This window comes from Nannobrachium achirus (genome assembly GCF_963921795.1).
Source record: "Nannobrachium achirus genome assembly, chromosome: 7".
NCBI classification, from domain to species: Eukaryota; Metazoa; Chordata; class Actinopteri; order Myctophiformes; family Myctophidae; genus Nannobrachium; species Nannobrachium achirus.
Window position 1 is genome coordinate 56338158 of NC_137816.1, and position 65000 is coordinate 56403157.

The 65000-nt window shown below is 42.5% G+C and overlaps 2 protein-coding genes across 2 annotated transcripts; both read right to left on the minus strand.

Moving 5' to 3' along the window:
• Nucleotides 1-595: 595 nt before the first annotated feature.
• Nucleotides 596-8580, minus strand: LOC308288861 (extracellular calcium-sensing receptor-like; the record flags this gene model as incomplete). The annotated part of the gene is made up of 5 exons (XM_080730336.1): nt 596-1438; nt 1974-2201; nt 6061-6221; nt 6874-7090; nt 8386-8580. 5 exons carry the CDS (start codon nt 8578-8580, stop codon nt 596-598), a joined length of 1644 nt encoding a protein of 547 aa, XP_080586462.1.
• A 7442-nt stretch (nt 8581-16022) lies between these two features.
• Nucleotides 16023-52317, minus strand: pepd (peptidase D). Its single transcript, XM_080729272.1, has 15 exons — nt 52286-52317; nt 48396-48582; nt 45845-45972; nt 40282-40345; nt 30937-30984; nt 30674-30735; nt 29756-29800; nt 27935-28010; nt 27161-27207; nt 26022-26090; nt 24582-24659; nt 23393-23541; nt 21095-21279; nt 17535-17726; nt 16023-16739 (listed from the first exon to the last, which is right to left on the minus strand). The coding sequence occupies exons 1-15, from the start codon at nt 52303-52305 to the stop codon at nt 16596-16598; spliced, it is 1494 nt and encodes a 497-aa protein (XP_080585398.1). The 5' UTR covers nt 52306-52317; the 3' UTR covers nt 16023-16595.
• Between the last annotated feature and the right edge of the window lie 12683 nt (nt 52318-65000).

Here is a 65000-nt window from a genome sequence, read left to right on the forward strand (position 1 = left end):
GAAGTCTGGACACCATTTTTGGTCAGAAGAAATCTGAGGTGGATTATTATTATATGTTTTGTGTCACTACCCACTATGGTAAGAAGAGTTGTGAGCAACAAGGGAACTTAAGAGTTGAGCCAGCAGTTGAACACATGCTTTAGAACAATCTAGATTCTACATGGATGGCCGGCACAATGGTAATGAAACCTTTGTGCAGAGAATATTGTTTTCAGGTTTTGACCATGAAAATATCCCACAAAGCAGCTTTAACCCATTGAAACCAGATGTTGAGAATAATAGCTAAAGAGTACATTTTACCATTTTAAAATCTTTCTGCAGTAGCTCTTTGACCCATGCACAAAGAATGAAGAGGAGCAAATTCTTCTTGTTTATACACTTCTAAAATCATAGGGCTCTTTAAGGAAGTACAACTAACTTTTCACCAATTGTATTCATGTTATTCATGATAGATAATAGATGTTTGCCTGTGTGACTGGATTTAGTTTAATCAGATAGAAAACTGAATCACTTCCTAACAAGGTTAGCAGCAATCAAATATAACATTACAACATGTTAAATACAAAGAACGTGAATTATCACAGAATTTCTGCTTCTACATCTTGGTGGCACCTCGAGCCATGATGGACTTCTTAGTGTTTCTCTCAGGTCTCAAAAGCATTATGTAACACTTTGGTCCAAACAGCGCCACCAAAAGGCCAAAACTAGATGCTAAAATAGCAAACACCTCCACTACATCTGCATATTTGCCTGGAGAGCTGATGTATGCTGGGATGAAGGCTATCCACACGGCACAGAAGATCAACATGCTGAAGGTGATTAACTTGGCTTCATTGAAGTTGTCTGGAAGATTCCTTGCCATGAATGCTAGGATGAAACTGAGGAGAGACAGTAAACCAATATAACCCAGTAAGACTGCAAAACCTACTGTTGATCCTACGTCACACTCATAGACGATCTTATCACTGTAGTATTGAGTGTTTTTATGAGGAGTTGGAGAGGCAGACACAAGCCAGGTTAAGCAGATAATGGCCTGGATAGCAGTAAGAGTCAGAACGGTTCCTCTCTGCTGCACAGCACCGAAAAACCTCATAATGTCTGCTCCTCCAGGCTTGGAGGTCTTGAACACGGCCAACACCACCATAGTCTTTACCAGAATACAACTGACACTAAGCACAAAACTGATCCCAAACACTGCATGTCTCAGCTGGCAGGTCCACATTCTGGGACGACCAATGAACAGAAGAGAACACAAGAAACACAGTTTGAGAGACAGCAAGAGTTGGTAGCTGAGTTCTGAGTTGTTGGCGCGCACCATGGGCGTGTCTCGATGATAGATGAAGATTCCCAGGACAATAATACAGGTAAGAGTGCCTAGCAATGAGATGGTTGTCAAGGAGATACCCAGGGGCTCAGGGTAAGAGAGGAACTCCACGATCTTAGGGACACAGTGGTCACGCTGGGGACTGGACCACAAGTCCTCTGGACAACTGGTGCACTCTGTAGAGTCTAACAAAGAGGAAAGGTTTAAAGAGAGAGAGCGATGTCAAGTATTGCCAGCACTGGTCGCTGGCTCAGGAGCCTGAGCCAAATTATTAAAGGATGCCCTGGTTAGATCTGGGCCAAGTGGTGTGATTCCAGACACATTTCAACAGAAATATCCCTAAGAGCCCCGACTGTTGGCATATCGATCTGAAAGCTTAAGTTTCTAGTCTTCTTGTAGTTTGGGTGTGGAACGAGTAATGTAAACCTACCAGTCTCATTGCTGACCTCTCCCTCAGAACAAGCAATGCAGTCAAAGCAGCAGACAGGTTCTCCTTTCCTTTTGGCCACACGGGTTCCAGGAGAACAGCTCTCACTGCACACTGACCGAGGAGGCTGCAGTGGAAAGCAACAGTCATCAATTTAACTCTAAACTAAATTACATTCACGTCATGAGCTCAATATTACATATTTTAGAAAGATGAAATTACTTTTGCGGGTTCAAAGTTCCAGGAGATTGTGTCTTCATCAAGGATGAGTTCTTCATCTCCGGGGGCTGACTCCTTGACCTCACCAACAGTGTGAATATTTGTGCTTCCATTAGGAAGCCACGCCCAGTTCAGTATATCCAAGATTGGTAAAGCATCACCATTCTCATCAAATGATACAGGATCACCAGTAGATGTGGTGAAATTGACCTTTTCCAGGTAATAGAGAAGCTAGAAATGGTGAAGAGCACAATCATGAAGTGCAAGAGACTTTAAAAACCTATTTAAGTGTGACAGTGTGACAGGTGGCATTGCCTTTAACAGTCGGTTACGCTATGCCATATGCTCTCTCTCCCTTAACAAAACAAGAATACAAGAACTGCTGGGGCAAGCATTCCATAAAGACAATGGGGGGTGAGTTTGAATCGGTGTTATTGCTCCGCTTACCACAATGAGGCGCCTATGTAATGTCAGCCACATCACATAACCTTTGATTGCCTTTGAAAAAATATATATTTATTACACATACAGTAAGTATCACCCACATGTTACTGATTATAGAGAATGTTATTTTATTGCAATCCGTTCTTTAATTCCTGTGTAACCGGAAGGTTCCCAGTTAGATCCTGAGCTCCCCCAGAGTTTGTGTCGAAGTGTCCTTGAGCAAGATGCTGAATCCATAATTGCTCCAGCAAATATGTCTTACTAAATAAAGTGGCTTTCCTTTGATTCATTGACTACAGCTCGGCGTTCAATACCATAATTCCCCTCAAACTAGACATCAAGCTAAAGAGTCTGGGTCTAAACTCAAGCATTTGCAGCTTCCTGACAGAAAGACATCAGGTGATGAGGATGGGAACAATGGGCCTCATTCGCCAAAGGTTCTTACAAAGAAATGCGGGAGGGTTGAGTTGATGTTAACATCCTGGATGCCCACGGCGTGTGCATAAGTCAGACTCTTTATTTAATGTTGACACGTCTGATAAGGTTTTATATTAAACTGTATGGGACTGGCGCGACTGAAGAGAAGTCCGGTTTCCCTATAGAGGCCAGTGTTATGAAATTTATCTTGTAATCTACTCCAGATCATGTTCATGTTTAAAACGAGCCCTCTACCGGCCGTAATTTTTCTGTTCTGATTGAAAGAAAATACGATCATTCGAAAATGTCAGAAATACTCAGATTACATTTACTCAGATTACTTTTACCCCAAGCGTCCAAAATATGAAAAAAAACAATAAAATACCGTGGCACTTGGTGATTAAATCATTGTTTAATCGAAGGCACTACGCCTACATAGAATTTTTTTTCTTTTTTTTTACAGACATGACAGAACCTGTGGCTGTCTAGCGTAGTGGTTAGAGCATATGCCTTTAATGCAGAAGGTTGGTGGATCAAATCCTGCCTGGTGTTGATATAAGCATAAAACCATGAAATTTGGTAGACTTGTACAGTTTGGGTCCCTGAACATTGTCTGACATGGAGCCTTCCCCAAAATGCCCCTCCTTGATGCCTATTTTAATATCCGCCATTACTGAATAATGTATTTTGCATCATAACTCCTGAACCAAGCATTATAATACAAACTATGTGATGTCTACACCTATGTTGTGATGGCCAATAAATACAATGATGTTATGTACAGCATCATAAACTGTCCAGGTGAATAGTATCACAGTATTTTATGTCTGTTGTAGAGGTCTTCGGACCTGCCCGAGATCCGAAATTACCCGCGATCCGACCCGCCGGGGGACGGGGCCGTCTGCCCCGGTTCCCGGGTATCTGATAGTGAAGTCGCCAGTTCCTGTTACCCGAGAGGAGCCGAGTCAGGCCGAGATTGAATGAAAGAGAACGCAACAACTGCACCAAATAGATAACGCCACACGATGGCACTAAAGATGCAGCATGTAATCTGATGCATTGGTTGTGAAGTTTAGAACTCACTTAGTCACAACAACACTGTATCAGTTGGATTGTTATTATTATCAAAGATTGTTGATATTAACGTAACGTTTTGGTTAATGGTTTACAATGGAGTTGTCATTGCGTGTTGTCATGCTCTGCACTAATGGACACTCAAAGCGGAAAGATATAATGAACAACACATGCGACAGAAAACGATAGCATTAGCATTGGCTAGCCAAAGAAGAAGGAATAAAAACATGTATTTATTTGTATTTACAAACTGTCCGCATTGACTGGTCTGGGAAAAGATCATTTTTTGACGAGATGCACAGCGCCTCAGCGCTGATGCAGCTGCAACCATGACGACGTTAGGTAAGAAAGACGTCTCATACAACTCTTAATATAATAACGTTGGCATTCTTTCATTTCGGGGCCACAGGTTCGGGTCTCGGATCTCTCGTTCTGCTCGGGTATCGGATCAAATTTTTCTAATAACAGGCGGGGCCGTTCGGATCGGATCCATCATGTCTCGGGGCTGCTCGGGTAACGGTTCTCAAATTCCAAATGATAGACGGGGCCATATGGGTCCGGGTCCATTTCCCCCGGGTCCTTTTGGGTTCGGGTAGTTCAAATTGGACCCGTGAAGACCTCTAGTCTGTTGCATATATAGTCTTTTGCATACAAGTTGTGTAGAGGCCAATTTGTACTTTTACCTATAACTCCACCGATTAGTGTAACACTTTGTATGCATACTTCCCAGAGGCCAAGGAAAAACCTGTGCATCTGCCTTTTATAGCACCACCAAAAGGCTGACTTATAGTATGTAAAACACATTCTTCAATATTACTCCTTCAGGTTTTATCCAAAAATCACACAAATCAGTACACAGTATCTCTACAGTGATGTAATCATGACGAATTTGTCCGATAAGTCATATTCTATCTAATTGGCTAACATTGGATTCCAAAGTTTGCAGGATTGCTCCTTTTTGAACAAAATGCCTCAAATCATGAATGCAGCCTGCTATGTGTGCGAAATTTTATACACACATTCCCACTAGGCCAAGGAACAGATGCCACCCTTCTCACATTGGCCTGTTATAGCGCCACCAGCAGGTCACCTTGCCGTGAAAGGCCCAAGAAAGCGTGGCACCCTTTTCACTTTGGCCTATTATAGAGCCACCAGGAGGCCAAAAAAATCTACCTTATCTGCCAGAGACCTGCTGTCAGTGCTCGTTGCTCACTGCTTCCAGTTTTCTTTTTCCACTTTTCTTGCTTTTCCTGCTTTTTTCCCTTCCTACTTTTTCTGGCTTGGCCACTTTATCGCTGCTTGCAGCTATATTTATTATTATTATTTTATTCTACATGAATTCCCTACATTGAATCCAACTAGAAACATTTACAGGTCAACTGAATTAATATCCCACCTGCCATGGCTGTATTGTCTGCAGACTGGCACAGCTGTGCCCAGTGAAAGGCCCTCTTCCGGGCACACACTGCAACATGTCATGCAGGGCATGAGCAAGAGCGTACACAGCCTTGTATACATTATAAACTCCCCTGAGTTCAGACAACTCGAACAGTGGAGTTTCTGCTGTTGCCAGGTCCTCTTGTCCAGTACACACCTTTCCACCTGCATCCACCCAACCTGACGGAAGAGGTGCAAATTTACACTGAAATGTATGCTCCCAAAACTGCCTCACCTGAAGAAACAACAATGAAGACATAAGCATACATAACATTGATTGATTGGTTGATTAATTGATTGATTGATTGATGGAATACTTTAGTAACAGTTTGCAAATAAGTACAGTGGTACAATTATGCAATGGTGCTGAAAGGATAACAAAAGGATCCCTATAAGGGCTTGTTTCCATTGGTGTCCTATGTGGGGAGCATGTCGCTGTTACTACATGTCATCTTTCCGACACCTGACTCTAACCCTCACCCTAACCCTAACCTCCATGGAGTGAGTTGCTAACCCTCCGGTCGAAATGATGGTCGTTCGAAAGAGCGCGATTTTGCCTCCTGTGTGTTCCATTCATACAATATTATACAATACTCTGAAAGTATCATCAACACGAGTAGCAATAAAGAAACGTACTAGAAGCTTATGGAGAGGAGGTTTGCAGATGTAATTTGGATTAAAAGAAAAGCTTAAATGCAAAATTAGACAACATACTTACGATGTTATCTTCATGGTTGTTGTCAGGGTTGTTGTCGGGACGTATTTTCAACAAGAAGTCTTTGAGACCTGGTATCTCTCCACGACGGATGGCAAAACCCAGCATGCCTCTGAGGTAGGGCACGTAGTGAGGAGCCTGGAGATGAGAGTCTGCTGTCCAGCCTGAAGTGGCAGATAGAATCCATTGAAGACCTCTCACATTCTGCCTTACCACCTGTTGATAGTATTGAGATATTGTATATCTTTTTTGTTAATGTATTTTAATGTCTTAGAAGATGTGAAGCGTCAGCTAATGGGGATCCGTTTAAATGAACAAACAAAAAAAATACACAGCTGAATTGCAACTTATGTTCACTCATGTTCGTATAGATGTGCCATTTCAAAACTTCACACGTCCTGCCATTGGCACAAAAGTAGATTTCCAGTGGATTGGCAGAACATTGAGCCTGTAGATCAGCTATTTTTGCTATTTTATCTGACGTTGAAGTTTAAATCTACCTATGAAGGTCCATTCTGCTTTTCATTGGGAATGTGGTATCTTGCTGTAAAAAAGTGATATTTTGCCATTTGCGGGTTTCTGCAAAAAATATCCTAAATTTTCCATAAAATCTGAAAGGTAAAACAGGGGAAGAACCCTGTGGATTTTTGCAGGATTCTTCAGGAAAAGTGCAGTAAAGCTTGAAATAGCACAACTGTACTTCCCATATATTCTCATTTTAGATTCCTCATTTTGAATCCCTGAATTGTATCGTAACACAAACCTCCCCGAAGACATTATGACAATAGGTCCCATATCCAAATACAATGACCACACGAGCTGTGGACGTCTTCATCACAGTGACAATCCTCTGGAGTTTAACCAGGTCATTGTTAAAGGGCAGAGCCTCTGCATAAGCCACACAACCCAGACCAGACTGGTCCAGGTCAGACTGGAGTAACAGGGCAGCATCACGTCCAGCTTCATCATCACTAAACAACAGTCCTACCCAGGTCCACCCAAACCTCCTCATCATCTGGAGCAGAGCTCGCACCTGATTGGATAAAGAATGGAGGGAAAAGGACTTAGGTTAGATTAGTCACATATATTGTAGGGGTAAATCCGTGAATCTCCTACGTAGATTCTACAACGGAAATCGTGTCTTTTAATGCTTTAGTAGCAGGGTTACTACTGGGATTAGTTCCCCACCTTTTCCAGAGTGGTCAGAAAGGTGGTCCACATTCATTTTCACAGCATGTTTATCTTTTTATGATCAATAAATCATTTATGTTCTGGTTTGGATCAATGGAACTAACGTAGTATACTTCAAGATCCTATTGATCTGCATCACAATCAAAAATACCATTTAAACACACACACACACACACACACACACACACACACACACACACGCATGCACGCACGTACCACGTACACACACACACACACACACACACACACACACACACACATGCATGTGTGCAAACACGCACACAAATACACACCTCGAAGGTCCTACTTGGCATTGTTCTAAAGAAGGATGGGAATTGAGTCAAGTCACTGAGACAGGAACAGGCAGCAAAGTAACTTATCTGAAGAAAAACAAAAAAAACAACAACACATCTGTTCTGTAATAATGCAATATATATATATATATATATATATATATATATATATATATATATATATATATATATATATATATAGTAGTGCTCACTACGTCCGCCTCTGGCCTCCTGAAAGGTGAGTTTTCAGTTTGGGCCACAGGCCCCAGTTTTTTTTACTCCTAATGTATTGGCTACACATTACTAAGAACAAATACCAGTAAGACTCCCTAATCGGGAGATAAGCGACCGTCACGTCGCATACACAAACTTTAGAAGGCAGTCGTAGCCAATCAGGAGGGAATATGGGAAATGGGACAGATCCATGTTGATGACATGACTTTAGAGATACTGTGTACCACTTTGCGTGATTTTAGGCCAAAATCTGTAGGAACAGTGTCCAAAATGTTGTTTTGCTAAAATCGGACTGATTGTGGCGCTAGAAGAGGGCCATGTGAGAAATGAGGGGTGGAGGTTGTGAGTGTGTGCAAGGTGTGTGTGCAAAGTTTGGCATGAAGAGGGGCAACAGTGCCGGAGATAAGAGTAGGGCAAAAGTGTGATGTGACGGACAGCCGGACAGCCGGCGTACCTTTCCATAGTAACTTGCGACCTGACGGTCGCGAAAAAGCATACAAAAGAGGCCATGGTAAAAGTGGGATTCAAGTAGGAAACTTACCATTGGCATTGTGTACAAACCTAATATTCTAGAGATGGCAACAGAACTCTTTGAGGTAGAAGGACCCACCATGCCCAGCACTGGAGGAGGGGAGCCGACACAGCTCTCATCCAGTGTAAAGTGCTGCTCTCTCCCATTGATCAATGACATCGCACCAGAGAGTGCAACTCCAAGCGTGAAACAAGTGTCATAAATGCTGTATCCTAGAGTCACATTGGGCAGCAGGCTGGGGTTTCTGTTGATCTCATCGATAGCAAACGCCATGGTCTGGGACATTCTGAACCCAGAAGTGTGAAGACTAACACACAGAATGACACCGTAACTTATGAATATCGGTGCTGAAGAAACTTTTGTTTAATACATGAATCAATGCCTTCATTTGTCTTACCACAGTCAGTGTCACACAAACGTAGCAAGTAGCCGATCTACAAGCTCACGCAACGTGTTGTGAGCTTGTAGATTGGCAGTTTTTTTGTGCAATTTTTAAAGAAAGTATTTACATCAAATGTACGTGTATGACTATTGAACTCATTAAAAGTACTGTATTAATAGCAACAGCTTGTGACTAAATAATAACCACAATGGATCCATCAAAAACATACAAGCTTTCCACCCGACAGCAATTATAGGTATAGAAATATACAACATCGACTAAATCATTATCAAAACAAGGTCATTGCTCTCTTGCTTCCTATTTCTGATACTCACACATAGCAAGTGGGATCCTGTTCCTTAGAGGTGAAAGACTGCTCGGGCAACACAGAGGAAATGTGGATAAAAAACAAACCACCCAGAAGCACGTCTCCAGCCTTGTACATTCTGTTGAGATTAAACTGTGCCTGTAACTCACAGGAGGAAGATGAGGAAGACAGAGGAGAGAAGGAAGAGAACAACATCATAAATGAGAACAGGTGTACGACTAGAGAAGCCCTCATGACTGTCCTCCTCTGTCTGACACCCTCCCCCGCTCTCTAAAATCCATTGTCCAGTTGTTACGTTTTATACACAGTGCCGTGCCGTCCCCTGCGCCACTTCATGGCATTACGTAATCTTTCAGAACACCCATCTGGGCAGAAGCAGAGGCAGCTAGGCCTTGTTAACATACATTAACAATACTTTCATATGAAAATAATATTGTGGGAACAACTGACATCACAGACAGGACCCAGATTGGGCCCATCTCATCCACGGGTGCATCTCTCCATTCCGACATGTCTCCTTTCCGACAGACACTAACCCTATCTCTTACCCTAACCCTAACCTTAACCTCTATGGAAGTGTTGCCACTCCGACAATAAGAAGTCACTGTCGGAGTGGCGACATGTCGGAATGGAGAGCGCCCCCTCCATCTGTCCGGCTGGCACTCTTTTATGCCCATATACGGTGTTCCGTGTCCAGGCCAGTCTGTGATGTCATCTCCAAATGTGGGCACTGTAGTGATGTCAGTCAGTGATGTCAGTTGAGCTTTGTTGATGTCAGTTGGGCATTGTTACCATGGAGGCGACACTGTTTAGTATCAGTGATGTCAGCATGCAGACAGACGGTCAGACGGACAGACATTCGGTAAATTAATAGTTAGATGTCTGAGTCAGAGTAATCTCTCAAGACAGATTCAGAGCGCCGTGTGAAGTTAGGAACGTAATGTAAACAAAGACACGTGGGCAGGAAGTGGAGGGCTGGGGCGGACCAAACAGGGCCAACATCCTGTCATCCACATTGTAGTGGGCATCGCCCACCAGATGCATAACAACAACAGAGGGCGCTGTTTCTCCTTTTATTTTGCAGATTGGTTCCCAGATTGGAGTCAGAGTGATGTGGCCGTGGTCCTGCCTATGTATGGACGTATTGGCTTTGTTTATGGTATATGTCTGAACCAGCTCAGTGGCCTTGTGGTTAGAGTGTCTGCCCCATAGACCGTGAAAAATATGGACGGTGGGAACCGTCACGTGACCCATTGGTTTCTATCATAGCGAAAATGCATTTTTTGCCTTGTCGCCATCATTGTATTAATGGCACCCAAGGAATGCTATTGGCTGCCAACGGTCAAGTGCAACCGCAGGGATACTTTGCCGAAAATAAAGCACACGAAGAAGAATCATCACAAGCCTATGATCATAAGACCCTCCTACAGCATACCCTGCTTTAACATCAATTATAAAATAAATGAAACTTTAAAATAGCGACAGGAACCACTAAGTATTCATGACAATGTGTATTAAGGTAAGAAAATCAAATGTAAAAATTGAATTGAATGGAATCCTGAATGGAGAACATATTGCTGTTGGTACCAGAACAGCGCAACTAGCGGCCAATCATAGGAACTTTTAGTTCTGTGTTTGCTTCATGTTACATGGACAACTGGCCCCCTGGTCTGCCTGAGCCTGGGAGGTTGTGCTGAGGTTCAAGTGGTTAAATGCTATCTACCTGAAAATCTAATCTATATAACTGAGACAATTATTAGTATTATTAAATGACTACAGTGTATGTGGAAATGTGTGTTTGTGTGTTCAACAGATATTTACTATGAATCAACATTTCATATAAAGTTACATCATTCTATTACGACATCATCTGGAAACGTACACTTTGACAATCTCGTCGCATAAACAATCAGAAGAGCAGATTTAGCGAGGCATTAACCCATGTGATATTTAATTGGTGTTATTGTACGGTTTCAACCTTGAGGCTATCAAATGGCCTCCGAGGCCTGGATTAATTAAATAACAGCACTGTTGGTGTGTTTGTGGAGCTGCCTGGCAGATGACATAACCCAGTCATTTGGGACACGACTGGTGAGGAGTGTTCATTTTGACAGCACATTTTCATTTAGTTTATCTAGTTTAGTCATAATCCTTTGAGTAAAAAGTTGTTGTGTTGATGAGCAAAACATTCTCATTGTGAACGTAGGTCGCTATTCAGTATGAAAACTTGCAGATCATGTCCGTCCGTCCGTCCGTCCGTCCGTCCCTCCGTCACGTCACGCTGATCTGATGTCTTGATAACATCAGATCCCTGATGTCATCAATACACGTCCTTGTCCCTTTTATGCCCATATATGGAGGTCTCTGATGTCATCAATATTAATCCCATATCTGGGAATGACCATATATGGACATATTGTGTAAGTCTCATGTGGTCTATGACATCAGACATCTATGATGTCAGACGTCAGTCATCTCCATATTTGGGAAAATATGGCCACATTTTGTCCAACTTATCTTGCTTTGTCCAGTCAAGAACCAAAGGGAAAAACGTGTAAAAAGAATTCCGGGGCTTAAGTAAACTAAAGCGTGGCCTACATCTGGCCTAGATGGGCTACATCTCTTGGCACAAATGGCTCAAAGTTTGTAAAAAAACAACCAGGTCTGTGAATTTTTGGTTTGTTGTCAAAGTTGATCCCATGCCAAAGCTCTTGCCCAGCAGTCTGCCGTCACCTAGGCGGATGCAGAGTGAGGTCCCTTATCGCCCTTTAGGGGCGAGGTCGCTTCTCGCCCTTAGGGTGTCCTACTAGTATACTTCTAATCTATTTCTACACAGCCTCCTCATACTTTAAAATAGAATCACTGTATCACAGCCCAAAACAAACTAATTAGGGTCCTGCTTAACCTTCCTTCTCGGACTCGCCTCACCGCTGTTCACCATTCAAGCGTGGGGTGGCTCAAAGTAGATGAGAAAGTACAGCATCTTGCAATGGGCCTGGTGTACAAGATACACTACACCACTAAGATACCCATGTACCTGACAAAATACTTCCAAAAAATACTTCCAGGATGTCCACAATTACAACACTAGAGGCAGCGCCACAAAGCATGTTCAACTCAGATTCGGCTCAAATTTGTTTTCCTGCTATACCACTGAACCACACACACACACACACACACACACACACACACACACACACACACACACACACACACACACACACACACACACACACACACACACACACACACACACACACACACACACACACACAATGATCCTTACTATACATTACTAAGGCAAGCCAAGGCAGCACCTACGATCAGAGTGCACTTTAAAAGGAGATAGAGAATAAAATAGATACAAAGATATAGGCTAGTCAATCTGAGGTTTGACCCAAAAGAAATTGCAATATTAATGGTTCAAGGTTTTTTATGATCCTTAGGGTCATCCAAAAAACATGTTAAAAATGTTCCATTTTATTCTTAGTGGATCAAGGTGAATTCATGTAGCCTGGTTAATAAACCAGACCGCACAACACCACCCCCTGGCGGTAGTGGTGGTGTAGTGTGGTCTGGAACCCATCGATTGAGATTCTATTTCCACCAGCCACCAGAAAGGGTTAGCCAATCAGGGCTGTAGGCTTGGGGCACGTGGTGGGTGGTGGCCTGGTTCAGAACCATTCAGCCAATCAGGCGAGTCTGTGTGTATACAAAAACATACCCCCCTCCACTCTATTACAGACATCAAACAGGTCGTAGTCTTTGATGATTTCATTGATAAGACCCAGTGAAAAACTGACACTGTAAATTGTATTTGAACTTCTTGCCTCTGAGTCCTGTTCTGATGCTCTGCGCCATGGGTATTTAGATTGTGACATTATCGTTGACATCATGAGTGCGATTTGAACTCACAACCTCTGGTGCTCGAGTCCTGTACTGATGCACTGCGCCACAGAAACTATATGAGTCACATTATTATTGACAACATGAGTGGGATTTGAGAGGCTTTCGCCGCTTGACTCGAATCCGTCTCCGGGGCCTCGGACCGCAGAGTCCGGGGACCCCTGGTCGGGGACCACCTCCAGGGACCCCTGGCGATATGACCGTGGACCTGGGGATATGGCTTTGGAGAACCAGGCGGGCCACCGCTCCGCTCCTGTCCGACTTTGGGGCTTCAGCCCGGGGCCGCGGAGTGGCCGGGGACCCCCGGGGACCCCCTGGCGCCGTCGCCAAAGAGCTCAAAAATGGCGTGCCACTTTTTTTTGCCCACAGGGAATTCCCGGGGACCACCGACTCCTGGACCTCCAGAACGGAGGCAAAAGTGGTTGTGCCCCCTAGTGGAGGACCACCGCCACTGCAGTGCACATAAAATGGCATAACTCGGGCTGGGAGCGGCCGGGAGAGCCGGGGCCGGTACCCACTCGTCCGCCTCGACGCCTGCCGCGCGTAGAGTGCCACCTAGTGGCGGACCCCCGCCACTGCAGCCCGCTAAAAAGGCCGTAACTCAGCCCCCAGGTACCACCTCCAGGGACCCCTGGCGATATGACCGTGGACCTGGGGATATGGCTTTGGAGAACCAGGCGGGCCGCGGCTCCGCTCCCGTCTGACTTTGGGGCCTCGGCCTGGGGCCGCGGAGGGACCCCCTGGCGCCGCCGACAAAGAGCTAAAAAATTGCGTGACACTTTTTTTTGCCCATATAAACTCTACTGTATATGGATCAATGGTTATTCTAATTAGTTTAATCCAATAGTTGGAGATCATATATATAATTTACTGTTGTTTTATTAATCAATATTTATTAAATAATGGATTAAAATTCAAAGGTCTAGATTGGGTCTAAAAATAGACCGACTCTAGATGTCTAAATGTGGTCTAAAATTAGCTGTCTAAACAATGTCTAAATATAAACTCTACTGTATATGGATCAATGGTTATTCTAATTAGTTAGATCATGTATGTAACGTATAGTTGTTTTATTAATCAACATTTATTGAATAATGGATTAAAATCCAAATGTCTAGATTCGGTCTAAAAATAGACAGATTCTAGCCAGGCTAATTTCGGTCTAAATTTAAGACTAGCCGGCTAATAGACGACTATTGCTCAGTGGGGAGAGATCACTAACAAGCTATTGACACTTGTATGGACTGTGTAAAGGACTGTGGGTATTCCTCAGAGCAATGGAGGATTCTCAAGGAGAGGTATAAGATCTCTGTTTGTCTGTGGACAAAACGAAAATAAACCCATCTTGAAAAGCATGTTAAAGTTAATCTCTGAAAGTTAACTATATTAGACTAAGACTTTAATTCTGTTGATAATTGTGTGATAATGTATGTTTTAAAGAGGTAAATATAGACATATCAGAATTATACTGAATCTCTTAAGCCAGTGTTTCTCAAATGGGGGTACTGCAGGGGGTATGCGAGAAAAAAACTAGAAAATGGGAATATGTATTTAGCGTTATGGTCAATGATAACACATTGACAGAGTTTGTGTGAACCTTCTCATCTGTAAATTGTTAAACCAAATTACATCAATACCTTGACTAGTACAACTGTTATTGAATAGAAAGCAATGTTTATTTGACATATTATGCTGCTTTATTTTGAACATATTGGCATGGGAACTGGACTTTTCATGTACATTTTTTAAGCAAAATGCTGTAGTCAGGGTAGGGGGTACTCGCCTTCAGAAATCAGTAGAACTGCTCCTGTTCATTTATTTGGGTATAGTCTCTCTCCTGAAGGGCCCAGGTATTATTCTATTGGCTGTGAGTGTGGCTGAACCACTATGGGACTGCATCAGTCTAGATGGAGACTTATACCCACTATATGACTATAGTGGGTATAAGTCTCCATCTAGAGGTTAGAAACAGCCATTACAACAAAACTATACTATGCAGTGGTCTTCAACGTTTTCAGGCCAAGGACCCCTTTGTCGAGAGAGAGAGATGAAGCAGGGACACCCACCACCCATAGATACCATGAAGTGTAGTTTCATTGTTTGACAGCGTGATCATCAGTGTATTTTGGGTTCATCTAAATTTGTGTTTCCAGATATTTAACCACTTGAACCGTTAATACTTAATAAACTTGACCTTTCACTCTGTACTTAGTCTGCTCTGTTAACCCTCTACACCAAACCTCTTTGCCAAAAAATAGCTGATCTATAAGCGAGGCGTTGTAAGCTTATAGATCTGCTATTTTGGCTAAAGTTCACAGAATATGGACGCTAGGGTTCAAGTGGTTAAATATAGAAAAGGAGAAAAAAAGCTTCTATCACCCGAAGATTTGGAGGACCCCCTGTAGTAACTCCGAGGGCCCCCTAGTGGTCCCGGACCCCCTGTTGAAGACCCCTGCTATACTGTGTCAGTGTGGCTAAAATGCTATGGGACTGCCTTTGGGTCATGCAGTGGGTATAGTTCTGTCTCTAGAGCAGTGACCCACCAAAATAATCACATAATGAACTGGACACAACAGGCTATAATCATGACAAAACAAAGTGGTCAGTGGTGCTGCTGCATTGCTGTTCTCTGCTGTTTGTGTGACAACATGAACATACCTGCTATATACGTTCACATTCAGGTCGGTCACAAATTAAATAGTTTTATTCCTGTTTGAAAGAGATTTTCATTTTGTGTTGGAAATGGGCTATTGCCATTTAGAATGAATACCTCACAGCCACTGCGGTGGAGCCGGTCGGACGCCAACGTGACGGCGTTAATGAAGCCGTCACGACGCAGAGTAACACGACGCCCCCAGTGGAGCCCTGTCCTTACTGTCGAGCGAGAAAACAGTGTTGCACAATTAAGCGAATTATCTGCGTACTCCCCCAAAATCACTTGGGGACCCCCCTGGGGGTCCAGACCCACAGGTTGAGAATCACTTATCTAGAGGACAGAAACAGCATTATGGTTTAGAATCTAAACCATAATGCTGAATCTAAACTTTAGATATTATCCTTTTTCTATAGATAAACAAATAATAAACATCATACACGCAATTGAAAATGGGAGTTTATTAAGTCACTGATGATTTGGAGCATTGCTAATTAATACAAAAAACCTGATTTAAATAAAAAGCTAGCAGCAAGATTTTATCTTTTTAGACAGCACATCGCTGGTACAAAAGTGCTCTTTATAGAGCAAAGTAAAGCGCAACATTCCATGTTCTGCTTCTGTTGTAGAATGTGATTCTCACAGTACATTGTGATTGTGGTAGAGAGCAAAATTACTTAAATTTGCTTTACGTTACATTAGGAATTAGTCATTCCTGTGTATCACAGTATATTGGCAATCCCCTATCTCCATATTCAGTTGAGTTCTGATGCTCATTTGTAGCTAAATAAGTCAAAACCCATGGTTTATGGCTGTGTTTTTGTTGTGCCTGATTTTTGGGAGGTTAGAGGTGATCGGTTTGGGGAGCAGACAGCATGTAATATGAATGAAAAACTAAACAAAAGAATAAGCTGTATAATGAAATTAACTTGATCGTAAGAAAGATAAGAATCCCTTTTCTGCGCACAACGTGAAATGTGTTGTTGGCGACATCTGAGAACGGCAGAGAGCGGTGTCGTCTATAAGCGCTCGCTGCAGACCACGGGACTGAAGTCTTTACCCGGCTCTGCCATGAACGCCTCGATCTCCTCCACCGTGCGAGGCACGCAGGTCAGCAGCTCCACGCCGCTCGCAGTGACCGCAATGTCGTCCTCGATGCGCACCTGCACACACATACACCCACATTTTATGAATGCCACTTTTATGGCAGATCTACAAGCCTGCAAACATTGGGTCCTCACTAGGGATGGGACATTGGGACGGTATGAACATTTCATATCACGATTATTGTGACAAAAGAAATGATTTACGATATTATCGCGATAATCAAAATCCATTATCCTGGGGCCGAACATTTGCCAAAAAATAGCAGCTCTACAAGCTCACAATGCGTCGTGAGCTTGTAGATTGGCAAAGACATTTGATAGACTGTATCAAGGGTTAGGGTTAAAGTGGTACCGGATATGCAGCTCGGATATGCAGCTCGGCAAATAAAAGGTGAATTGATCCCAGTGCATGACGGAGGACAATATCACGATAAATGAAATCTCCACGATACCATTTTGAGTGTTTTTTATCACGATAAATGATAACACGATAAATGATAATATCGCTTATCGTCCCATCGCTAACACACACACACACACAATGATATGTATTTGTCCGCGGACCCCCGTCACAAAGTATATTGTTCCGGGACCCCCCCAGAGGCAAAGATTTCAGTTAAAAATGTTTCGCTTTAAAATAATATATATTCAAAGATTTTCTAGTTTTTTCAAAACAAGCTCGCAGTGCTGCACTCGGTGCCGCGCTGCGAGCTTGTAGATCTGCTATTTATGAATAGCCAAAGTATAAAAAAAGAACGGTTAAAAGCTTAAACTGGATCCTACAACTCAAAACACAATAACACAAACAAACAGCCTGCCGTTCTGTGAGGATGAGGAGGATATAAGACTGACCCCTCCGAAGCCGCGGAAGCGAGCCAGCACTTGGTTGTTGATGAAGCAGCTCTGGGTGGGGTTGGCCAGGGCCTGGTCCAGCAGGTGGTTGATGAAGTAGATCCCGGGCTCCACGGTCAGCACCATGCGCTCGCGGACCAGCCGACCCATCCTTAGGCTCTTCAGGCCGGGCTCGTCGATCCGCTCCACGCCCTGAGTGAACAGTAATACACTTTCAGTATATCTGTTTCAATGATCAAGTTTGGGATGTGATAAAGGTGTTATTTGGATGAGTGTTTGAGTGTTGAAACTCACTCCCAATCTTCCACCATAACCTTCAGACTCCACCGTAGCAACTTGCCCTGGCCTCGACGACCGTGCAATTACAGTATATGCACAGGCTAAAATGTAATTTAGATGTTGTGTAGACAGATGCCAAGTCATTGTTGACCTGGCATCCTATAGTAGTGTGTAGTTCACTAAGATAAAATAGTATACTGTTAGTAGTTCAAATCTAGGCCTGGGGCGGTATGGACATTTTGTTACCGCGATTACCGTCTTCCCATTTACCGCCGGTACTGCGGTAATTACCGCACCCCCGTATCTATTAATTAAGGTTCGGCGATAAGCCAAAATATTGCAATCATCTTCCCAAAAGTCGCCTCTCCACAGTGGAGAGGAGACACAGCCTGACTGCCCGAGTTATACTTCTCTGTACAGCACAGCGGGTCTGGCTTTCAAAGGAGCAGATCTACAAGCTCACAACACATCGCATCCGCGACGCGTTCTGAGCTTTTAGATCTGCACTGTCGGGTTACCATAGTAACGTAGGCTAGCTGCTTGGGCTTTTCAGACACAAACGGCTGTGTGAACAAACCAGAAGAGGAAGGGTAGTCAGATCGTGTACAGTGATTCTGTAAACTCACGTCACGTCACGTCTCAACTCTCAAATCGCAGTGATTGAGTGCTGCTATATACAGGTTTTAGTTACAAGACTTGACAGAAAAGGTTATAAAATCGCCGACGCGCCGTACGCGGCACGGGAAGCGCTCACTATCCCGACTATCCGCTGTTCCGACATGGTCGGCAGGTTAGTTACTTAGCGTCGGCAGGTTAGTTACTTAGCGTAAGGCAGGTTAGTTACTTAGCGTAAGGCAGGTTAGTTACTTAGCGTCGGCAGGTTAGTTACTGAGGTAAGGTTTACTGAGGTTAGGTTTAGGGGGAACTCTGATGCGGACCCACGGGGCACAACGTGCGACGCGTGGACGCGGTGGAGAAAGTAAAATAGTTTCATTTTCGGTTTTACTCCACGCGGCCCGCGCTCCGCCAGTAATCCGTATGAATAAAAAAAGATATGCCACAACACAAGGTATGTATTAACATCCTTGTGTCGAGTGGATTACAGAGAAAGTGTATGCTGCTGCTCCGTCATAAGTTGTGCTCCGTACCCTGCTCTGTGCACTGTGTGCAGGGCGTGATTCCTAAACCCACCAGGATTGAGTTAAGACCCGCCTCACTCCTGGAAGACCTCGCGTTTCCACGAGGCGGGTCTTAACTCAAGCCTGGTGGGTTTAGGAATCACGCGTGTGCAGGTCTGTGTCTGAGTGACGTATGTGGCTTCCAACGTGTGGTACACGGCCCAGAGCAGAGCGGCATGGAGCGCATGCGGTCCTCGCTTCTCCCCCGTTTTAAAACTCGCTTGTTTTCCAATAAAAAATAGACCTTTTTTTTTGTCTTTTTACCGCGGTAAGCACAATGACACCGCGGTAGACCTCGGTATACCGCGGTACGGCGGTACGGCGGTTACCGCCTCCAACCCTATTCAAATCATGCATGTCATGTGTCCATCATGCACGGTGGTGCACGGATCATGCCCGATCCGCGTGCACACCGTGGTCCGTTCACGATTACAAAAGACCCCATCTTAATCCATGCTACCATTGCTGAGCTAGGAGCAGTGGCTCCTAGCTTAGCAGACTGCGATTTGCAAATGCTCCCGTCATACAGTCTGGGGCAACGGAAGTCTTATGATGAGTTTCCGCTATGAGAAGCTATAATAAAGCGGATGTGAAGCCTCCTCCCCACTTCTGTTTCACTTTTACAGTCACGTACATTTATCCTAATATAGGGTGCGTTCGGAAATGCGCACCGGGTGTGTGTTCAGTGGGGCGGTGACGTTGTAGAGCGCACTCAGTGTGGCTTATTTACGAACAACCAGTTAAGGGGTAGCGGTGTGCTTTTTCATTCTGAACTCTGAAGGAAAATCTTTCTGGAAAGCAGCAGTTGCTAAGGTAACGTTGCCATTGAAAGGTAATTTAATTCATAACATTGGCCTACCTGCTGTTAGTTTACACATTGATGCCTGTGTAACAATAAAGCCCAAAGGACCAATCAAGCCGCAAATGGTGCACTTTGTTATAATTTCCTATGCCATTGTGAGATGAGAAGCGCTCGAGACACCGCCATGAAAAGCAACCAATCAAAACACTGTATTGACGCACCACACTGTCAAACCCCAACTTCTGAGAAGGGGTGTGCGCACTGAGCACACCGGGGGGTGGGGGCGCAGCGCACTGGATTTCCGAACGACAACGCACCAAGTGCACCGAATAAACAAAAGACAAGATGGCACACCAGTGCGCTGAGTGCACATTTACGAACGCACCCATAAATAAAAACCATCTAAGCATACATAGTGTAGCAGCTTGCTGCTTATCAGAAATGATATTTTAAAATGTAGTTTTGTGAACGGAAATGTCAGCTTCCGATACATGCCGTTTGGGAGCTGTAGTTCCAGACTCTACAGTATATAGCATTCGGAGATTGTGGAATAGTACAAAGGAGGTAAACGGAGCAGGAAGTGGTCACAAAGAAATGGGTTGTCCCGGCCAAAAAAAATCGAGATCCGGTTCCGGTTACCGGCCCAGAACGGAAGCACCATCTCTAGGGTACTTAGGAGCGACGATCCAATTTTGGATTGTTTTTATAAATTAAATCGAATTAAATTCTCTGGTTTCTCGGGTGGGGGCAGTCTGGACCAACGGCTTTTTCCCCTGGATTCTCGGGTTGGGGCAGTAAATGAGTTAAGTTAATGATCTGGGGACCCCCAAAATAATTTGGGGACCTCTCAGAGGGTCCTGTCCCACAGGTTGAGAACCACTGGTTTAAACTTTACAATTTAGGCATTTAGCAGACACTTTTAATGTGAAACATTGTTTTCTCACTCAACAGTAAACAAACCAACATAAAGTTTAAGTGTATAGCGGGTATCTGCACATTTCTAAAGTGACAATGCAAGGACTTTTTAATAGGTCTAAAATGATTAATTAAACGTTGGCCAAATATTAGAGGCAGAAATTGTGAAAATAGCTGATCGGCTATTTTTTTAAATAGAACCGTGTTATACAAAATGTAGTGCCTCAACTCTTAGTGCTCGTAGGATGGGGGGGGGGGGGGGGTCCCCAGATAAAATATGATTATTTTGGGGGGTCGCGGCCTGAAAAGATAGAGAACCACAGGTTCAGGCAGCCTCACTGTCTTGCCACCCGCACACAGTACGGTGTGGATAGGTGGGCACTGACCTCCGGGTAGCCCCCCACGTCGTGGACGTCGATGCCCAGCAGGTGTCCCAGGCCGTGGGGCATGAACACCGAGCCCATGTGGACCGCCAGCATGTCCTCCACGCTGCCCGTCAGGATGCCCACCTTCACCAGCTCCTCCAGGTGCACCCGGTCAGCCAGCCGGTGCATCTCTGTCCACCTCGCACCTATAGGGATGGATGGGACCATAGGAAAAGTCAATCCCCGTCCACCTCACACCTATAGGGATGGATGGGACCATAGGAAAAGTCAATCCCCGTCCACCTCACACCTATAGGGATGGATGGGACCATAGGAAAAGTTAATCTCTGTCCACCTCACACCTATAGGGATGGATGGGACCATAGGAAAAGTCAATCCCCGTCCACCTCACACCTATAGGGATGGATGGGACCATAGGAAAAGTCAACCCATTTAGGGCCTAGAATTATTGAATGTTTTAAACAGTGAAAAATAGCAGATATACAAGCTCACAGTGCGGCACCGAGTGCCGCGCTGCGAGCTTGTAGATCTGCTATTTTTGAAAAAAGTCATGAAAATGTGTGCAAATCTTTGAATATTATGTATTTTCAAAGCGAACGTTTGTAACTCAAATTTTGCTTCTGGGGGGGTCCCTGGAACTAGATATTTTGAGATGCGGGTCCGTGGCCAAATACATATCATTTTGGGGGTCCTTCACATGAAAAGGTTTGAGAACCACTGACATACTGGTCTCTCAAGAACAGACTAACTGAGCTCCAGTTGAAGTGAAAAGGACCTTTTCTTTGACGATGGCCGGCCAGATTGCTGACATAGAAACACAGGTTTTTCAAAGAACCTTAGAAGGATTCAAAAGACACGTATAGAATCGGGTCATAATTCTAATTTTCAAGATTTTTCAAAAATAGCAGATCTACAAGCTCGCAGTGAGCTTGTATATCTGCTATTTTTCAATAGTTAAAGCATAAAATAATGATACACAATAATGTGTACCCGTTCTAAATGGGTTAATCCCCGTCCACCTCACACCTTAGGACACGACAGAACTACTGTCACGATTATGACATTTTACATGACAATTAATTGTCACTCAAATAATTGTGATTAACGATTGATTTGTTTTTGTCGTTGACAATAACATTTCTGTTTGGCTTGTAGGCTTTGAAGTTGCACATGGCAGATATGACACATAACCTAAATATATGTATATTTATATATATGTATATTTAGTAAATATACAAAGAAATGACTGACATATTTGACAACTTTATACTTACATTGAACATAACCGATCTACAAGCTCTCAGTCACAACATGTCGCATCTTCGGGATGCGCTGTGAGCTTGTAGATTTGCTATTTCCACTATTTTTGAAAATGCTTGAAAAAAGAAAGTGACGCATTTTGAGCTCTTCGATCTGGTACTTTTAAATTTTCTTTTTTTACTTTTGGTTTGCTGACGAGGTGCTAATGTGTGCTGCGTTTTCATAGGGAGCCTGCTGTTACCAAGCACGTTCATGTTGCCAATAATAGCTTAGCGTTTGTTTCTAGCACTTAAGAGACTAAACCATGTTAAGTGCTACTTACAGTTTCATAGCAACTGCACAGACTTTTGGTGCATCTTGAACAAAATGCCTCAAATCATTTATGCAGCTTGTGATTTCAGAGAAATTCGGCATGCACATTGCTGCTAGGTCAAGGAACCAATGCTACCCTTTTCACATTGGCCTGTTATAGCACCACCAGCAGGTCGACTTTTGCTAAACTCATTTTTGCCACAAAATGCCTCAGATCATGCATGTAGCGTCCGTTCTCCGTGAAAGGACAAAGAAGACATGGCACTCATTTCACATTGGCCTATTATAGGCCACAATAACCAACCTGACCTGGCAGAGACCTGGGCTCGGAAGGGCACTGCTTCTAGTTTATTTATCATTTTCTGCCAGAATTTTCACTAGGTTTTTCACTAACCTTCGAAATATAATAGAATAATATATGTCGATCTAATCCAGCAATCGATGGTATCAAATGATGCGCATGGATGCCATGGAACTGGGGGGGAAAAAAATCCAGTTTTGATAATGTAAAGTGTTAAGTTAGATCGTTTTGAATGAAAGCTGCTCCAGACCAGTGTTTATAACAGAGAGAAATTAGATTGTTTTTTTTTTCCTTTACCACACACACACACACACACACACACACACATTTACAAAAAAAAAAACAGTTCAAACATGGAGAGAAGAGGTTTCTGTCCGACAACAGATACTGTATACAGTCACTTGGCTAGTGAGGTGATGCTGTACCTGGTTTGATGGCAGCCATGACAGCGAGGGAAGACTTGAGCACCGCCTCGTAGATGGCCCTCTGGTCGGCTGTGAACCTCCCATTGGCTGGGAAGGAGCAGGTGATGTCAGAGGAGTAGCAGTAGTACTCTCCGCCCATGTCAAACAGACTGCAGGGACAAAGGGTTAGGGCTAGTGAGCATTGTGATGCGCTGGGCACTAAAGGGTTAGGGCTAGTGAGCTTTGTGATGCGCTGGGCACTAACACACAGGGTTAGAGCTAGTGAGCATTGTGATGCGCTGGGCACTAACACACAGGGTTAGGGCTAGTGAGCATTGTGATGCGCTGGGCACTAACACACACAAAGGGTTAGGGCTAGTGAGCATTGTGATGCACTGGGCACTAACACACACAAAGGGTTAGGGCTAATGAGCATTGTGATGCGCTGGGCACTAACACACACACACAGGGTTAGGGCTAGTGAGCTTTGTGATGCGCTGGGCACTAACACACACAAAGGGTTAGGGTTAGTGAGCATTGTGATGCACTGGGCACTAACACACACAAAGGGTTAGGGCTAGTGAGCATTGTGATGCACTGGGCACTAACACACACAAAGGGTTAGGGCTAGTGAGCTTTGTGATGCGCTGGGCACTAACACACACAAAGGGTTAGGGCTAGTGAGCATTGTGATGCGCTGGGCACTAACACACACAAAGGGTTAGGGCTAGTGAGCATTGTGATGCGCTGGGAACTAACACACACAAAGGGTTAGGGCTAGTGAGCATTGTGATGCGCTGGGCACTGAGGGACAAAGGGTTAGGGCTAGTGAGCATTGTGATGCGCTGGGCACTAACACACCTACAGTAGGGTTGTTAACAACCATGATAATAAGTGCTTTCCATGAAACAGAATAAATAAATAGTAATAAAATAAAGTAGAACAAAGGTATAATATCAACCTTACTTCCACTGAGCTGGGGATGCACAAATAAGTACCGTACCGACTTATGCCCTATACAGCCTACTTTATTGCAAAATATGACTTGCATAAATCTTCACAATTTTTCAAAAATAGCAGATCTACAGCATATCTGCAATTTTTTTAATAGTTAAAGCATAGAATAATGGTTAAAATAATAATGTGTTTCAGGTCTAAATGGGTAAAAACAAATATGCTATTAGTAAATGCAGTTAATTCCAATAAATACCACATGTCTCCATCCTCGATGGTCTTGTCGTTGGGAGCCCCAGCGTGGCCGTAGTGCAGGACGGAGGAGTTGTTTCCCCTGTCGGAACCACCAGACAATCATCAGCTCATTAGGAAAGACTGCAGAATTATTATGTATAATTAAAGTCTGCTTTTCAAAGAAAAAGAAAATTCTGAGGTACGAGATATATATGGATCCACAGCTCGATGTAATGGTATGAAAAAGCTGATTGCAAACATGATTTTATGTCAGAACAACAAGTTGAATTCATTAATATTGTTTATTTATTTATTTATATAATGTTAAAAATGTTAAACAAAAAGCTTTGGGATCTTTCCCGTCTCTCTGATCTCGACTAGAAAACCCCTTGGTGAAATGCCTCGGTGACACAAGGATGTTCAATCAAGCAAGTACTTAATTTAAACTTTACAATAAGTTTCCATTCACTGATCACTAATCCCCAGGACGCATTTAATTATGTTAATTATGTCATTTTAAAAATGTCTTTATCAGTGACAACAGGGTGACCCCACAGCGACTAACATAGGAGAGTAAAGCCTAATTTATCGGCTTGAATCCTGACATTTTACTTTTCAGGATTCAAAATAGCTAGAAACGTGTCGCTTTGCACCGCATTTCTAGCTTGCAGATCTGCAAATTCGTATGCTTTGCTGTGACGTAGGGCATTCATTAGGGATGGGACGATGATCGTTGTTGTTTATTGTGATAAAAAAAAAAAAAAGAAAACGCATCGTGGAGATTTAAATTTAACGTGAAATTGTCCTCCATCATGCACTGGGATCAATTGACAGCAGGTGTATGTTGTATACACACATCTGTATATATATTTTGAGATGGGGGGGTCCGCGGCCAAATACACATCATTTTGGGGGTCCTTGACATGAAAACGTTTGAGAACCGCAGCGTCTGATGTAGTCACGCACATACATTTTTTCCCTATTGAGCTTGGCACATTTCTTGGGGCAAGCTGCCCAGATCACACACACTCAAAAAGCGCCTACAATGTAGTGCATTTGAAACTATATTGCAGTGCACATCATATTTTTGTTTATTTTCTTTTTATTTCTTTGCCGAGTGAGGTCAGCAGACAAAGTGACGCGAGTGAGATGAAAAAAAAAAAAAAGAAACCTGGGTGAAATGTGCCAATCTCAACAGGACACATCTGTAAAACCTGTTAGGGATTTTGAAGACGGCCTCGGGTCTTTAAGGGGTTAACGCTTCACGTTTCATTGTCCGTGTTCATTATCGGCGCCAGGATCCATAGCATTTTCTCTCTCCCTCTCCCTCCCTCCCTTTATCCATCCATCCATCTAGCCATCCATTTTTATCATCCATCCAATCATCTATCCAAACCATCTAGTCATCCATCCAATTATCCATCCGTCCATCCATGCTTTCTTCCCCTCCGCAACGCCTTACGTTCCACAGATGCAGGTGTAGGAGGTGTGACGCATCCCCCCTTTGGTGTAGCAGTAGTGCTGGAACAGGCTGAAAATAGAATAGAGGAGAAAAACATAACACACACACCATCTTCAAAGACATATCCAAGCAACATGGAAGAAAACCAAATGAATGATACCCGCTCCGAGATCACACAAAACACTAATTAGCGGAGAGCCTCAACCCTGCCCTACTCGTGACCTCACGCTTTCCAGAAAACCTATTTGGCGTTCCCCGCTTTTTGCTAATCATCACAGTCGTGCAGATCAAAACGCCCCCTCTGTTGCCACGTTATATCTCTGACGTGACAGAACAACGCAAACATTCAGAACGGCGCACGGGGGGATTGATATGCAGTATATGCTCTTTGATTTGTCCTGCACACCGAAAAGGCAACTGAACATGAATGACAAGACTCTGTAATGAACAAACTGAAAACCAAATGGAAAATGTTTATCAATCTGAATTTGATTGACAGTCTACAGTACATTAATAGACTACTATATAATAAAAAAAAAGGTCTAGATAGTGATTGTAGAAACTGATAGGAAGTAAGTGCAAGTGGTCTTCTTTTGAATGTGGTGTAGTGATGCAAGACTATAGATAGGGTTCAGTGCCTGCTGCTCCTCGTGTTTATAGCAGTATTACACACAAAACTCACCACTTTGGATGGGTCAAGAAAAATGTGGAGAAACAGCAAGCACACAGTTTTTATTAATAATTTTTTTTAAGTGTATAACGTACTAGCTTTCTTGGCCTAGACGAGTGTTACATTTTTCTGCATTTACCACATTTTGGAGGCTAACTATGTCTTTTTAGACACAATAAGATGGCGATTTCTTTATTACTATTTACAGTAACAAACTAGCCCCCCAAAGTCACATCTGCCCATGAAAGATCACGGTGCAAATACTACACACATTAATGGCAGCCCCCCCCCACACACACACACAAACATCCAGCTGTAAGTTCAGACAGTGCAAACAGAAAACTACTATCTACAACATGGACTCTACTGCTTGTTTCCAAAGGATTTGCACCACCTGACAAAGTAACTAATAATGGTTTGTGTTTGCACATTTTGCACTGCATCCAAATGAACCTACTGGTCTACTCACCTCTCCATCTCGTACTCTTTCATCCCAGGCTTCACATGCTTCATCAGCTACAGAGAAACAAAAAGGTGCTTCGTCATTATTGCTGGACAACTGGACTAGGGATGGGACCACATATGAAAATGTAATGTCACGATTAGTGTGACCAAAGAAATTCTAATTTACGATATTATCCAAAATATCCCCAACATCCATTATCGTGGGGCGGAACATTTGCCAAAAAATAGCAGATCTACAAGCTCGCAACGCGTCGTGAGCTTGAAGATTGACAATTTTTTTGGCAAAGAGATTTGGTAGAGTGAAAAAAAAAAGACTGCATCAACTATGTCATTTTCAGATCCGTTTGACCAATTATAGAGGGTTTAAAATGGTACCATATATGCAGCACGGCAAAATAAAAGGTGAATTGATCCCAGTGCATGAAAGAAGATCATTTCACAATAAATTAAAATCGCCACGATATGATTCTTTTTATTTTTATTTTATTATCACGATAAACGATAATAACGATTATCGTCCCATCCCTAATCTGGACATAATGATGAGATACAGTGGCCAGCATGTTGCTATCCCACAATCTTTAAAGGCTTCCGTCATACAGTCGGGACTGGGAGCACGGCAAATATTAAGAGCATATGAAGCCTCCTTCCCCACTTCCGTTTCGTCTTTACAGTGGCGCAAGTGTATCCTAACTTAAATAAAAATCACCTAAGCATAATACAGCTTGCTGCTTAACCGAAATGGAAATAAAAAAAAAGTACAAGGTAAAGATGGTACCGTTTTGTGGGCGTCACTGGAGATCCTGTTGGTGTAACGCAAGACCTCCAGCTCCATGTCTGTCTTCAGCAGACGACTGCAGGACCAGACACAAGACAAGGAGTCAGAAGGCCGTCTCAGGTCAGCACGTCAACAGCATAAGAGCATAAGAGAGTGTCCGTCCGTCCTATACAGTGTATCTTGTTTTCTTTAAACTTTCATATATTTCTTGAAACTTTCATATATTCTAGATAAAAAGAAATTCAATTTTTTGAATTTATGGCATACAGCTCATGAATATCCAGAGTCCATATTTCAAAATATTACAATATTACACAAGACCACTCAAAATAAGGATTTATAATAGAGAAATGTCAACGTTCTGAAGCCAAAAGCTGCTTGCCAAAGTCAGTTATGGTTTGGGGTGCTTTTTACACACTATTCTATATTTTTTTAGATGGATCTGTATATCTGCTATTTTTGAATAGCTAAAGTATAAAAGAATGGTTAAAGTGGTTAAGATCTAAAGTGACACAGGTGCTTTGAAGGTCTAAACTAAAGGTCCAAATAAAAGGATGGCTCATGGACAATCAAACATGTGAACATTTTTAAATAGGCTAAAATGTAGGTTTTTCTCGTCTTGTTGAGTGACTTGTATCTTAGGTCAAAACGGGGACTTTTTGTTGTACCGTTTTGTTTTTCTTCTCTTCTGTTGTTTATTCCCTTTAAGAAATGTTTATAAGTGCTCTTTTATATGTTTAATAATAGTATACGAGTATACGCATTACGGGACAATTATCAGTCTCATGAGTTAATTACAGTAACAAACACCAGTGACTAGTGGGGTTTTGACATGCAGTAAAAATACCACCGATAAAAATAACGAAAAAAACTAAACAAAAAACACTTCAGTAACCAGTGGCAACGCTAATGGCTGTAAAGATGAAAAGAATGCCCCAAAGGACAGCCGTACACAAGCAAAGACGACAGAGGTGAAGAGTGGGAAAGGGAAAGAGAGAGAGAGGGGGAAAAAAAGAGGAGGGCACCAAACAAAGTCTGCCTTCCCCAAGAGGTGTGCCTGAGCAGCATTCATCCTCATTCCAGGGAAATGTCAATGTGTCTGGAGGGTGTAGAGTCCTAATGCCAGGGATAGGCCGGAAAGCACGGACGCCATTACAGGCACAGGAGGCTCTGACTCACACAAACAGCACACGGAAAAGTCTTCACTGGCTCCAGATAGATACACAATTTAACGTAGATAACCAGGCGGCAAGGCCACTGCAACCGTTCAATGACTGAAAAAACTTTCATGTCAAAATACAATTAGCATCTTTTGATGAAGCTAATTCATAGTATTATATTATATTGCTTAGTATTGACTACTTTGTTTTGCTAGCGTGAAGCTATGAACAGAGAACCAAGGCTTATAGTCTGCTATCTGCTGAGATAAGACTGGTATACGAGGAGTGTCCTGGCTAGAGGGTCACAGCAAGAGGAAGAGAGAGCCTTCGTCTTACGACTGTGAGAAACTAGTTGATTATGAGCGGACTGGCAGGGAAAGCTGGTCAGTCTATCTGTGTGCTTTGCTGGTGTAGGATGAAGGTTTGCTGAACTTATGAGAGTTTCTATTCCGCTAGACTTTTAAACTATAGACCATAAATGAAGTAAGGATTTCCACATCACTGTATAACCTATAGCCTAGCGCAGCTCTGCCACTTTTAACACAAGGCCATGCCATGTGATATTGTCTGGCTATGCAACGCTACTTTATAACAGGCTTCAGATACTTTCATACTAGTCTAATATTGCTATATAATAATCTTACTTTAGAAAAAGACTTACCATTCCACGATTACTGGGTGCAAAAGAGTGTTGTTTACTGTGAACCTGGTAAATCACAGATACAGCAATATGTAACTACAGTAAATTGACAGCCTTTGTAAAAAGTAATTATCATCCACCATCTACTGCACACGGAATAACAATACTTATTGTAATAAGTGTATCGTAGCTACGGCACAAGACAATTCAATTGTACCTTCGTACAGCTGTAAACAGAGGGGAAAGATACATGAATGACATGAAATGTGTTCAGAACTTTAACATCCCTGGATGTAGGGATTATCGTTAAAAGAACAGCATCTGAACCGAAGGCCTATAACAAGCTGCACTGCACAAATCAAAGACTGCTGCATACAGTATATAAACGTAACACACACACACACACACACACACACACACACACACACACACACACACACACACACACACACACACACACACACACACACACACACACACACACACACACACACACACACACACACACACACACACACACACACACAGGCAGTTAAAAAAATAACTATTAAACACCAGTGGAGGAGATAGCAACTTGGCCATGAATTAATAATTTATATCTAACTGCAATCTGTCCTATCAGATTAGCTCAGAAAACAATATTAATCTGCCATGATCTGTATACCAGAGGCCACCACTCCACAAAATGCTCCCTGACAACCTTGTTGAAACAATGTACGATTATCATTAGTATTATTATTATTATACCTCAGTCGATAATAATAACCCATGCCAAATAAACGAATACCAATCCGTTCGCCCAGGGCGTCTATCAGGCGTAATGTTAAAACGTTAACATTAAAACCTAAGTTTTTAAATAAATGTAGTGGAGTAAAAGTACAATATTTGGATCCAAGATTTAGTGGAGTTGATTTGGGCGAACGGCCAAAAAAAACATACCCGCTGATTCCTTCAAAGGACGCTTCCCGGCAGATACTTCCACTGTCAGTGTTCTGCCCCCGCTGGACAAAAGGAAGATAAAACAGCAAATTTAGATTCAGTCCTAGTCCTAGTCTTTTGAATAAAATGTAATTTAGCTTTAGTCTAATCTGAAAAGGTTTAGTATTAGTTCAACTAAATATCATTAGATTTTAGTCGACTAAGCTCACAGCTTTCGAGCTTGTAACATTTAAAAAGTCTCAAGAGGCGTATAAAGTACGTACCAGAGTGAGGAGGACTGAAGGCGTCAGGTTGGACAGGACGTCAACGATCTGTAGGAATATAGCAGTGAGAGGGCACGAGAGGGTTAATAACACAAAGCACACCTGGCACCGCATCTTTCGATTGTCTGGAAGATTGAACATGTATTATAGTAGCTACTTTGTTCACTTCAAATACCATTTGAGGCTCCATTCTTATTCATTTTCCTAAATATTTATAAAAAAAAAAAAGAAATTCACCCAGTGTCAATTGTCTAATGTAATCCTGGGCGCTACACTCCCTCTGCCAACCTGGGGAGAGCAACGGACTGACCTCACGCTTCGTTCTATGAATGAGGAGTCCAAGCCGCTTCTTTTCAACTGACAGGGGGGAGTTTCCCCGTGTGGACGTAGCGCACGGAAAGAAACACGTTATTCTAACCAGTTCCTTTCCCCTCCATCAGGAGCCCCGGTTGGCCAGGGGGAGGCAGAGACCAGGATTACTGCATGTTCTTTTGGTGACCCTACCCCTAGGACACACCGGGGAGAACATGCAAACTCCACACAGAAAGGCCCTTTTGCCAACCCCATCTAGGGCATGGGCACTGATGACGCGGAGGAGATAACACGCCCCCAGCGCCCACAGAGGGAATCAAACCCAGGACCTTCTAGCTGTGAGGCGACAACGCTAACAACTGCGCCACCGTGTCCCCCGGCTCTGCTCCATTCTGGTCAGAGTCAAGGTGCTGATATTGTGCATGTTGGCTCACTGTCAACACTCCTAGTAACACTAATCCAGAAGTGGGTGGACAATGTGTGGTCCAGGTAGCCTCATGGCCCCTTACAGGTGTGTAACTCAGAGTTATGAGGTCATTGAAATAAAAAGAAGAGTTTGAGAACCACTGTGAAGGAAGTAAGGAAGGGGCCCAATTTCTTTTCAGTGTCTGAGAGCCCATTACAAATTACAAGGTCACGGCACCCACTCGACTGGGTCGTCATTAGGGATGGGACGATAAAAGATATTATCATTTATCGTGATAAAAACACTCACGATAATCTTATCTTGGACATTTAATTTATCGTGAAATCGTCCTCAGTCATGCACTGGGATCAATTCACTTTTTATTTGCCGAGCTGCATAGCATATCCGGTACCACTTCTATAATTGCTAAAATGGATCTGTAAATAATGTACTTTTTTTTTCACTCTCTACCAAATGTTTTTTGGCAAATGTTCTGCCTGGGATAATGGATGTTGGGGATATTGTGATTATCGTGATAATGTCTCAAAAAATAAATAAAAATAAATAAATATTAAAAAATCATATCGTCCCATCACTAGTCGTCATACCATCCTCCAGCCCTGCTTAGACATGCTCGCCCGCGGCTTCAAATAAAAGAATGAAAGCTTTCACCTTTAGAACAGCCTACGGAGGCACTGCGCCCCCTCCAACTTCACAGCTCAATAAGTTAACGTCAGAGTTCAGACAGTCACTGCGCGAGGGAAAGGTCAGCGGGCGGACACATGAGGATGAGCACTCACACACAGTGGTGGAAAGTAAGTAAGCACATTTACTTAGTAATGTACTTAACAGGATGCCACGGGCAAAAATGGCTCCAAGGTCCAGGTGCCAAGATTTTGTATGTTTTTATTTACTGTTTCATGAAAAAATATTTTTTTGGGGGGGAGCCCACTGATTGATCACAGAAACAGACACCGTCGTTGTGATTCAGTGGCAAAAAGATTTTTGTCAATCGGACAAATGGTTCCAGAGATAGAGCTGAATCAATCTGCTCTGCATCCTCATCCACTAGAATGAACACACAATTTCTCAGCCACACGAGGGAGCCAACACACAAACAGAGAAAAACATCTCTCTGATCTCAGGTCATTTTGACATCTTTTCAATAAAAGAAAAAGAAAAAAAGGAAAAAAAATTAACTTTTTTGTTCCCTTTGATCTAAAGACGTCATTGGCACACTGGGCCCTTTGAAAAAAGGCATTCCATGAGTTAAGTACAATACATTTTGAGGTATTTTTACTTTACTAGAATACTTCCAATTTGCAAACGTACTAGTTACTTTGTATAGTTTGATTATTATTACGAAACCACTTCAGACCCATGTATATGTATGCTTTGGCAATTTGAAAATAGGCGATCTATAAGCTCACAACGTGTCACTTTGTGATGCGTTGTGAGCTAGTAGATCTGTTATTTTCAAAGGATTTTTAAAACGGAAACATTTACCAACTATGGAATGACACATTTTGTGAACCTTTCTAGTGGTTTTTAGTCATGGCTGCCAGTTCCCACCTAATGTTGTGTGGGAGTTCTGACTGTTCCACACCGTCCTGAATGACTGCTAGCTTGCATAGTGTCTTCAGTGTTGGACGTAAATCCAAGATGTACAGTTCATCAGACAGTTGGTTGTCTATTTCGCATCGTCTTTTAAAGAAGATGATACGATCTCCCACCATGCAACAGAAATTCGTATTGTTTTGATAAGTGCCGTTTCCCTTGAGTTCAACCTTCTTCCAGGTGAAGGTCTCTGTATTGAATTTCCACAGATTGCAGTCGCAGTGGTGGCCACTGAATATGTACAGCTCTCCATTGTAGGCAAAGGCTGAATGAACGTAGCGTTTTCCCGGAAGAGGCTGTGCAGAAGGTGTGTTCAGCCAGCAGTTGGTCTCTGTGTCAAACACTTGGATGGTGTTGGTTAAGTAGCCCATGGCCGTGAGCCCCATGCCCCTACAGCCCCCAAATACAAACATCTTTGTCCCGATGATGGTGGCAGAGTGACTTGATGAAGCAGCGCCTATGGTGTTAATTAAAGACCAGACCATTGTGGTGGTGTCCAACTTGTGGATGTCATTAGTGCGTCCAGATAGCTGGGTGATTCCTCCATAGATATACATTACCTTTCCCAAAACACAGGCTGAGTGGTAGTACCTCGCCACTGGAACAGTTCCAGAAACCTCAGGCTTGAACCATCTGTGGGAGTCAACATCAAATCCATAGAGCAGGTTGCAGTAAGAACGTCCTCCCCAGATGTAAATGCAATCTTCTTTAAGTACAGCTGTGTGGCCAAAGCCAAGGTTGGGGAGAACATCAGGGGGACCTTCTCCTCTTCCAGTCGCTGGGGGCAACTTCATCCAGAGTAAAGACACTGTGTTGAAGATGAGAACTTCACTGTCCACGCCAAAGCAGTAAACCTTATGTTCTACCGCGACAGCAGCATGGGCCATCTTTGGTTGTCCCCTCAGATGCGCTGTCCAGCTTAACATTTCACAAGCTAGTACCACCGTCAAACAGTGTCATGGACTACAGTAATCCTCCGGGAAACAAATATAAGATATTTCTGTCACAGTGAAAGTAGCTGAATGATGTTTTCATATTAAAGGAAAGTTACACTGTGATAGTATGATGTCATTGAATGTTATGCAAACATTATCTACAAGAACAACAGCATGTCCATCCATATACCAATAACTTGATTTTTTCATATTAATTGTGGGCTTGCTGAAAGGCAAGTTATATACCAAATCTTTATAGGTCAAGTTTATTCTCCTAAAAAAATGACCGACAGTACAAAGGCAGGGCCCTTAGCCAATCAGGAGCAGCGTTCTTGGTGACATCACCACCAACAAGTGCGATCTGACATAAATAACAACAACACATGGAATCGAGACCAGTTTTTTATATGAGTATGTTAAACCAAAACCTTATAGACCAAGGTTATTCTCCTAAAAAAATGACCGACACAAAGGCAGGGCCCATGAGCCAATGAGGAGCAGCCAAAGGGTAGATCTTTGTGCCTCTCTCTCACTGCTATGTATGTGTGTGTGTGTGAGAGAGGACTTTGTGTGGCGGATATAACAAGGATATACGTGGTGTGTTTTATAATAGTTTTTGGACATTTTCTCGAGCAGAAAACGGAACCTAAAACATCTCTCGGAGGAACATCACGACAGAGCCGTGGAGTGGAGTGCGTTAGAGAGAAGGGCGTTGGGATTAATACACAATCACACACATAAAAACACTTGTTGTGGAGGAGGAAGAAAGGACAGGAGTTACACTGTGTGTGTTGGTGTCGAAGACAACACGACCATGGAAGTTCCTGGTATGCAGATGTCTCCACTTACCCCAGAGGAATCCGAGCTGGACAACTTAAGGGCTGAGCTCCACACCATCGAGGGACTGCTCAAAGATGTCCTCATGAGGAAGACGCTGGTACAATCCAGGCTGGATCAACTGGATCCAAATGGACCTGGCTGTTCAAGCTCCACTCCGGACCGTACCTGGACATCGGTCGTTAGGAATGGGAGGAAGCGCTCTCTCCCCTGGTTCTCTCCCGATAACTCCATTAACCCTATCCCACTGGCCAACTTCTTTTCCCCACTGGCCCGCTCTCGTTCTCGTGATCCACAAGCCACCCCGGAGCCAAAGACTATCAGTAAGCTAGCCTTGGCTAATGGGGTGCTAACTCCACAGGCTTGTTTACATGGGCCAGCAGCTAGCACTAGCATTAGCAGCAAGCTAGCTGCAGCTAACAAGCTAGCTGCAGCTAATGGGACGCTAGCCTCTGCTACGGTAGCGTGTGTAGCAACCAGGTTGCTAGGAGACCCTCGTCCGCGATCTGACCACCAGCCACAGGTCCACTCCAACTCTAATAGGAAGCGCTCCTGTCCTCCATCGTCCCCAGTAATCCAACGCAAACGCTCTCGCCGACAGACCCCCTCGCCTCCTCTCTCCCAACGGCTGAAGCGTGTCCCCACTACACTGTCCATCGTAACGCTGGACACAGCTGTTGCCAATTGTGACGTCACGATCTCTAGTGACGTCACCAGCTGCAAGGAAACTCCAGACGAGCCACTAGTGTCTGTGTCCGCTGACAGTATCGTGAATGGGGGTTCCCCAATCGACATGCTGGACTCGGCTGCTACGAACTGTGACGTTACTATATATAGTAATATTAGCACTGATTCAATGGACGCTACCAGCAAAGATAACCTAGTCGAATCCCCAGAAATAGCAACTGACCCCGCTGCCAACAATGCCTCAGTGGCAAATAGTTCTATGATTAATCCTCTGTTTTCCAAGCTCATTAAGTTTAATGGATGCTCTAAGGATAAATCTCCAGAGATTATCATTTTTGGAGATTCTCTAATTAGAGCCGTTCTGGTCCCTGGTGCCATTACCTACTGTCTCCCGGGTGGAAAAGTCCATACTATGATTGAATTGGTTCCTGTCATCCTAGATCATCATCCCTCTGTACATACACTGCTTTTTCATGTTGGCACAAATGACGTGTTAAACAGACAATCCGTTAAGCTTAGGTATAATCTTGCATCACTCGCCACCACTGTTCAGAGCCTGGGCAAAAAGTGTGTATTTTCTGGTCCCATCCCAGCGCCTTCCAAAAGTCCAGAACACTTTAGTAGGCTTTTGAGTTTGCACGACTGGCAAAAAACCTTTTGTCTGTCCAATAAATTAGGTTTTATTAGCAACTTCGACAGTTTCTGGACATGTAATCACTTGTACAAAAAAGATGGCCTGCACCTTAACTTAAAAGGCACCACTTTATTAATCACTCGCATCATTGAATTCTTTGATTTTAGTTTTAAGTGACATGCACCCAAGCATGATCCCACCATACTAGATCCACACAGTAATATTCCTGAACATATCCCTTTGGGTCATGCATTTTCCATACCCCCCACCAGCCCACTGACCATCCCTGTTCTCATCAGGACCAGACACTCTGTCACCAACTGCTTCACCCCCCGTACAGCCATTCCATCTAACCTCACTTGCATTCCCCGCCTTCCTATAGCCCCTCCCTTGAAACCAGTTCCATTTAAAATGGCCCTATTAAATGCCAGGTCTGCTTGTAACAAGCCTTTTATTTTAAGGGACTTTGTTAAAACACATGATCTTGATTTCTTGTTCATAACAGAGACTTGGCTAAAAGACAATGACAATGTTACTGTTAACAAGCTCTGCCCCGCTGGCTGCAACATTATAAATGCCCCTAGGTCATCCCGTGGAGGTGGCTTAGCCACTATTTTCTCAAAGCAGTTTGTGTGCCGTTCGGTGCAAATAGATACCTTTAATACTTTTGAGGCACTCCTTCTCAGGATCGGATCTGCAACTTCTCTTTTCATTCTACTCTGTTATCGCCCTCCAGCAGGCTCCAAAAGTGAGTTTTTACTTGAATTCTTAGATTTTTTATCCTCGGTTGTTATGAAGGTTGACCACCTGGTACTGACCGGCGATTTCAATTTTCATATTGATAATCCTCTTGACACTCTAGCAAATGATTTCATTAGCATTACTAATTCGTTAAATTTGACTCAGCATGTGTCTGGGCCGACACATGACCAGGGTCACACGCTGGACTTAGTTTTTACAATGGGATTGGACATAAATAATCTATGTGTGGGTGAGTTTTTTATGTCTGACCACAAATACATTTGCTTTAATATAGATTTTATTGCAGAGTTGCAACCCAGCAATCGCTCAGTCCGTTCTCGCTTTCTCAACAGCTCCTCTGCGGATAAGTTTTCATCTGCTTTTTCTGACCTTAGTAAGGAGGTGACAGTTCTGACCAACACCAATGACCTCGTAGGTCACTTTAATAACCTATGCCTGTCTGCACTAGATTTAGTTGCCCCCATCAGAATAAAAAATAAACGGGCGGATGCTGTCACTTCATCCCCTTGGATGAATGATGACATCCGTAGTCTAAAAAGACAATGCAGGAAAATAGAGCGGAAATGGAAAAAGTGCAAGGACTTAATTCACTTCACTCATATGAAGGAACTTTTGTCTGCATTTAACCACAAAATTGAGGAGGCAAGAACTGCATATTTTTCAAATGTAATTACCTCTAACGTAAATAAGCCAAGAGCGCTTTTTGCGGTTATCAACTCTCTGGTTAACCCGGCTCCCACTGTAGTTCCTGTCTTCTCCAACGCTGACTGTGAACAATTTCTATCATTCTTTATCAACAAAGTTGATAACATAAGGTCCATGATAACCCCACCTAGTAGTACCACCATAGTTGACCTCTCACCCCCAGCTTCCACATTATGTCAGTTTAATACAATCACCTTGCTTGATCTTTCACAAATTCTGTCTCATATGCACCCGTCTTCTAGCCCTGTCGACATCATACCCACTGCACTTTTGAAAGATGTTTTTAACTGTTTGAGTCCCTACATTTTGTCAATCATCAATAGCTCCCTATCCTCTGGCTGTGTACCCAATCACTTTAAACATGCAATTATTCAACCACTCTTAAAAAAACCTAGCCTTGACCCATCAGTTCACAGTAATTACAGACCAATATCTAAACTCCCCTTCATTTCCAAAGTTTTAGAAAAGGTTGTTTGTAACCAGCTCTTAAATTTTCTGAATAATAATAACACTTTTGACAAGTTTCAGTCTGGGTTCCGCCAGAAGCACAGCACTGAAACCGCACTTCTCCGAGTCTCCAGCGACATCCTTATGAGGGCTGATGTTGGAGAATGCTCAGTGCTGTTGCTGCTAGATTTAAGTGCAGCGTTCGACACAATCGATCATTCCATCCTTCTCGATAGGCTCCAACGGTGCGTGGGCATAACAGGCTCGGCCTTAGAATGGTTCTCATCATATTTATCAGGGAGAAGTGTTGCTGTTGCCGTCAGCGACTACACTTCCTCCTCAGCTCCCTTGACCTGTGGGGTCCCCCAGGGCTCCATACTTGGTCCTGTCCTTTTTTCCCTCTATATGCTCCCCCTCGGCACCCTTATTAACAGCTTCAAAGGCATGTCATATCATTGTTATGCTGACGATACACAGCTGTATCTTTCCTTTAAGAAAAACAACCTCAGCAAACTCACAGTCATGCATGACTGTTTAACCGGCATTAAAAACTGGATGGCACACAATTTCCTACAGCTCAACGCAGACAAAACAGAAATTCTCATCATAGGCCCTGAGATTAGCGCAAATGAAATTCGGCTGTCCCTTGGCCCATTGGCATCAAATGTCAAACAGACAGCAAGAAATTTAGGAGTCTTTTTTGACACAAACTTGAATTTTGAGTTTCACATTAAAAAGGTCACCCAGTCCTGCTTTTATCACCTACGTAATATTGCAAAAATAAAGTCAATTATATCTCCTCAAGATTTGGAAACAATTATTCATGCCTTCGTATCCTCCCGTCTTGATTACTGCAACGGACTCTACACCACCCTGAGCTGTTCATCACTATCCAGACTTCAATTAGTACAAAACACTGCAGCCAGAATCCTCACCAACACCAACCGTAGAGCACACATCACCCCGGTTTTAAAATCACTCCACTGGCTACCCATCAAAGCCAGAATAGATTTTAAAATACTTTTAATTACTTTTAAAGCGTTGCATGGGCTGGCCCCGCTGTACATCATGGACTTACTGCCCCCTAAACCTAACTCAAGATCTCTCAGATCCTCAAACAAGGGCCTTCTGAAGGTCCCCGGGACGAACCTTAAGACAAAGGGAGACCGGGCGTTTGCAGTGGTAGCGCCTACGTTGTGGAACGCCCTACCCTTGGTGTTAAAAAATGCTGTGTCAGTCGACAGTTTTAAACGTTTATTGAAAACACATCTGTTTCAATTACATTTTATATCTTGAAGTTTTACTGGCCTTATTGCTAGGGTCACTGTTTTTATTTTTTGCACTTTCTCTTTTCTTTTCTTGTTTGCTTTTATACTGTTGTGTTGTAGGTTGAACTTGTTTTACTTGCTGTTATTGTTTTTATCCACTGTAAAGCACTTTGTAACATTGTTTGGAAAGGTGCTATATAAATAAAACTTACTCACTTACTTACTTACATATATGGTGTTCCATGCGAGCCCACACTGTTTCGTAGGAACAGTATTTCTAGTTACACAATAGTGTACAAAACGCCAGTCGAGGCAGATGTGGATGTGGCAGAAAACACGTTTCCATCTAATTGCCTTGCATTGTGTTAGAAACCAGCTGACACTTTTGGTGTAAGCGGGTCAAATTTGACCCTGTGATTTAACTCAGCCCAATAACCCCCCCCCCCCAACCCCAGCATCATAGCTGACTTGTTATGCACTCATATCAAGTAGTAGACTATTATTACACTTCCTATAATGAAGACAATGGATAATGATGATCTACATTGTGGTATTGATACTTTTACTTTAGTACAGAATGTGAGTACTTCTTTCATCACTGTGCAAAAACACACACACACACACACACACACACACACACACACACACACACACACACACACACACACACACACACACACACACACACACACACACACACACACACACCACACACACACACACACACAGACTTACGTCACATGTGTACTGCACTTCATCCACTGCATATTTCTGCTTGAAGTGCTCTCTGGGATGGATCCTGTCAACATAATAAAAATCAAACCAGGTTTGAAGTGAGTGGTGGATGTGAGCAGTTAATTTCAGGGTGGCTTGTGTGAATGTGTGTGTGTGTGTGTCTGTGTGTGTCTGTGTGTGTGTGTGTGTGTGTGTGTGTGTGTGTGTGTGTGTGTGTGTGTGTGTGTGTGTCTGTGTGTCTGTGTGTGTGTGTGTGTGTGTGTGTGTGTGTGTGTGTGCGTGCGTGCGTGCGTGCGTGCGTGCGTGCGTGCGTGCGTGCGTGCGACTCAACAGGGCTACTTGGTCACCAGCGCTACTTGGTCACCAGCGGTATTGCAGCTCATGATAAGTAACATTGTAGTAGTAACATACGGACAAAGTCACTCTTACAAGACTGTGTGACCACCGCTCAAAAATACTGAATTAAATGATACGAAAGACAGGGGCGCAGTATAACTAAACCTTTTAAACAAACGGACCCTATTCTTGGGCGACGGTAATAGCATGCGTGTATTTGTACAGCGGGGTTCTCAGAGTAATGGACCAAAATATTCTGTGTATGATATGGACTTTATTATTATTATTATTATTATTATTAAAACAAACCCTAGCATCCCTATTGTGGGGGGAACATTCGCCAAAAGTTAACATCTATGAGCTTATATATTATAGATTGTCTATTTTCGGTGAAGAAGTTTGGTGTAGAGTGAAAGAAGAGTACAGAGCCAATGATCAAGTTAACTAAGTATTGGAGATTTAAGACAAGTGGTTAAAAAACAAATCAAGCATATTAGAAGTGCACTTACAGCAGACGCTGTGTAACACCTCTAAGGTCATGAACTTTGCCATTACACACTAGGGGTGTAACGATATAGTAACTGAATCGAACAATTGTTTTTAATTTGCAATGATCTACAATATCGATATGCAAAAGCAAATATCGTACCGGTTGGCTCTGTAAATCGTATCGTATCGTTTTACAATGCAAAAATCTGTATTGAATCATTTTGCAATGCAAATAATCGATTGTATGGAAACTAAGTATTTGTGCCTTGTATTTAGCAATTTTAAGAAATATAGCTCTCTTGGTCTATTGATAAATGTGTGTAATCTCTGTGTCTAGGTGTGGGTTTGTCCATGTGTGTTGTAATATAATTTCCATACAGTATATTTGCTAAATAATCACAGTGTTTACTTATTTATATCCATAATAATAGTTTGACCTTAAAAAACCTGCTCTATTGACACGTTTCACACAGATTTAATGTCTTTGCTAAATAGTTACAATATCGATTTTAAATCATTGAATCGAATCGTATCGTATCACCATGAATGAACCAATATCGTTCATGTATCGTATCGTCAACCATGTATCGTGATACGTATCGTATCGTTGTTCAAATGTATAGTTACACCCCTATTACACACCAATATGTGTGCACGTCTTAAGCTGGCCGCACACTAGCCGATAATCGGGCTATTTAATTACCCTCCCGACAATCGGGCTGCCACCGACTGAAACGGGCCCGACAATCGGGCATGAACGTCGTCTAGCGTGAGGTCTCACAGATCCACTCGGAGCCCAGCCGAGTGGCTCGGAGGACGATCGGGGGTTGCCCGACTCTTTTCAAACATGTTTGATATTTTCCTGGATCAGTACTGGTCTGGAATAGCAGCAGGGGACTGATTGAAAATAGGTACAGCAGCCGCTGATAGACGCAAGTCTCTGAGCATCTGAGTGACAGAGCTATCTCTTTTTCTCTCTCTACGCGCACGCACGCGCGCACACACACACACACACACACACACACACACACACACACACACACACACACACACACACACACACACACACACACACACACACACACACACACACACACACACACACACACACACACACACACACACACACACACACACACACACACACACACACACACACACACACACACACACAATCAATCAACAAAGACGTAAAACTAGGCCAAACCAATTAGTGCAAGTCTGGACTCGCTAATAACTTTCCAGCTCTGCTCTCCTCCTCCAACTCCAATTAAGTTACATTAAACTTATGGTTCTCACTCTCAAATGTATGATAAACCTGTGCATTCTCCATGTTTCCACCTCAAAGAGAGAGAGAGTTCTTCAAATGGACCAGACAGAACCGTCCTCTTTCTCTCTCTCTCTCTCTCTCTCTCTCTCTCTCTCTCTCTCTGGGACATTGGATTTGGATCTCCGTGCCCTCGGATCTTTTTTTAATGATTAGTCTATATTTGATTGATCCATCCGCCCACACCGCGATAATTTGTTAAAAGACAGGGGAAATCATGATTGAAAGCATATAGGCCATGGCCACTAAAGTAAAAGCAGACACGTGCCTGTCTTGAACTTGAACCTGTCTTGAACTTGAACCGTCCGTGGTGGAAGCAGCCTACAACAGCAGCTCACCCCACGTCAGTCACTTTCTCTGATGGTCCGTGCACGGTGCAGTTATGTAATCTCTACTCCTTTCAAGTTCCAATTGGCCATAGGTACAGCGTGTAGTTTAATTAATGGGCCATCATCAACTCGTTGTTTGATCTACCAGCTGGGTTAACAACTCCTGGCTACTCCGGGCACAGCGCGCCCCGCATAGCCAGGCGTTTCGTATTTTAACAGACAGCAGGTTTAGAAAATATGCGCGCACGTTACCTTAACTATTATAAAATAAAACGACTTTATCAAAACTGACAATGATAAACCTGGAGCGGACATGAAAGAAACATAATGGATATAGGCCTAATAGGCCTGTCCTTTTTAAAGCATTAGCCTACAGTATATTTGGGACTGAAAACTAGTCCCCCCCCAAAAAAAAAGCAATACACATAAATACACTGCTTATTATTTCAAATAATGATCCACATCCATCCTCCCAGGTTGTATCATGATTGCTTGCGATGGGAATTAAAACTCAATGGTCGCGAGTTTGTTTTATATCAGCAGAAATAGTCACTACCAGTCCGTCAGGCGCAGACTGGAGTGGGAACAGCGCACGAGTGCAAGTAGGCCTACACGCCCACTGCCTGATCTACAAACCCTACAATGTGGCGCGGAGGGACGCAGTTTGATCTTGGAGATCTGATGTTCTCTGCGCAACACAGTCATACGACTAATCATAAATCAGACACCATGAGAAGCACCAGCAGAAAGCGCGCAGCACTTGACTTTAGCAGTGGAGAGAGAGGGGGAAAGTCGATCAGAGTTGATCCATGGATGAACATGAAACGCGTCAAAGTGAACTCATAGTCATAGTATCATTTGAAGCTTTTTTTTTTTGTTCGTTGCGTGAGGCAATGGTGTGTTTGTGAGTGGATAGCATAATGTGTTTGTTTGTATGTGCGTCTGCGCGCGTGTTGCAAGGCGAAGCTCTCGGAACAGTGACGTTTTGTATTCATTATATAAATTATTTATTTATTATTGCTGTGTTTGGGCCCGACTCAATCGGAATAGAATCCTGTAGCGTGCGGTGCGCCCGACTGTTCAAAACGGCTAGTGTGAGCCCGTTTAGATTCTCTGGCCAGATAATCTGAAAAAATGATCCTGTAGTGTTTAATTCTACCCGATTCAGTCGGGCCCGATTATCGTGTAGTGTATGGCCAGCTTTACTGACAACATATAAGGCTGGATCTGCCGATCTGGTCATACAAATATGATTCTGTAGTCATGAGACAGTTGCAGAACTGAAAGAGAAAATGAAACAAGAAAAGAGTCCTCTGCAACATGAAACAGCTGACATTTATAACCGCTGAATGACAAATTTTATAGAGTAATATGTTTCTTATCTTCTAAACTAAAGACCGCTCTCAAGTAGTCATAAAGAATTGGACGGCTACTTTCCTCACAAAATGCAAATTTGTATCAACATCCTTGCAATTTTTTTTTACCAAGTTCATCTAAAAGTGATAATTCCCGTGTTATTTTAGCATAATCCCGTAGGCGCTAGGGAAGCTGCTTTTAATGCTTCAGGCATGATTTGTTTTCCATTCCACACACACCCCGTGTGGCGTGCGTCAGTGTTAGTAATAAGAACCATTTTCAGGCATTTACAGTAGTCACTCTATCCATGTTAAATTCAAATGCCCAAGATGAAAGTCAAGGAAGGCATGGTATGAAATATACAACCAATTATTTAGTCCTGTACGTATGCACACGCACAGTACTTTACAGTTTGTTTTCACTATTAATTCAGGAAGCAATATATTACATGGCACAATATTCACTAATTCAAACAGTGACTGTGGCAGAACATCAAACATTATTTCTGGGCCCCAAGTTGCTGTTCAAGAAACACTTAATTGGTCATGCCTTTTAATGAACAAGAGCAAGGCAACATAAAAGTGTTTAAATTATAATTATATAGATCAAAAAATGATGTTATTCAATATGTCTGTCCATAGTACTGTCACAATTTCCTTATACTACTTTTATTCAATTTAACCATGAATGAATTATAAAACAGAGATAAAAAGGAGACAATTTCCTTTGTGAATTATCTTCCTTTTACAACGTTGAAAAATAATCTATATGAAAATAATGTATTTTGAAATCCGAATAAAACATTCTGCATAACTTTTGTTCACTAGACAATATCAGTGGTTTTCAACCAGTGGTCTGGGGACCACCAGTGGTCCCTGAGGGGGCTCCAGGTGGTCCCAGCTAAATGATAGAGAGTTGGTAACCAAATGGACCCTTATACAGTAGATCTTTAACTCTTGAGAGTGTTAAACATCTGCATTACGTATTTTAGTCTACACAGAACGTAGAATGTAGAAGAAGTGTACATTTCTTTTGATCAACGTGTTCCTGTTATCTCTCCTATGGTACCACATCAATACAGCATGGACTTGTGGATAAACTCTTATCCAACGATAACAACGTTTTCTACGTTTTGGGTCTGAGAGGCTTAAGCTAATCAAATGGTGGTCCGTGGCTAGGGATGGGACGATATGAAAATTTCATATCACGATTATTGTGACAAAAGAAATCGTGATTTACGATATTATCACGATAATCAAAGTCCATTATCCTGGGGCGGAACATTTGCCAAAAAATAGCATACAAGCTCGCGTCGCGACGCGTTGTGAGCTTGTAAATCGGCTATTTTTTTCGCAAAGACATTTAATAGAGTAAAAAAAAAAGACTCAAGTACGTATATTATAAGTATGTTTTACTAATAAATGGTTTAAGTGGTACCGGGTATGCAGTTCGGCAAATAAAGGTGAATTAATCCCAGTGCATGACGGAGGACGATAAATTAAATCTCCACGATACGATTATCGTTCGTGAGTGTTTTTTATCGCGATAAACGATAATACCGCGTATCGTCCCATCCCAATCCGTGGCAAAATTCGCTCAAATGGCAAAATGAAATAATGGACCTTGACATGAAAATTGGTTGAATACCATTGACCTAAATCATACTGGCAAACTCAATCTGGTGCCCAGCCTCTTGTAAAGCTCTGTAGAGATCAGTGTAACTCACTCTCCCATCCATGTGCCGTAGCTGTCTGGCAGCTTAGGGACAAACAGGATGGATCTCCCGGTGGCCACATCAATGGCTCCGTAGCAGTCTGCTTCAGTCACTCCAAAAGCCCAGTGGAAGAATGACTCCTAAAGCACCAAGAAGCAGTGTTAACACCACTAAAGCTATGACGGAAAAATCTTTGTCCACTACCTTTTTTTTTTAACTGACCAAAACTAAATAAAAACTAAGCTATGATGACTAAAACTAAGACTAAATATGCAGACAATTTTGTCAACAACTTCAAAAAAATAGACTAAAATGTTAGGGAAGGACTAGTGGAGAAGAGATCCAGTAGACCAGGGGTCTTAAAAAGGGGGTCTGCTGGGATACTGCAGGGGGTCCCCAAATTTGTCTTTAAATATATATATATATATTTTTTAATAGCTTGTATACATGATTATTTTGACATTGGTTCTCAGTTAATATGGTATTAATCTATTATTTTAACTCATTGACTGCCAAGGCACGAGTTTCACGAGTTATTACAGTACTCCCAGGCTGCCACAGCCCGAGTTTCCCGAGTTGGAAGCCATTTTGAAAAAAAAAAAAATATATATATATATTTATTTTTTTTTTCAAAAAATTTTTTTATAAAAAAATTTCTAAAAATGCCTCAAATGTATTAGGCATGATCGCAATTGCGAAATTGCATGTTTAGCCCCATAACAAACACATCTTTCAAAATGTCAAAAATGGCTGTTTTGTCTGACTTTGAAGGCTTGTATCTCATGAATGCCTGAACGGATTTCCAAGCGGATTTTTTTGTTTGAAAGCTGTTAAAAAGTACTACACATATGGTGCATGATCTAGGCATGGGCGTGCACGATCCGTGCACTAAAAATTGATCCGTGCACTAGAAATTTAGGAAGGTGGCAGTGTTTGTTTTGTCTGACTTTGAAGGCTTCTATCTCATGAATGCCTGAACGGATTTCCAAGCGGATTTTTTTGTTTGAAAGCTGTTAAAAAGTACTACACATATGGTGCATATATGGTGCATGGGCGTGCACGATCCGTGCACTAAAAATTGATCCGTGCACTAGAAATTTAGGAACGTGGCATCCTGGTACTTGGCGGCCATCTTGAAAAGGGCATTCAATGAGTTAATAGCATAGTGTAGAATGCACAATAACATGGTATGTTTATAGACATGAAACACAATTTTATACATAAATATACAATATATGTTGTAGCCCACCCCCACCCTACAAGGTAGGGGGTCCCTGCTCCATCTCTCCATCAGTTTGGTGGTCCCTGGCCTGAAAACGAGGAAAACCCCTGCAGTAGACGTTATTTTATGTTTGATTGCACTTGGGTGCTCTGAAAATAGCAGGTCTACAATCTCGCATCACAGCGATGAGCTTGTAGGTCGGCTATTAGCAGCATGCAACCAAGTGTAAATATGTAGACTATTACTCATTATTACCCGGCTTGTTTGGATGCTTGATTCTGATTGGTCGAGCGCTGAAATCAGCGGTGAATTATAGGCGTATAATGACCGCTCCGCTCTATAATTCACCGCTGCCTAATCAAAGGCTCAGAGCAGCTGCTGTATTCAGGCTGCACTGCGTGGATTTAGTGCCGTATCCAACATGGCAGCCATGTAAATAAACACACAGCGTCATTTACAACCAAACGTTGCTCTGAAGAATGTTTAAAAAACCTTTGAGGCGAGAAATAGACGACGCAGTAACAGAAAATGGATTCTATTTGATCAGCACTTCCTTGTTTTCCAAGGTGACCGTGTTGCGCTCGGGGGGACGCACTTTCAGCCGTCTGTAAACAAGGAAATACTTTGTTTTGATTTTAGTTTTGAGTCAAATTATTAATTTTATGTATTAGCCGGGTAATAAGTGCTTATATGGACACTTCGGGCTGATAATTATTAGCCCGTCGTGTCCATATAAGCCATAATGACCGCGCAGCAAGACCTTATCGCATACTAATCAAAGGGCAGTTAATAGAGCTTTTGAGGTTGTACTGGATGGGGCACCCCTGGCAGTGGCACCCGTGGAGGCCATAGCCCACACTTTGAACTGACAACCCAGAATTCCGGATTAGTGCTTTTCTTCCGTCACCAGTCATAGAGGCAAAAAAAATAAAAAATCTAGGGCACGGCAGCTACTCGCCTTTTTACGTCAGCTCCACAGAGACAAATCTCTCCGCCATTATGAAGGAGAGATGTAAACAAAACAACAAATGAAAAAGGGAAAAAAATACAGATCGTTCTGGGATATCATAACATCCGATTAACGGACAATTAATTCATCATATCGGTATCGGACGATGTTGGCCTATCAGTTCGATAGCAAATATTGGTATCGAACCGATAACAAAATAATATATCGGGTTTATTTTATTTTAAAAATAATTGATTAGAGCAACATTTCAGTCGTGAGACATTCCTCAGGCTTAAATAATTATGTTGAAAAATATATTAAGAAGTCTGAAAAAGCCTTGTGTGATGATGAAGGCTGCAGATTCTATCAGTGTTTTCTGGGGGAGACCTTACCTGTCTGAAGACCTGGTCGGTGTCGGTGCAGTACCTCTGCTGCTGCTCCCCTCCTTGCAGCAGCACCACAGACCTGGGCTGGAGGAGGCCCTCTTTGGCCCTCAGCCCCTCAACCAGTCGCCGGCGGTTCTCTGCAAACAGGGCCGCAGACACCCGGAGGGTGTCCTTCCCAAGCCAGAAGACTGGTCTGTGGAGAGGAGGGAGATGGATGGATGGGTGAGGAGCGTTATTTAGGTTGGGGCTTCTCTAATGACAAAACAGTGGGCATAAAAGCCTCAGTGCAATTTTAGCTAAATACTGAAACGAGGTAGACTAGTCAGTCATAAATTGAACACACATACTGTCAACATATAGTAGCCAATACTCCCAGTGGGGAGTCTGGGGACCCCACAAAATAATCACATTTGAACTGGGGACTGGGGTTCCACAGATAAATAGTGGGAAACGAGCAGATCTACAAGCTCACCTGGCATTGCAAGGCATAAAGAGCTTGTACATGGGCTATTTTCTTTTTCTTTGTTGCTTCTTTCCAATATTATTAGAACATTTTGGCCAACGTTTTACCAGTTTTATAGTGTATTATGTTGATTACTTTTGATGCAGTAATGGTATTTTTCTCTTTAACGGTATTAAAACGCTTTTAAATGTCCTTAAATTGTCACATCACTGTCATCTGGGTACCCTCCAAAAATGTGGGTCCCGACCCACAGGTTGAGAACCACTGCCCTAAAAAACATGTAGTGTTGTTTTGAGTGGGAATAAAACACAGAAGCACCCTGGAGGAAGAAGGGACTAAGAAAGGGGAGGAGCCAAACCCAGTTCCTGTTTCTACACAAGGTCTCGGTCGTGTAGCCCTTCTTCAGGAAGCCTGGGAAAAGTCTACACAACGTTGTTGCTCTTTAATAAAAATGTCCCTTGAACGTGCAAGTGGCAGTGTGACTGTGCGGGTATAACCTTTACCAATTCATCTCTCCTACAGTACTGCTTTGTGGCCTACGTTCCTGCTTGTGCGGAAGTCTTCTTTTAACTGTTTCTGCACAAACACTGAGGTAGTGTTCCCAGAGGCCAAAAACTATGGAAACATTTCACCCCAAGAACTGAAGCGAACTCTACAAATGCCTAAATCAGTAATTCTTAAATGTGTTTTGGACTCCCTAAAAGGCCACAAATGACAAGTATTTGGCTGAGTGCAGACCTCCACTATTTTTGCCAGGGACCCCCAGAAGAGAAGATTTTACACTTTGAACAAAAATGATCAAAAATAGCAGATCTAGAAGATTGCAGCACGGCACAAAGGGACAAGCTGTGAGCTAGATCTGCCATGTTTTAATAGCCAACAAAAACCTAAAATGACATATGCTTAAGCTTTGCCAGTTATAATGGAAGGTAAACACTTCCTGGTTTAATTGAGGCCGCTGACCTGGCGGTCCAAACAGTAAAGCACGGGTTTGAGTCTCAGAATTATCTTTACTGCATGTCTCTGCCCACTCTCTCTGTCTCTCCCCGTTTCCTGTCTATCTCCACTATACCTATAAATACAAGGCAGAAAAGCTCTTAAAAAATAAATATATATATATATATATATATATAATATATATATATACATATACACACACACACACACACACACACACACACACACACACACACACATATATTTTTTTAGCAGAAGGGAACAATCATGTTCGTGTCCATCTAGCCCCCAGTAGAGTCTGTGCTGGAAAGGAAGTGAAAGTGCAATGCAAGGTTACTAGGCTTCCGGCAGTGACTCAGGAGGTAGGGTAGAGCGGCTGCTTGGGAACCGGAAGGTTCCAGAGTTAGTGTCGAAGTGTCCTTGAGCAGGACTCTGAACCCCTAGCTTCTCCCAATGTGCTGGTTGGGTCCTTGCATGGTTGATCCATCAGGTTAAATTAAAACGTGGACATTCTGCATAATGAGTAGGCTACGTTTTACTTTTGGTACTTTTAAGTACATTTTTAATAATTTTGAATTCCGGACTTTTACTTGTAACAGACTGTTTCTACATTGCAGTAGCCATTCGAGTAAATGACTTTTTTCTATTGATTATTCACGCCATGGAGACTTGAGTTCAATAATATGTTTTTGTGTTTGTTGCATTCCTAAGAGAAACAATTGATTATAGTAAATGTACCCCCATTGATTATGAATGGGGACCCAAATACAAGGGCCTGGATGGGGACCCAAATGCATTGGGTGAGAATCAATGGAGGTAAATTTACTTGACCCTTGACCCTAAATGTACCCCCCAGTGATTCTAACCCAAATGCAGGAAAGCAACGAATACAAAAAAATATGATTGAACTCAAGTCTCCATGGCGTGACTAATCAACCAACCCAACCCCCCCGGCGGACCCTACTCAGCCTTATAACTTGGTGTCTCCTTAAGCGCTCCTTAAGAATGAGATAATTCATAATAAAACGTGATCTTTGCTCTGTGTCTCCAGTCCGATTAGATAATAACAGATAAATCTCATCCAACTTCAGAACGGACCAAAGGTTAATATAAACCATAACCGACACCGCTCTTCACTGCTGCCTGCCACTGTCAGCTTCACAGAAGCAGCTGACAAAGCAGTAAATATACACATTAAACACTGTGGTTTAAACCGTTTTCACATCAAGGTCCATTATTTATTCTGCATTTGAGCCACGGACCACCATTTGAAGAGATTTAGCCTCTGAGACTTTGAATATTTTACTACAGTTGTTGGATACGAATTTGAATTCCATGCTGTATTGAGGCAGGCAAACATTGATCAAAATAACAATGCTTCTACATTATGTAGGCCTAATTGTGTAGACTTCTGTAAATGAAGTAATGCAGATGTTAATAATTTAACTCTTTGAGAGTGTAAAATGAAATTAAACCATTACAGGTCCATTTGGTTTAATTTTACGCTCTCAAGAGTTAAAGATCTATTATAAGGGTCCATCTGGTTGCCAATCTCCATCATTTATCTGGGGACCACCTGGAACCCCCTCAAGGACCACTGGTGGTCCCCAGACCACTGGTTGAGAACCACTGATATACAGTAACACAGAATACCTGTAGCAGAACTGCTATTCTGCTATTCGTTTCTGCTTTTATCCTAATCTCAATATCTATTAATCTGGAAGGTATTCATCAGTGGGCTACTATAGCCATCACAAAGAGCATACACAATGCCCCAAAACCCCTCAAAAGAAAGGGAGGGTAATCTATATATTTTATGATTGTCTGACCAGTGGTGGAAAAAGTACACTTTTTTTGTTTACTTGGGCCTAAGTAAAAGTATCAATACTGCAATGCAGAAATACTCTTAAGTAAAAGTCTGGTAATCAAGTATTGGCATTAAAATGTACTTAAATATTATACAATCAATAAAAATATTTTTAAAATAGCAGATCTACAAGCTCAAAGTTTAAACAGGGCGTAAGTGGTTAAAGTAGGTTTTGTAATGATGATCTATCTACAGTAACTAGCAACTAAAGTTGCCTCTCAGATGTAGTGGAGTAGAAGTGAAAGTACAGCAAATTGGAAATACTCCAGTAATGTAAAAGTAGCTCAAAATCGTACTGTATTACAGTACTTGAGTAAATGTACTGAGTTATTACTTTACACTACACCACTGTGTCTGACATAGATAATATAATCATAACATTGTACAAGTTACTGTGTTGTATAGTGAACTTTGAGCGAGCAACTCTTGAGAGACTTAAAAAAAAAACATCATTCAATGGAACGTATATGCTGTAAAATGACGGCAAATTACCGCGATATTTTGAGAAAGCACATGTTTTTAAAGGCTATAAAATGCCTTACACAAAGAAATAATATAAATAGACAGTTTTGTATAATAATAATGTTGATCAGACAGAGCTGAACTTACTGTGCTGCTGCTGCCATCATGCTTTGCGTCCACTGGCACTGCACAGCTGTCACGTGATAGGCTGCCAGCGGTCACGTGACACGGCTTTGAGGAAGCAGATCAGCTGACTGCATCCTCTCTCTCTCTCTCTCTCTCTCTCTCTCTCTCTCTCTCTCTCTCTCTCTCTCTCTCTCTCTCCTCCCTTTTTTCCTCTTTTCTTTTTTTTAATGAATGGTAAAAATCTCAATGCATAATGGCATGCAGGGCAGGCATACATTGGGAACCATTACTCTACTAGTAGTACTCCCTTTTGAATTATTGTCTCCACCAGCCGAAGGCATGGGGGAGAGTATGTTTTCGTCTCCGTCTGTCCGTCCGTCCGTGCGTGCGAGCGTGCGTCCTCGCAGATTGTTACCACCTAATCTCAGTCGCCGTTGGCCCGGTCGCTGCCAAAATGAGCACACACACTCCCTGGATGCCAATTCAGAACCTCTGACCCCCATTTTTCAAATGGGCCTGTTCTAGCGCCACCATGAGGCCGATGTTTGCAAAACACATTTCTGTACACTACTCTTACAGATTTTGTCCAAAAAGCCTACAAATCGGTACGCAGTATCTCGACAGTCATGTGATCGACATGGATCTGTCCGATTTTGCATATTCCATCCTGATTGGCTAAGATTGGCTTCCAAAGTTTGTAGGATTTAGCCGTTTTGAACAAAATGCCTCAAATCACAAATGCAAAGTGCAATTATCATGAAATCGCACACACACATTCCCATTAGGCCGAGGAAGAAATGCCACTTAATTTTTTTTAAATCAGCCTCATGGCGGTGCTATAACAGGCCGATTTGTGTTTTTATCTTTAACTCCACCGATCAGTTTCAAACTTTGTAAGCGCACTCCCTAGAGGCCAAGGAAAAACCTTTGCCCTGCATTTTTCATATCTGCCTTTTATAGCGCCACCAGGAGGCTGACTTATGTAAAACACAATTTTTCCTATTATTCCTTGAGATTTTATCCAAAAATCATGCAAATCAGTTCACAGTATCTCTATAGTCATGTGATCAAGAAGGATCTGTCCGATATTTCATATTCCATCCTAATTGGCTAACATTGGCATCCAAAGTTTGCAGGATTGGTCCATTTTGAACAAAATGACTTAAATCATGAACACAGCTTGTGATTACAGAGAAATTCTGCACGCACATTCCCACTAGGTCAAGGAACAAATGCCACTCCTTTCACATTGGCCTGTTATAGCGCCACCAGTAGGTCGACTTTTGCCAAACAAACTTTTGCAACAAAATACCTCAAATCATGCATGCAGCATCAAATTGTCGATAAAGGCCAAAGAAGACATAGCAACCTTTTCACATTTTGCGCCACCAGGAGGCCACAATAATTACAGTAATACCTGACCTGGTGGAGACCTGTGCTCGAAAGAGCTGCTTTTTTTTTCTTTTTTTTTGTAATTCTATTTAAATTACAGGCAAATATCTAGACCAAAAATATATTATCTACAAGATTGTGTATAGGCAGATTTGGTGTAGGAAAAGAAAAGCAGTCCAATTACAGAGCCAACTCATGTCTGCCAGTTGGGGTGGCTGCAGCTCAGGAGGTAGAGCAGGGTTACACATCTCCAGTCAGAAACATTGCCATTCAGAAGATTGACTTCCATTATTCTAAATGGAGGTGTCACCTAAACCTAACCTTAACCCGAACCCTAACCCTAATATCTTCTTACAGGTACTACAGATTATAATGTCCCATTTTTACATTTTCACACATGTATTGCATTTATTGGATATACTCTAGAGGAGAACGTATATACAGCATGTGGCCCTCATGCAGAATAGATTACCCATTATCTTCATCATCATCATCACCAATTAATTTAAATCTCAACCGTGTTCACATGGAGCACGGATTCACAAGAGAGTATACAAACAATATTCATACAGATGTATAGCCAAAGGCATATGGCATGCATTATTTGAACGGAGGAATTGTGTTTCTCAGGAAAGCACATAATTTACAAATAACTTTTGGCTTATCAGATTGCAGTAATACGATTACTTTCAACATGGTGAGATGGGTGAGAGAGTTATACAATACTTTGGCAGGTACTTTTAGTCTAAAATGTGTGAAACTTTTTGCTCATGCCATTTATGTGTCTTTAACAAATAAAAAAACCTAGACTAAAATGTTTTTTTGTGGGAGGGACTAATGGAGAAGAGATCCAGTAGACGTAATTTTATGTTTGGTTGCACTTGGGTGTGTCGTCACATGAATTGCATAATCTCTGGCATCTTCCCAGACCTTTATATCTGCCTGTAACCTTTGGAATTGTCACGTTATTCACCCTAAAATCACCATCCATCCTGACCTGAGGAAACCTTGTCACTCATTGGTCAGCTCCCACATCGTCCCTGTCGGGCAGAAACCTATCCAAGTTTCAATGTTCTTTTGTAAATTAAAGCCCTACTTCATCATACAAGAGTGTTGCACAAAAGTAGTGAAAATAGCCGATCTACAAGCACACAACACATTGTGTAATTTAGGTACCTTGGTACCTTGGTACCTTGGCTTGGAGTACTTCTCACTCTGCTCTGTGGCCTCCTGTGTGTATGCTCAGCATCCGTGCAGGGGAACCACGGACCATGGCACGCACGCACGCGCGCACGCACACACGCACGCACACATTCATTCAGGTGATAATTTGTTTGTCCCATATCCTCATTTATTCACCAAGACAATGAGAAGATTAATATTTGATTAACATTACAGTCACTGAGAAACTGTGTGGCAGGGAATGAAATGGTAGTAAGAAAATAATAACCAGAACTCCGAAGTCCTTCGGTACTTTTTAATTAACTAAGGCACCAGCATACACGGATGCCTTTCAGCGTGTATGTAAGAGGAAGGCTTAACGGCGAAACGTGTCTGTGTAAACGTATGTTGCTCTTTTTTCATAGGGTGAGTCTTTGTGAGCCATGCACCCTTCAAATTGCATTTTAATAAGACTGCGTGAGCTTGTTTTTGTTTCTGCAATGATTTTTTGTTTGTTTTATCCCACAACTTTTTCATCCGGTGTAAATTATCTAATGTAATTCTACACTCCTGAGCGCTACAACCTGGGGAGAGCAACGGACTGACTTCATGCTGCCCTCCATGCATGAGGAGTCCAAGCAGCTTTGTTTCACCGGAACACGTTATTCCAACCAGTTCCTTTCCCCTCCATGGAGTTCCTTACTTCCTTTCACAGCAAGATCCCTAGTTCAGCGAGCATCGGCACTTTAGCTTCTAGCTTATCACCCACCCTCCCCCAGGACAAATAATGGCTGGTTATGTGTGATTCATTCTGTATAGACCTATACCACATCCAGGCTTTATTTAGCCCTGTGCGAGGGAGTGGTAAAAAAAGGCCAGCTGGTCAGCTGCTGTATCATAAAAATGACATCACACTCTGGCTTCACTGTGATGTCACACTGACATAATCCCTTTTATGCCCATATATGGAGTTCCCTGATGTCATCAATATTAAGCCCATATCTAACAGGACTTCATATGGGAATGCCCATATATGGAGGCCACATCGGCCACATACCACACTAACGGCTGGTTCTACAGACAGGGATCTCCCTGTATGGGAATAAAAGGGTGTGATGTCAGATGTCATAGACATCAGATGTCATAGAGTAAGCATGTTGGGCTCTCACAGCATATCTCCATATACAGTACATGTATCTCCATATATGGGTACCAGGGGTCTCCATATTATATGGGTAACTGGTCCGATATACATCACTGGCCAGATGGCCAAGAATTAGCCGCCTGAGGCGTCTTACTAGTATGATATAATCAACGTCATTAATGTTTTGTCACACATGTCACTTGATCTAATTTTGTACAAGGGAACAACTGCATTTGATTGATTTATTGATATCTTATTACAAGAATGCATATACTGTTCAAATATTTGTGCATATCAAACCGATAAAACATTTATATGGGTGGTCCTTTAACTCTGATCGGGTTGAGCTCCATTGGGACATTGATCTTATCAATCCAAAACCTCAAATTATTTAACTGACAGACAGACAGACAGACAGACAGACAGACAGACAGACAGACAGACCATAACATCCGTCCAAATCCATTGAGAGAGGTAATTCAGTAATTAATGGAAATCCAAAGGTCAAATACCTTGACCTTTGTTGTGACATTAACCTTTTCAGTCCAGCAGTTAATCACCTCTTTGGGGAACACTCCCAGCAAGTCAATGAAAACCCAGACATCCGTTCCCACTTCCCAGGTTATTTCGCTAAGTCAGACGTTGACCTTGACCTTTGACACCCAGGTCGATCATCTCTTCAGGGCAGCCTACTGATCAACTCCTTTCATGTTCATGAAAATCTGCCCACCCGTTTTCAAGTTGTCTTGCCAACAAACAAAACAAACAAACAAATCGTCGCTGTCGGGTAGAAACCTTTTATCTCCAAGTTTCAAATGTGTACACTTTTTCGTTAAGTAAAGCCCTGCTTCCTCATACAAGACTGTCGCACAAAACTAGTGAAAATAGCACATCTACAAGTGTGTTTGTAGATCAGCTATTTTCACTATTTTTAAAATGACAAATACAAAACGAACCGTTTTGGACATACAAGGTTTCCACCCGACAACAGCGAAATGAGAGCACACTAACACACACACACACACACACACACACACACACACACACACACACACACACACACACACACACACACACACACACACACACACACACACACACAGAGTCCTCCCACGCACCGCTGCAGTGAGTTCTATCATCAGCTGCCGCAGGGAGAACATCCTCTGCTGGGCCCTCACGGTGAAGGAGGTGATGCTCTGATCCTCCTACTTGAAGTCCTCTCTCATATTATTGTCCCCAGGAGTTTGAATGGACGAGGGAGGAGGTATAGGGGCTGGGGGCTCTGCCTGAGACCCATACAGTATATCTCTACAGCAGGTTTTCTCAAAGTGGAGGCCAAAAATAGCCGACCTACAAGCTCACAACATGTCACAATTTTGGGGAATGTTCCCCCAGAATATAAGCATACTGGGATTCAAGTTGTTAGACGTAAAATGGTAAATGGTAGATTTTATATAGGGGTGATCACTGCCTGCCTCCTGTGAATTGTTTTCTTTTTCTTTTTGTTTATTTTCTTTTTATTTAGTTCATATTAAATCCAAGACGCTTTACAGAGATTGTACATTACATTCACCCATTCACCCGCATATTCATGTACACCGATGGAAGAGAAAACCATGCAAGGCACCAACTTGCTCACCGGGAGCAACTAGGGGTTTCAGAGTCTTGCTCAAGGACTCTTCGACACTAACTCTGGGGGAGTCAACTATCGTCACTGTCGGGCAGGTTTCAAATTTGTACGTCTTTTCATAAAGTAAAGACATGCTTCATGATACAAGACTGTCGCACAAAAATTTGAAAAATAGCCGATCTACAAGCACACAACGCCTCGCGATGCGAGGCGTTGTGTGCTTGTAGATCGACTATTTTCACTATTACAAATCATTTTTAAAATGATAATTACTAAACAAACAATTTTTGGCGGCACCAGGAAGGCAGACAGTACACCTAACATCTGTAGACACACAGATGTGTTGTCAACCTTGTCAAGATTCAGAAGCTTGACCTGGTTAGTAGATGGGAGTTGCCGCTGCTGTCGAACAGATAGTACATGTCAACCTATATCTAGGCCTATCTCATCGCATCATATCAGTAGCAGAATAGAGTACGGGATGCACTAGTGGAGTCTGTCATTATTGATCAACCGCTGTATATGTCCTCTGAAGGTAAGAGAAAACCATCATAACATATAAGGCAGTATGACACCAATAACACTCTAAGTAATGCGCGTGCCTTTCATCATGTCATCTAATCCTCGCTGTTCTCGCACGCACGCGTCTTTCTCTGTCAGGGTTTCTCTCCGTGACACACGCGAACCCCACACGTATGCACTCTGTGTATGTGCACGTGTCTGTCTGCAACTCTGCATCCTCGCTCACACAGATACCGATGGGCCATCTCAAAACCTCACACTTCCTGCCATTTGCAAGAGTATATTTCCAGTGGATTAGCAGAACAATGAGCTTGTAGATCAGCTATTTTTGCTATTTTTATGACCTTCGCTGACTTTGAAGTTTACATCCAGCTATGAAGGTGGATTCTGCTTTTCAAAGGGAATGGAATGGTTTCTTGCCATTTGCAGGTTTCTGCAAAACTATACGCTTTATTCTCCATAACAATTAGAAAGGCAAAACAGGGAAAGAAACCTGGGAAAATGCATTTTGCAGATCATTTTCAGGAAAAGAGCATGCAGTAAAGTCTGAAGACTTGAAGTAGCACAACTGTATGCTCTCCCATGGTACAAACAGTAGGGGGAGATGCAGCTCTCTTTTGGTTCAGTAATGAGCGGTCCATAAGCACAATGGAATAGGATTCCACAAAATGTCTGAAGGAAATTCACAAATACCACTTATGATGCATATTAATTAATCAACAAATAAGACACTTTAAGAGTTATGGGGGTCCTTGCAAATAAAACATTTGAGAACGACTGGGACTAGTTGGACTCCTAATATGCTAGTGTCATACTAAGTAGCATATGAAGTGTCATTACATATTCTGAAGAAAACCTGGAGACTTGACATTCAGTAATTGGGATGCCTTATGCATCAAAATAACAACATTATAATGGTGTGTAAACAAAAAAAATCTAAAATGTGCCAGAGACAAGGCCAAGTCTATATGTTCAGACATACTGTATTGTATTGATGACCTCTGATTATGAGAAACATCATTTCTGTACCTCTAACCCAGGGGTCTTCAACGTTTCCAGGACCCCTTAGTTGAGAGAGAGATGAAGCAGGGACCCCCACACAACCTTTTCATATAGATTCCATTTAGTTTGTGGTTTGACAGCAACGATCATCAGTGTGTTTTGGATTCATGTCAATTTGTGTTTTCAGATATTTAACCACTTGAACCGTCAATACATAATAAACTTGACCTTTTACTCTGTACTTAGTCTGCTCTTTTCCAAAGTGGAGTCTGAAGAGGTGAGTCTGCAGATTACAGCCCCAAGATTACGGTGGATGATTATTAATTAAGAATTACATTGGCCAAGTATTGCACAAGGAGAGGAATGTGGGTGTCTTGGTGACACCGGTGCAGAGGTGTTCGGGGAAATCTCGCTCTTTCGAACAACCGTCATTTCGACAAAGGAGCGTCGGGAGGGTTAGCAACTCTCCCCACGGAGGTTAGGTTTAGGGTAAGGGTTAGAGTTGGGTGTCGAACAGATGACACGTAGTAACAGCAAACGCTCCCGAAGTGTTTTCAGGATGTTTTTTAGTACAGTGTAGTCACACTGATGTGGTCGTTCGCCCTCATTGGCAGCCTGTGGCTGGCAGAGAGAGCGAGGGAGGGCTTCCTTCCTTCGTTTTGGGAGTACAAAACAAGGCTTGGGGTAAACAATGATAGCACATCCCAGATGCTGTGTACAGTATTGCCAATTCCCCTCCATCCCAATTTCTTTTTTTTTCTTCTTTTTTTTTTATCTCTCAAGCCAGCTGCAGTTCTTCATGATACAGTTGATCTGCAGAGCTTTGAACTCACAAACCTTTTTCCCTTAGGGGTTTGGACACATACAGTAGAAATGTGGATGTCTTCAAAAACACTGAGACTGAGTAGTGTGTGTGTTTTCTTTTTCTTTAGTTGACAAGTTGCCTGCGTACATCAGTAAATCAGGTACGGTGGGCGGCTGTAGCTCAGGAGGTAGAGTGGGTTGGCCAATGATCCGTGGGTCGGAGGTTCAAATCCCAGCTCCTCCTGTCAACATGTCGAAGTGTCCTTGGGCAAGACACTGAACCCCACATTGCCTCCAATGAGTTGGTTGGTGCAAGCTTGCCACCATTGGTGTGTGAATGTGGGAAGTGAGGACGCTGGCGTAGACTGTTCGCCGCTTCACTTCCCAATGTATGAATGAATGAACCATTGTAAAGTGCTTTGAGCACTTGGAAAAGCGCTATAAAAATGCTATTCATTATTACTGTCTCCGACCACCGAACATTTTGTCGGAATGGTCTGGTTCAACTACAAAATTACGTCACTTGCAATTTCTGAAAATCATTACCCCGAATTAGAGTTGAGAGAACTCATACAGAATACAGGGTAATGAAGTGAAATTTCCTTTGGCCATTGTTGGCCAAGTACAGAGTCACAGAGTGAGTCAGTGAAAGAGTGAGTCAGTAAAAGAGTGAGTCAGTGAAAAAGGGAGTCAGTATAGTTGCGTTTCCATAAAGCGTATTAAAAAATAGGAAGTGAATTATCAGAAATTTGCAAAAAGACAAAGCGAATTCAGCCTGTTTCCATCTGCGGGTGTCATTCGAATTAGTGAAGTTAGTTCGTCTAGAAAAGCAGTAGGTGGTGCACCTTTTCAGTCCTATATAACAGAAGAACAACGCACAATGTGATGATGTCACTAGAAGTAGAAGAGCGACACAAACAAACAACACATTAACAGTACATTAGTTAGGCCCCACCTCGGCAAATTTATACAGGACCCAAGTGGGAACCACTTGGGCTAGCCCATGTGCGTTTGAGTGGGTTCTACATGGGCCCTAGGTGGGCCCCACCTAGGCTAGTCCGTGTGGGCTTTAAGTGGGTTATACCTAGGCAAATTTAAGTAGGTTCTGACTGGGCCTTAGATGTGCAATGGTTCCTACTAGGACGATTTAAAAGGTAGACTAAACAGTGTTTAACATGAACCATGTAGTGTTTAACATGAACCATGTTAATTATTGTAAACACCTGAAATTAGTTTTGTAAAATAGACAATATATTATTTGACAAAGTTTATTAAAAAAACAAGATACTAAAAATACAATGTAAATAAAGAGCAGCACTGTCAAGAGCAGTGTCAAGAGGCACACACACAAATGTACATACAGTATATAAAAAATAAATCACTTAAAATGCAGTGAAGAAAAAAAGAAAGCTCCACAGACTGCTAACAGAACAAAATGAAGGATAAAACATTTCCAAAAACAAACACTGTGCGAGTGCCGTGTGGGTGTTTCCTTGAGCCAACCATAATGCAGCATTGTGCTGCTGAGGGGAGAAAAAGAGAGCCAGAGACTTTGTCTACTGGGGAGGTGCAGTATCCAGTTGAGGAAGCTGTGTCTGACCTCTTACTCTGTTTCCACCTCTATCGCGAGCACCAGTGAACCACTTGGAGAGAGCCTTTTCTGCATCCTTGTGGTTGGTCCCTTGTGTGATGGCATTTTACTTGAGTCCCCCTAACAGAAATGTCAAGAAGCCGACTGTTGGGGCGCCTGCTGGCCTGGTGGTCAAGGCGCATACCACATACTAGGCTATGATGCCTGCTGGCGTCGCCGGTTCGATTCCCGATCCGGACGACCTTTGCCACATGTCATTCCCCATCTCTCTCCTCATTTCCTGGCAGTCTACTGTCCTATCAAATAAAGGCATAAAAAGTAAAAAAAAAAATCTTTAAAAAGAAAAAAAGAAGCCAACTGTTAGAATGATGAGTGACATCAGTTCAAATGAATATTTTTTGTGCCCCGTTTCCACTGCTGTATAGTTTAGTCAGGAACACTTACGTCAAAGTAGATTTAACCATTTACTGCAACAAATGGAATACAGTTAAACTTGGCTTAAAGGGCATTCTGAGATGTTCACACAATTTTGTTCATGCTTGCTTGCTATGCTAAATCAGGGAACTTTAATCAAAACCCCTCATAATCAAGTATTTGAGCCTATGCCAGACCCTAATCAAAAGATGGAGGCTGGTGTGGAGGAGGCAGCTAAGCAGCAGCATATCTGAGATCAAAGACAAGCAGAGGTATAGTGAATGCAAGCCGTATTTAAAGGAGCGAGAGCTCCGATTGGATTATGACAGTGTGATGTAATGATCAGCAGATCTGTGAATGAGGAATAGGTAAAGGACCTGACTGACAGCTGATTACAGCTGACTGAGGTGGGCGAGACTCACTTGTCCTGCATAAACTAATGTTATGATTCATGCTTTGCCATGCCTTCTACTGGTATACATAAAATGTGTTGCCAAATTAAAAAGATATGATTACTATGTGATAACAGAAAATAAAATCTAGAGAGCCTCAAACATGTAACTAGATAATGTCCTCAGTTAAGTTGACAGAAACAACAAACCTTGAGTTAAAATTGCTCCTAGGCTAGTTTGAGAAGATTTTAGAATATAGGGTAGAAGGGGCCACTTACTTTAGAATTTGAGGTCCATCCATGATTTAAACTAAATAGCAACAGTAGCTGCAGTGTAAGATCTGTCTAATGCAGCTCCCTACTTCCCAATGACACAGAAAGAGCACTTAGTTTTCAAAAAATGCTGAGAAGGACAGTGATACAGACAATAGGCGCTGCATGTGAAGTCACCCTGTATTCACATGGTAATACAATTCGAACACTTGTTGGTCTACTCTCTCTCTCTCTCTCTGTGTGTGTGTGTGTGTGTGTGTGTGTGTGTGTGTGTGTGTGTGTGTGTGTGTGTGTGTGTGTGTGTGTGTGTGTGTGTGTGTGTGTGTGTGCGTGCGTGCGTGCGTGCGTGCGTGCGTGCGTGCGTGCGTGTGTGTGTGTGTGGTGACAGAAAATAGACGATTTAGAAGCTCACAACAATCTATTTTGTGCACGGTCCCGTACGACGGACGAAGACAACTACGCAGTTACACGCTCCGTTTTCAGAGCGTTTGTAGAAAGACCATGTGACTTTCTGTAGCATAATGTTGAACTTTATTGCGTGTCATAACAGCTTTAAAGGAGAATTCTGGACTAGCCGTCTTACCACGTTAATCTGATTTCCACGTTATGATATCCATGAATGACCGGTACAGGTTTTTTGGGGGGGTCTTTGGGGAATTCTCCTTTAACTTTATTTTTGACAGGACTGCATTGTGCATTTTTATACAAATTGCTAAGTATGAATTGAGGAGACAGTTTAGCAGGAGAACAGAAGGCTCTGACCTCATTGGATCCCAGCTCAACAGAGCTCAGTGTCTCGTCGCTCTATTTTGTTCCCAAGGTAGCTCAATCATCATTCCAACTTGACCTTCATTAAAGAAAGGCCTTCTGAATTATTATTATTGCTCTATTTCAGCAATTTTTCAGCACCCAGATTTACACCTTGAAGCTAATGGTTCCCCCAATGGGGCAGCTTTGCCAAGGCAATCGGGAATACTGCAGCAAGTACGCCATTCAAGGGCACCTTAGTAGCCTACCTGGTGGTTCTTGGATTGGAATTAAAGCATTATTTTGGGGTTTTCTCAGGCAATCTGGGGATTCAAATGTCAGACATATTCTGCCCACACTAATCCAAATGTTTTATCCACACATTTTATTCTGAAAACTTTATGGTTTAGGGGTGATGTAATCTATTGAAGAAGAAGAAGATTGATTAATTAAAGGAGTAATTCACCCGCAAAATGTTTTTTTTTCTTTGTTTCTATTGATTACGGTACTCACGCCATGGAGTTCAATCATATTTTGAGTTTTTTGTCGCTTTCCTAAGACAAACAATTTGATAGCAGTAAATATACCCATTGATTCCGGATGGTAATCACTAGGAGAAAAAAAAAGAAAAAACATTTTGGGGGTCATGCTGACAGGATTGGGCATGGACTCAAAAGTTAGCTTTGGTTTATGAACTAACATTTCCAATAAATGTGTGTAATAAATATACTAATATCTGCAGATTGTTTGAGAGACACAGAGAGACTTTTGCTCTGGCCTCCCTGTACCCCCTTGTTAATATGCAAATGCATTAAGCCTGATTAATGCTTTGCTGATAGATTTACTGTATGCTTGTGCTTTTCAGTATTTGCAACTGAAAAAGGTGCATTTTTCAGCAGTTTTTTTTCTCCAGTTAATTGAAAATACATAATTTCTGTCAAGCAAACGCATCACACAACACCTATGTCTCAGAGGCACAAATCAGGCTTTCTCCCTATACCTGGATGCTGTACAGTACATTCTGCAAGAAAAAAAAATATCCTGAAAACATGCCCTATCCCATCCCAATAAGATTAAAGCTAAATCATCATGGTAGCCTACTAATCTGATCTCAAAACAGATTCACAAGCTCCACATCTGAATCTGTTGGCAGCTCCTGTTACAACCTGTAGAGTTAATGTTAGTAATGTAAACACAGACACTTGGACCAGAAGTGGAGTACTGAGGGCGGTGTTAACCAATCGTTAACAATTAAGAGGTGGAAGGGTGTGTGTGTGTGTGTGTGTGTGTGTGTGTGTGTGTGTGTGTGTGTGTGTGTGTGTGTGTGTGTGTGTGTGTGTGTGCACACTCGCGCGTGCGTGCGTGCGTGTGTGTGTGTGCACTTCATAACAAGGCACCCACACACAGAGAAACTCTAGAGATATGCTCTGTACACAAACACAAGCAGAGCCACCAGACAGACAATTCACTGGACTAAACCAAATTATAAAAAAGCAGAAAGAAAGCTACCTGACACATTGAAGAGAAGCAACCCAAAACAAAGAAAAATCTTGACTAGGTAAGTAGTCAGTAAGTAAGCACAGTCTTGCAATCGAGAAATAAGGACGTCATAGGCATAACTGGCTCCCTAGAGAAAACAGATGTTGCACCCACTGCACACAAAAT

Coding starts and splice junctions, on each gene's coding strand:
- pepd (XM_080729272.1), bottom strand. CDS start 52,305: ATGATGGCAGCAGCAGCACA. Junction 45,973..48,395: donor CCGACCAGGTCTTCAGACAG/GTAAGGTCTCCC, acceptor TTGGTGCTTTAG/GAGTCATTCTTCCACTGGGC. Junction 21,280..23,392: donor CATGGCTGCCATCAAACCAG/GTACAGCATCAC, acceptor CCATCCCTATAG/GTGCGAGGTGGACAGAGATG.